This window comes from Aplidium turbinatum, chromosome 1, assembly GCF_918807975.1.
Source record: "Aplidium turbinatum chromosome 1, kaAplTurb1.1, whole genome shotgun sequence".
Taxonomy (NCBI): Eukaryota; Metazoa; Chordata; class Ascidiacea; order Aplousobranchia; family Polyclinidae; genus Aplidium; species Aplidium turbinatum.
The window spans coordinates 27,714,023-27,786,111 of record NC_137472.1 but is presented as its reverse complement, the minus strand read 5'-3'; the positions used below and the strand labels follow the sequence as shown (position 1 = coordinate 27,786,111).

At 38.4% G+C, this 72,089-nt stretch overlaps 1 protein-coding gene across 2 annotated transcripts; it reads right to left on the bottom strand.

Moving 5' to 3' along the window:
* Nucleotides 1–28,995: 28,995 nt before the first annotated feature.
* LOC145768694 (general transcription and DNA repair factor IIH helicase subunit XPD-like) lies at nucleotides 28,996–57,257 on the bottom strand. 2 transcript variants are annotated; one of them, XM_082580266.1, is made up of 19 exons: nucleotides 57,143–57,257; nucleotides 56,276–56,453; nucleotides 52,615–52,766; nucleotides 51,930–52,071; nucleotides 47,485–47,601; nucleotides 40,866–40,989; nucleotides 40,368–40,464; nucleotides 39,786–39,919; nucleotides 39,269–39,437; nucleotides 38,667–38,785; nucleotides 38,310–38,379; nucleotides 37,868–37,937; nucleotides 37,359–37,460; nucleotides 36,717–36,872; nucleotides 31,969–32,091; nucleotides 31,661–31,733; nucleotides 30,453–30,667; nucleotides 29,978–30,121; nucleotides 28,996–29,666 (listed from the first exon to the last, which is right to left on the bottom strand). In XM_082580266.1, exons 1-19 carry the CDS (start codon nucleotides 57,145–57,147, stop codon nucleotides 29,574–29,576), a joined length of 2,283 nt encoding a protein of 760 aa, XP_082436392.1. In that variant the 5' UTR covers nucleotides 57,148–57,257; the 3' UTR covers nucleotides 28,996–29,573. The 2 variants fall into 2 exon arrangements, with proteins under 2 accessions (XP_082436392.1, XP_082436400.1); XM_082580274.1 differs by lacking the exon at nucleotides 57,143–57,257 and adding an exon at nucleotides 56,930–57,054.
* Between the last annotated feature and the right edge of the window lie 14,832 nt (nucleotides 57,258–72,089).

The window sequence follows — 72,089 nt, the reverse complement described above, 5'->3', positions numbered from 1 at the left end:
AGCGACAGAATTTGGCAAGTGGTTTGTGAAAGTGTCGCAATACGAGGCCGCTTTTACATCGGAAACATGGTTTTTCGCGCCACCTCACGATCAACTATTTTATTCTTGTGTTTTCTTTTTTCGTTGGAAGTGTTAGTTTTTAGTACTTGTCGTAAAAAAATAAAATCTCTCTCGTTAAAACATGAAACTTATTGTTTTAAGTGCATTAAATCTTTAGATGAGTAGATTAACTAAAATGGCAAGAACTTGCCTTGAGACGTGGGGTTACGTCACAAACTCAGTTTAAAAGACAAAATTCACACACAATAACAACACAAGATCGGTTATAGACTGTAAGATCAATTTTTTTCTAGCTTGGCGATATAACTTTAATCCAAAAATAATAACCAAATGCGTAAGTGCCATTTAACTTAAAAAGTTAACCCATTTGTGGCGAAAGTGAAAGTAGGCTACTTAAAAAAAATTTCGGAAAATTTAAATATTGCATAATTATGACCTAAAAAACATATCACAATTATTTTTTTCCTAACTTAATTGTGTTTGTACTTTTTGAGAAAAAAACCGTCCTATATATAAGACGCTAGGCAAATCTGTTATCAAATTTCACAAGCTTGATGGATTTCACAGTGTATGTACATTTTTACTATCAATAACGCTTAAGATTACTGATAAATTTTCAAGCATTTGGCGTTTTTTGGAATTTTTTCAATTATTGCGGACTTTGCTGTAAACAGCCCTGCAAAATGCAAAATACAAAGTTTGGAATTTTTTATGGTATTTTCATTTGGTTTAATTATTTTTCCTACTGCACGTAAGCGGCAGTGTAACTCAATTGATAAAAGCATCCAACTGGTATCTGAAGGTATAATTATAAGCACGGCGGTTACCTCAGTGGTTTGATTCAGGATCAAGAGGTTGAAGATTCGATACCTACTGCCGCTGTTGCGATTCTATTTATGCATAACTTACAAAAAGTTTTGTCCCTTTACAGTATATTATGTTCGATTTTTTGTCATGTTGATGAAAACAGTTCGTGCTGCATGGGATGGGGCAGCGCTAATCAAGAAAAAAAAAATCGTTATCGGACATTATCGGCGATAATAATTTATCGTTTATCGTTATCGCTTAACTTTTTTTTGATTTATCGTTTATTGTTATCGCTTTAGGCATTTTTCGTTTATCAATTATCGTTATCGCTTAACTGAAAAATGAGTTATTGCGCCCAACACTGATTACATGTTACATTAGGAATCATAGTTTCAGTTTCTTAAAAAGAACTCTGGTTTTGATTGGAAAGGCGCAGCCACAAGCATCGCAAACTCTACACGCAACCATATAACGCAACACAACGGTAGATCTACGTGTCGATGAAGTAGGCTACAGTAGGAATGCGATTCAAGCATAATGCAAAAATTGATTATAAGACTGCATTCCGAGAGCACGCGGTATTTGTTAATTGGAGCAGAATATTCCAGAATCCGACTTGACGTCAGTGAAGTGAAACGCATTGTAGCGATCCATTATTTCATCATATAAATTCCCTTTCTTTAACTAAAATGAACCATTTCAAACCATGCGTAATTTCCTAAAGAATTGTAATTTTCCATTTAATCTGCTCCCGAAGTCAATAAGAAAAAGGGAACTGATGATTATAAAATGACTTGTTTGCATTTGGCGAGAGCTCAGTTAGACCAGTTCAGCTCTCAGAAAACATTAAATTGATTGTTTAGCTAAAAATGTAATGATTTGTAATAATGTTTCCCTGTTCCGTAATTTCAATAATGTTTCCCTGTTCTGCAATTTCACTATTCTGTAATGTATAAATTCAAATTGTGTTAGAGACCTACAATATTATATGAACACCTTCTGATAACTTAAAATTATAATTCGAATAACAATTGTGTGGAAATCAGTTCATGGAGTCAGATAACCAAACTAGATAAATTAGATAGATAGAAATTTCACCAAGCAGTTAGACAGCCTTCATCTTAATTCAACTTATAAACAAACATTCTTACACTTAAATATAAACTATCCTTACACGCAAAATAAATATAACCACATTGGTTACCCCGCACGTAAGTAGGCTTTTAAAAATAAAAAGTAAGTTTAACATGATCACCAAACTATGAAGAATCTGGTAAGTGCATTATTATACAAATTTTTTATTTCTACTGTATGTCAAAAATAAAAACAACACGAGCTCATAATTATCTTTTAAAAACATGTCACCTTTTATCATTTCACGCGTTGGTTTGCCAACAACTTTTCTGTAGCGTATTGTAGCCTACTTTTTAAGCACCATGCCAGCAATTTATTGCTTGTTAAACGTAACTGATTTTTGTTGTTGTTCGCTCAATAAAGCGAATCGTTCAACGGCAGACTACTCATTTCAGCAGCCGATGTCGACAATTTAATTTTATGCCGAAGCGCCACTCGCCAAATGTAATGTTTTTTAAACGTTGCTTAGATAAAGCCTACTAATTGCCAACAAGTTGCCGTTACAGGGAAATATAACCACGTAATTTTTTGAAGAATAATCGCAGTTTCAAATGTAACTTAAATACTTAGCTCATTTTTATATTTATGTATTTTTTTTTTTTGCCTCCCAACATGCAACTAGCATGCGAGATTACGAGGTTCGAGCCTCAATCTCATTTTTATACAGACGCGCACGTGCAGGCACAGCTCTGCAAAACGTTATGGTGTCGCTTCCAAGCAATCATCCGTGAGTTTGTGCGTCTTTTTACTGTGAAGACTTTGCTTCACAACTTTGCCACCCTTACGTTTTCAGCTGAAGCAATCAGTTCGTATAACTCTGTGGCGCAAAGACAGGGGAAATTATGCGAAGCCGCCCATCCAGGGTGTAGTTTTCGTTTGCCCCAATTTTTTTTAATATTACTAGGAGCTAACATGATTTAAGAAACGTTGTTTCTGTTTTTTGTTTGCATTGCACTACTGTGTATGCACAATTTTTTTTTACCCTGTAATGGAACTTTTTGTGTAAGCTTGCTTGGCATTTAGCAATATCTTTTGTCTCTTGAGAAGGCAGAATCGCTGTCACGTGTGCTGGTGCTGAGATCGACAAAACAGCACTATCCATCACACTTAACTTTTACTCAGCAAAACCATCCATTGATGACATCACTCGCATCGACTCAACTGACACTATATAATTTCTTCCATTTGTAATTTTGTATCGCAATATGGCTGATCAACGTTGGATAACCGTTTTGTAGCATATCGCTGAAAATCTTCAAGACAACCCATACGGTTGACGTGGCGAATCTTAGTGTTCACGTTGGGTGAACAGTTTTCGATTTATTGTGTTACTGTATAACGTTCTTTTTTCGTCAACAGTGCTATTATCGCCACCAATGATGTCACACGCTGTGAACAACAGTGATGGACCTTCCAACCCCGGAAACGTAGCTAAACAACAACTCATCAATCAGTGACGTCATCCGGCGAACAGTCGACGGGCAGCTCATGTGATTAAAAGCTGCAAAACCTTGCGTTTACGTTGTATTTTAATATTGTAATTACGTAACCTTTTACTGTAGTGTTTGTGTATTTTTAACAGCGCCAAGCTGTTGTGCTGAGACGAATGGTCTTAAGGATTGTCCACTCCAGCAATGTAGTTCTTTGCAGGACAGTACAGCGTCTTCCAGTATAGCCATCTCAAGTACGCCTACTTCGGAAAGAGATGCATCTCAGCCAATTGGCAATTCTTTTTCAAGTCTTTTGTAGGCTACAAGCTGGCCAACTTGCTTTTCAAAAGCTCTTGCCTATACACTGTAGGTTATATAGATTCATCGCAAGAAAAATGCAAATATTGCATTAATACGAAATTGTTGTCTTTTTCTCCACTGTCTGCATCTTTTCCAATGCAGATCCAGTGGTTGTCTATTTCAACCTTTCTCTCTTTATAGGTTGTCTGCTAAGCGTTTTTGTTTATGTGTAGGGTTGAATATGACTGCGAGTGGCATGCAAATGCACATATCTAATGGTTGGCACGGCATGTTACTAACCTATTTAACCTATGTTGGGCAAGCATGCATATGCCCACGAAACATTACTTTCCATACTGCATGAAACAACCGCATGGTTTTTATGTACTGTATCTTTTTTTATTTCTGTGTTTTGTTTGCAGTTGCCGAACGACTGTTCAGACTGATGAACATTTACAATTTTGTGAATGATATTTAGACCTATCAAAGCGTATGTTCTTTTGTTACGTATTAATTTTTTTTTCCGTATTACAAATAGTACCTTCACATTTCGTACAGGTCGACTAACAAACCAAGTCGACAAATATTTCTATAGTCGGACGGGTAATTGAATGTATTTTGCCTTTCTCAGAAATCATCATGAACAACCAAGATCAAAAACGCAAGTGTTCTGCCCTTTTCACCGCCTGCAACAAAAAAAGTGCTTCAAAGCCACTTGCAACCGACTCTCTAGCGCCTCACAGCGAATGCAAAGGCCGAATGTCAACGAATGTCAATGATCTCCAGCTACGTTGATCTCTAGCAAACAAAAAGGAGACAAGGCTGCTGCTGCATTTGCATCAACTCAATCGGCATGATCTGCTTTTCAACAGAAAAAGTCAGACAAACAATGAATGCCTGCTACGGTGTGCAACGGCGCTCACAAACAAAACAACCAATTCTTTTGTGCGGTGGACTCTTCTTATACGGCACAAACTCAGACATTCCTTTGCGGAAGGCGGTAGAACCACGCAGAATCACTTTGCGACACGATATCACAAACACAACACCACATTATTATCATAAACACTAAACATACCTATTTCACACTATGTCTGTTACAATTGTGTTAACGTTTTAACTCCTTAAATTTGAGCTAAACTTGGTACCCATGGTTCCAATTTAGCCCAAATTTGGGGGGGGCCTCTGTAGCGATCCATTATTTCATCATATAAATTCCCTTTCTTTAACTAAAATGAACCATTTCAAACCATGCGTAATTTCCTAAAGAATTGTAATTTTCCATTTAATCTGCTCCCGAAGTCAATAAGAAAAAGGGAACTGATGATTATAAAATGACTTGTTTGCATTTGGCGAGAGCTCAGTTAGACCAGTTCAGCTCTCAGAAAACATTAAATTGATTGTTTAGCTAAAAATGTAATGATTTGTAATAATGTTTCCCTGTTCCGTAATTTCAATAATGTTTCCCTGTTCTGCAATTTCACTATTCTGTAATGTATAAATTCAAATTGTGTTAGAGACCTACAATATTATATGAACACCTTCTGATAACTTAAAATTATAATTCGAATAACAATTGTGTGGAAATCAGTTCATGGTGTCAGATAACCAAACTAGATAAATTAGATAGATAGAAATTTCACCAAGCAGTTAGACAGCCTTCATCTTAATTCAACTTATAAACAAACATTCTTACACTTAAATATAAACTATCCTTACACGCAAAATAAATATAACCACAGCATTACGTCAAAGAAAAATAACTCTCGAGCGCCACAGGCACATAACTTGCGTCTGTGACGTAACAGTAGATATGCATTGTTAAGCAATTCCACAGGTGTTAAAAAGGAGGATGCGCAATGTTTTACAGGTGTTACGAAGAAATTGTGCAATCTCTGCTCATTTTTTAGCAATATTCCATGACGTAAGACGCCAGGCCTCATGTGAGCTGCCTATATGGGGCCCGTACACATTGTGTCCGCGGGCATCACATTGAGCCAGTATGGGCTGCCCATATTCATTTATGGGTTTCGTGTGGGTTGCTCACATTCAACCCATATACGGTATTAATGTGGGCTGCCTATAGCCTATGTAACCCATAAATCTAATACAGGATGCCCATATGTAACCCATAAATCTAATATGGGCTGCCACATGCAACCCATAAATCTAATATGGGCATTCAGAATCTCACATGGTTTGCGGTGTGTTCCGTGGCACCACACTCGCATTCTGGTGAAGGAGCCAGGCTCCACTTGTGCATGTCCGAACGAAAGCGGTCGACGCCAGTTCGCAGGCGGTTAAGCCTGACCCACGCAAGCCTTGCGAGGGACACCCCTGGTGGACGGAGACGAACCTGGACGACGGGGTGGAACCTATAGGCCTACATACCTCGGCATAACCCTGGACAGGTCACTCACGTACCGCCGGCACTTGAAGTCACTGCGCACAAAACTATCTACACGCGTCGCACTTTTGAGGCGATTGGCGGGTTCCGGCTGGGGAGCTGGTGCTAAAACTCTTCGTACATCTACCCTAGCCCTTGTTCATTCCACCGCTGAGTACTGCGCGCCGGTCTGGTGTCGTAGTTCTCACACCCACCAGATTGATACCGCCATCAACGACGCACTGCGTACTGTGACTGGATGCCTGCGTCCCACTCCAACGGACTGCCTACCCATCCTAGCAGGCATCCAACCCGCTGAGCTACGCCGTAAAGGAGCCACGATTTCTCTCGCTCGTCGCGCTTTGGACCCCGACCATCTCCTCCATGCAACATTCAAGAGACCACCAGTCCACCACCTATAAAGCAGCGGCTGAAATCAAGACGCCCCTTTGTGCCTGCCGCACAACAACTCCTTAAGAACGCAGAAGAACTTGGTTTAAGTGCGGCACACTGGACGAACCACATGCAAAGAATGAACAGCAATAAGAATAATAGGCCTACACGACGATACATGAAATCGATACCATAGATACACGCTATATACAATTGTTGCGATAATAGCCTAACCGACTGTAGGCTACTTGGCTCAGACAAATGTCGGCCACCGCAGACAGAACTAGGCTCAAACCCTAACTCTTAGGTGTTCTTTACGGGGGCGAGGCACGAAATATCCCTCAACAAGTAGTCTACTTTCACTTCCCCGTACTCTCATCATAATTGCAAACAGCAACTTTAGCTCTACGAACCACAGGCTTCCCTTTCCTAATTTGTGGGACTACCTCATGCACCCTCCCAAGTTTATACTTCCCACGTTTACCAATGTCTTGGAGAGAACCCACCACTACAAGTTGACCAGGCTCCAAATTCTCGGCCATTTTTACCATTTTTTTCCGGCCCTGAAGCCCTGGCAAATAAAAATCTATCCATTTACTCCAAAACTGCTGAGAAAGTGACAAATTGAACCGATAATCCCTTCTTAGTTGGCCACGATCATATGGTTGCCTAACAGCACAGTATGGATCTAAATATGGAGTCAACAGTGAGGCAGGGGTGATGACAGTAAAATCCCTAGGGTCATCACTCAAAGGTACCAAAGGGGCAGTAGGGGCTTGATGCCTTCCTACAATCTTTTCTTCGCTTGCTCTAGCCTACATTACTGTCTCACACATAATCTCCAATCTTTTATGTTTTGATTTAGGCTACTTGAGTCTGCGATTGAGGATAAAAACTTGATTTTTTCACACACTTTAAGGACTTTACATACAGTCATAAATCAAACTAATATCATAAATGTCTAGGAAGGTGTCCTGTCGTTCTTTTGCTTGTTAATGATTATGGCTACAACTGGTTTTCCAACTCAAAAAGGTACATAGCTTCTCAACGCAGTGTCCGTTGGCAGGCAGCAGAAGTGATTATACAGTGAAAATAGCCTATAGGCTATATACTAGGTATACCTATGGTCAGCAGGCAGGCTACGTCAGAAAAGACAAACGCAAGATAATGGAAAAACAATGTTGGCACAATTTCCAAACCCAAGGGAGGACAATCGAGCATTCCGTCGGAACAATAGTAAGCTAGCCCAGTGATTCTCAACGTGGTCCACGTGGACCACTCGTGGTCCACCAGGAATTTCTGTAGGTCCACAGAGAGTTCTATAAATCCTTTAGAAAACGCTCTTCAAAATTGTATCATCTATTACAGTAAATTATGTAAGGACAACATACAGTAGTAGTACCAGTCCAGTTTTAATCCGGTGATGTCCCCGTTACCAAGGGTGGCCGCCGGCCGGATTCACCTCCAAATGCCGCAATCGCCTTCACACCCTGCCTCCACATCGATCTGTCTAACGCGTCCTCTCTTGTCAAGCCCACCTTGCTGCTTTCTTCCTCAACTTGCCTTTTCCACGTTTTCTTGGGTCTTCCTTGTTTTCTACGACCCTCCACTTACAACTCCAGCGCTCTTCTCAAAACATCATCTTTATCCCTTCTCAAAATATGCCCATACCACTTCATCACTCCATTCGCTTTCGCCAACTTATCAACATTTTCATTCAACCCAAGCAAGTTCATAAGTTCTTCAGTAGGCCTATTCCTTTTGTGCATCAGCTTCACACCACACATTGCTCTTAATTACCATCGCTCTCTCAGTTATCCTTAAAATCGCCAATTCGTTTTCCCCTAAGCACCATTTCTCACTTCCGTACAGCATTGCAGATCTCCCACAACTAATATAAATTCTTCCTCTCATTTTCAACGGAAATCTTCTACCACATAACCTAACAACTCTCGACACTCTCTGAAATTCACCTAACCAAACCTTACTCCTGCAGTCACTGCCGCTTCACAACCACCACTTGCATTCAATCTATCTCGTAGATAGCAAAAGGCATTCACGGATTCAACTTAGTCATTCAGCTTTTCAACAGGACCAACATAGCATCTTTTCACATATAAACTAGGTGGACAATTGCCCACCTAGTCCCTTTGCTTGCCCTCCTAGCCCTTTCTTTGCCCACCTAGTTTGAAACTAGGTGGGCAATTTTTAAGACTTAATTTTTGTTTAAGTTAGATCCAAGTTAAAGAATGAACAGCTAAATGGAAAGCTTCAGCGCCTACATTTAGAACTTATGAGCCTACATTTGACCTTACTTATAATACGGTATCCTTAATGTTCTATTTAAGCAGATTAATTATCAATTTGTGTTGAGAGTAGCCTACCTCAAATTTTGTGTGAGATTCTAAATGTCTGAATTACCGAAGTTTGTTTCTTGATTTTCATCAAAATATCAGCTCTTTAGAATCATCTAATTCTGCAAAGATTCAACTCATTATAATATCTTCGCAGTTGTGTTTCATATAGATAGGCTATTATCATAGTTGTTTCTTTTTACTTTAGTACAGAGACCTCTGCAACTAAATGTTGCTAGATTAAATTTTATTACTTATTATTTATAAAATATTGTGGGCGGGGATGAATATATGAATCAGTTATGGGTCTCAAAAGTTTAGTCTAGGTATTATATGCTTTTTTATCCACAATTTGCCTGAGAAATCTATATTTTTAAGCTTATGTTTTACGCTCGGGAAAAAATGCCCTTTTTCCCATCATTTACGCGCGAAAAGTAGGCTACCCTTTTTAACATAACTCTCACGCTAAAAGTGGCCTTTTTTTAAAATCTGCCCGTCTAGTCCCAATTTGTGAAAAGATGCTATGGTACACATACATGCAATGATATTAGATTAATTTCCTTTTTTGTGTATGTAGGCCTAAGTGAATGGTTACTCTGCAGTTTACCAAAAAAATATTTGTGTAACTTGAAAAATTCGATAAATATTTGCCAAAGTAGAAAAATTAGCTCAACTCTCCTGGGTCTCCACTATGAATTATGTGATCACTATTGTTGTCAGGTAGCTTACATGCAGGGTTGTAGGCTATATAGTTATGTTCCCGACAATTTTGTTCACCAAATCAAACGTCATATAAAAACCGTTATGGTCTACTTAACCTAGCTGGCATCTTACATCATGGAAATTGCTAGAAAATGTCCAAATATTGCACCATCGGTCGTAAGACCTGATGAAATATTGCATCACTACCTGTGAACACCGGTTTGAATTGCGTGACAATGTCTTTCATTATTGCGTCACAGTTACTGTCTACGTGCATTTGAGATATCGCAAATTATTCTAGTCATTCGTGAAATGGTTGCTTGAGAGTTGGTCGCACATTTAACTGTTTGCTTGGTGCTTGCTAGCTGGACAAATTTTCCGTCTTTTATCTAAGTAATCTGTTCTGTAGTGACAAGTTTTAGTGGTGTACGGCGTTGCATCCAATTTCGACAGCTTTGAGGCTATTTTTACAGAAATACAATTTTGAAAAGACGTTTCGAAGGAGTGTTTCTTTTTCGGTCATTACATACAGACGAACGGATTCGGGAATCTTATGTTACAATTTTCCCACGAAGAGATTATGGTTTACCGCTGTGAACAAGTTACAATTATCTTGTTATTGGCATTTCTCACACAGGCAGCGATATAGAAATTATAAGTGCAATATTTCTTTAAAGAACATAACATTAAAGCACAGCTGTTTTGTTCGACTGAAATTTCCTATTTTACAGTAGGCCTAACCTAATAGGCCTGCTGTATTTCAGAAGATGTTTACAATTAAATTACAAACTTTGGTTATCTTCATTCTTCAAATGGTTAATTTCAGCACTGGTGTAGGTTACATATTTCTCCATCACTAATATAATCAATTCACCATGAGTCTCCTACAAGTCAGCAGTTGTGAACTGAGCATATGGTAGTTGAGCAAGTGACAACTGAGCTAGCAACATTTCAGCAAGTGGTTGAAGTTGTTAATCATGAAACTGAGTTAGCAACAACTGAGCAAGCCGGAACTTAGCATGTCACAAGTCAGCAAAGTCAGTTTGGCAAGCGATGGTCAAGCAAGCCCGAAGAAAGCACGCAAATCTCATTTAGGCTAGCCTACTGACTTGCAGTAGCTGAAATGTAATTGCTTAGTTGAAGCTGTTGCTGAGCTGCGGCACGCTGAGTGGTCCGAAGACTAGTATTCACCATGGTATCAGTATCAGTGCTTGTTTGAACAACTCATGTCTATGGTTGTTAAGGTGGAGGTTAGGGGCCTTAAAAGGGGAATAGCCTAGAGCTAAATTTTACCCTGTCTCCACTAGGCTAATATCTTTTTGTAGTCCCAAGCAGTGCCGGTCTTAGGGTATTTCGGGCCCTGTGCGGAATATGCTTTAGCGGGCCCCAATAACAATGATCCAATTCAGTAGCGTAGCTAGGTATTTTGAAAGGGGAGGGGGGTGGTTTGACGGTCGGCAAGTGAAGCCTGACGGCGTGATCGGCGAAGGCGACACCCAGCGGCGGGGGGTCTGGAGGAGGTCTCCCAGAAAATTTTCAAAAATTACTTTAAATTTGGGTCATTCTGAGAGCATGTTCAACAAAAATTTGGGTATGAATATTACGGTATTGTAAAATGGTGCTGTCCGGTGGCATAGCAAAAGGTAGGCTAGCAAAAGAATAAGATCATGCTTTCTTTGGCATTTTTCGGAAATAAAGCTATGTTGACTTGTTGAGTCTGGATGCAATTTATTTCGTCCCCTGAAAAATTCGTACCCCGATTTTGTACCTTGAAATCGGAGTAACAAAATCAAATTTCGACCTATTTCGTCCCCTGAATAGATCGAGAAAAATTTTGAAATGTTTGCGACAACTCCAATAAGCGACTTCGGCTCTGTTGTTTTTTTTCTAGATCTTTTCAGGGTACAAAATGTTCAGGGGACGAAATAGGTTGCACCCGTTGAGTCTCTATGATATTTTCTTTTTGCTAATTCCTTTGCTGAATTCACTTGTTGAATTTTTTCATCGGAAATGACAAAATTACTACATTTTCTGAGTAAATTGCTGGCCCCTAATTTGTGGGCCCTGTGCGATCGCACAGTTTGCACACCCCAAAGACCGGCACTGTCCCGAGACACATCGCCGATCTGAGTTGGTGAAAAAATATCGCTGGCCCTAAAGGTTCAAAGGACGACAATATGATACATCTTTGACTAGTGTCTTGCGTTCATTTCAGCAAATGATGGTTTGATGATAATATGATATCATCAATGTCAACAAATAAAATTCAAATCGGTTTGTAATAGGCTTCTACAGCATCCCAATCTTCATTATGAACGATCTTAGATAACTATTTTAACGTCTACATGAGCTTTTCAAACGAAAGAAAATAAATTGTAGCTATATTTGAAACTTTGAGATATTTTTTTAAGGATCCCCTATGATGCTTGTGTAAAAGTTCAATACTCAATCGAGAAAAAATGAACATAATTCTTTATTTTTTGAAGGTTCCAATCTTTTTGTCGTGATGAGTTCATTTTCTTGAAAAGTTAGCCTAAACAGCTTCTTCCTCGGCAGCGACCTAAAAATAACACAATTTGATCACAACAATCACAGTTATGTCAAGTTTTAAAACAAAGGTTCAACTGTGAATGTTGCCTATTTCTTGTCACTTTTGAAAAGGTAAAATGACAAACTAAACCATGTAGGCAGAGTAGGCTATGCTATGGTGCAAGGTTAAAATCTAAATTAAAGCTTGAAAACACGTCATGCACCACATTAAAGTTCAAGATGAATTAACAGTAGCCTACCGTAGTAGAAAAAACTTACGTCGTATATTGCAGAATGGTCCACGCCACCGACTTCTACAGTTGCATAAAAATCGCAATTTTTGACTTCCGAAGATAGGGTTACAGCTTTTAGTTCCACGTTTGTGACAGAGGTCGCATAAGGTTCCTGCATAAATCATTTCACAAATCAGATTTTATATAAGTTATATGTCTTGTTAAACAATTCAACAAACTCACTTGCAGGCAAAGTGCACTATAAGACATAGGCTATGCCAGTACAAATAAGTAGACACATTCAGAGTAGGGTTATGAAATGATGACTATAAGAAATAATCCGATTTCATGAGTGATGAAACTACACTAGGCTATTAGCTGAAATTTCACATCGTTTGATAAACGCAAAAATAGCCTTTCTTATCAAGGCCTTAAATGTAATTACACCACAAGTGATTTGAAGCTCAGTGATGTTGATATGACGAGGCAGTCCAAAATACGAAACGAATTGTTATACGCCACTCGAAGAAGATGAGTAGGCCTACTAACACAAACACAAAAATTTACTCCACTATCGGTTTCTACACATATACAACAATACAATCGAAATAAGGCATTTTTGACCAGTTGAGAACACCTAGAAAGAATCTATTGCGGCAACATGAGAAGCATCTGAACAATAAGAATTCAATAATTTCAGTTTGCAAGAAATTTTGGATAGATATTTTTTAGGTTCCAGACTAAAAATACACTTTTGCTTAGGGGAGACACATTTCCAATTGATCGTATAGCCTATTATGAGAAGAGTCATTTAAAACTTCTTTATGTGGCCTACAGGTAAATCTGTACTACAAAAACACAAAAAGTGGTCTATGATCTGAAGAGATAAAGTCATGCAATACATCATTTTAGCAATTGATTGATGAGCAGAAAAAAAGGTTAGGCAGTGATCGATCCAAGAAGTTGAACTATGGCAATCACTTGTATATTTGAAAGAGCCATTAAGGAGTAGCTCTTTATCAGATATGCAATAACTGTGTTTCACACTAAAAAAGTAAAAAAAAAAAAATTCGAAATGAACTTAATCTCCAGCATTGAAATCACCTAATTAGGCAAAGATTAGAATTGCCAAGGTTATCACACATAGATTGTAGGCTGTTTAAATATTGTTAAGAAGTATCTAGGCTATGTTGGAATTACTACAATAATGTAAAAGGGAAAGGTCCCATACTCAGATACTGAGCTTTGGGGAATGAGAAGATAAGGTTCTCATTATAATAAGCCTTCGGCACTAAGGAGAGTAGGGTGGCCAGTTCCTTTCTCTCGGCCGCCTTCACTTCAGCAACTACGCCCACCCAATTTATTACACTCTGGGTAGAGGTGAGCGGTGTTTTTCAACAACCAGCTGAAGCCGGGAGTCGAACCAGGTTTGCATAATTGGAAATCCAACGCCTTATCCGTTGCGCCATTCCACAATAAGGTAAATACACATTAATGAAAGAAATTTTACAAGTAGAATGATTAACATGTAGACCAATAATGGTGGCATTTTCATTTTTGATGACAGAGACCTGCAAGGATTTATCCCACAAGATAGCAGTACCACCATGTGGTCTTCCAACTAGCATACCAGGCTTATAGTCAATGCTAGAAATATTAAAGCCACTGTGAGCATTGCTGATAGTGGACAAACCCATAAGATTTTGCTTCGCAAGCCAAGTTTTCTAGAGAAATATGATGGGATAATATGGTGCAATAATGCTCTGTGCTACAATATTATTGTCAATGGTTTGCAGCATTTATCAAAAACACTTCACAAAGTGCTTTGTTGGTTTAGAGATGGCTTTGTCTGTTCACTGTCTCATTTATTTCTGAATAACATAAGGTTTACTTTGGCAACATCTTACTTTGGCAAAAGCGACCAACATATCCATTGGGACAAATGCATTTGTATCTTCCATTGCGTCTTCTGCATCTTCCTCCATTTTTACATTGTTTAACAGGACACCCGCCTACAATAGCGTAATGTATAGAAGATGGCAGAAAAAATTTAGTTAGTTAAATGACAAGGCATACGTTCTTCTAATGCAAACTAACCTGAACTATCACCAGATGTATAAAGTGATAATCTTCTTTTGTTCCGACGTTTCGTCAATTAAACACGACTGATTTCATCTTGTGATAGATCAGCTTAGTTTACACCAGAAGAGCGTATATCATGTTATTTACCTACATGTAAATGCCTGGTGAACAGCTTCATTTAAACTTTAAAATTTAGTTAGGTTATACAACTGTCCAAGAATATACTGTATTATGAAAAATAATGGGAAAAGATGAACGATATATATTTTGACTAATACAGCCTTTTTTTGACCTTTGATTCATACTATTTTTTTAATTTGTTCAGTACGATATCAAGTAAATTGCAATCATAATAGCCTAGCCTACGTAAATAAATATTGATGTTCAAGTGCTGAAGATTTTAGATGCTGTATCATTGGAGGCCGTTTAAACCACTGACGATGTTCAGATCTTACACCCACAAAAATGCTCACTGAGGTCGTTTATTTGCATTTCTTATTTCTGAAATCATTTTGCAGGGAAGTAGGGGAGCGTGGGGTTAGTTGGAAGGCGGGGTTAGTTGAAAAATGATCATTTTTTTAACTCCCGATAACTTTTTTTAAATATTTACTGCCAACATGTGAAGTAGTTTATAAAAACACATAATCCATGTTAGTTTCGATTTGTTGAGTCAAGGTATACCTGTTTGGCTGACAATTTTCTATTTTCTTACTTTCAAAGTAAAATTTTTGGCAATTAAAAAACACCTTATGCGTCGATATCGTTAAAGATAGGCAGAAGTTTTTTGGTGTGTGTCAGCTGTAGGTGTTCAACAACACTAAGACATAAACAAATTTTAGTCCAATGCGCCATGCTTGAATATTTTAGGAAAATAGTTTGTCACATGCTAATGGGGCTAGTTGGAAAATAGTGGGTGGGATTAGTTGGAAAATGGTTTGATAACGGTATGACTATGTAGTAGCCTACGATACGAGTATATCGTCGTGGTATGATAATAAATAGGAGTATAAGCTCCAATGTATTTGTTTTAAGCAGACATACATTGTTAAAGTTTAATTTGAATAACTTGGAAAGTGTTATATATACTAGGGTTGCCATACCGTCCGGAAAATTCCGGACATGTCCGGAATTTAGGGTTAAATTTTGCGTCCGGGAGGAATTTAAAAAAATGCTTAAATGTCCGGAATTCCATGATGGCGTTTTGGGGGAATTAAAATTGCGGGAATAATCCTGTAAATTAGGGGTGTCCTAGAAAATTCGCTCAGCCAGCTCATTTTACTGCATCTGCAATCGTACTGTGCACACTGCCAATCCAGAACATTGTTATTTTGTACCGTGTGCATTTTTTTTACTACGAGGTTGTACGGAATTATGATGTAACAGAGTGTTTTCCTTATCAATGATGTTTACCACTTAGAAGTCAGTGTTACCATTTTAGTCTTTTTAAAACCAAATCTGGTTTATTTTGCAACCGTTTATTTTTTTCGATTTGGTTTATTATTATTTTTATTATTATTATTTTTTTGGTTTATAATTTGTTATTATCATATTGAAGAGAATTAGATCTTCAGAAAAATATGCATGGTCAGAAGAGTAAATTTGTAGTGACTTGACTTACAAGCGTGTCTTTAATTTGTAATAAGCATGTAATTGCTGTTCTTCCTTTTTCGGCACAACCTAATTCTCATTATTATTTTTCACTGTGAAGTTGAGAGTTTTTTCAGTGACGGTCCGGAGCTATATTTAGAGAGTGCTTACCCTGCCTGGTGTGAGATTATTCTGCTCGTGACAGAAGACAATACTTTTCATTTCGGTAGCTGGCGCTTTAGCATGAGTATCGTACAACGTTTGCAGCTTTAGCATTTCGGTAGCGCACACTAGCTTACGCAGGGGGGGGGGCAATGGGCCATGCCCCCCCCCCCTTAAAAATATTTTAATAGTTATCGACGTAGATTAAGGCATTTAATAAGTTTTGGATTGCACTGTCAAAGCAATTAACAATGTTTGTCTATAGACTAAGACAATACAAAATACATGGCCCAATCCACCTACCCCACCCCAGGTATGCCAATGTAGCAGAGTGTTCTGTAAGCCTATTATAGTGAGAAAGAAGTGGATAAAGTCTAAACTAAAACCATACTGGGATATCATGAAGACGTCTGGGATATCAAAGGCCAGTGGCGTAGCCAGGGGGGGTTTGGGGGTTACAACCCCCCTTTGGCACGCGTGTGACGTCACGATATTGAGAATGATGCTTTCAGTCTCTTTATGCTTGGGAATGATGCTTTCAGTCTAAAAAAAAACTTGCCTAATTATAAACAAAACAGCATTAAAAGAGCGAGTTTTGCCAATACCAAACATTCAAAGATCTCAGCCAGGAATTAGCAACAAGAAAACATAGAGACTTAGCTTTATTTCCGAAAAATGCCGAAGAAAACATGATCTTATCCTTTTGCTATGCCACCTGACAGCATCATTTTACAGGAATATTCATACCCACATTTTTGTTGAAAATGCTCTCAGAATGCACCAAATTCAAAGTAATTTTTCAAAATTTTCTGGGGGAGGCCCCCAGACCCCCCGCCGCTGGGTGTCGTCTTAGGCGAAAACGCCATCGGGCTTCGCCCGCCGGTCGTCAAACCCCCCCCCCCCCCCTTGAGAAAATCCTGCGTACGCCACTGGTAGCGCATATATATGGTCTCAAGAAAATAGTCATGCACTGTCCGGAATTTTGCTTTTTCAAATATGGTAACCCTAATATATACGGCATCACAAGTTTTAACAATGCGTTTATTAAAAAATGGTTTTACGATGATTACGTGTAGAATTTATTGCATTTGATTTTATAGCAGGTAGGCTAAACATATTTGCTTACAACCCCATGTAAATGTTTGTTGGTTAAAAAAAGAGTATCCAGTTCATTAGTGGGCATTAAACTGACGTTTTTCAACTAACCCCAGGCATGGGGTTAGTTGAAAAATCAATTGTATGTTTGTTTATCTTAAATTTTCATTAAAAGCTGAATTGACTCAATACTTATTTTTGGTTGTATGATAGAGGACACCATAGATGATAATTTAAGCCACTTCACGTTGTCAGGTTATGCACCAATTGTTTTAAATTTCACTTTAAAAAAAAATCTTTCCGACTAGCCTCACTCTCCCCTACAATATGCAGAAAGCTTTTTCGAAACTTTTTATGTGTTCCAGGTTTACCACACATTTGATCTATCATCGCTGACCGCAAAGCTTTTAAAACAAGCTCATAATAAAAATAAACCAAACTATAACAACAATCGTCAGATGTTCTGTTCAAGTCACTTTTCTAGTTCAATATAGAAAAGTATATTGTGTACTCACGTCGTCCACAATAACGTCCGAAATATCCTGGCCGACATTGACAAGATAGCTGTCTATTTCCATGAATGTTATAACTTTCCACACACTGGCCACCATTCTCACAGGCTTTTCTTGGACAACCCAGAGGGTTCGGTGTCGGCTCAGGAGACGGCTCAGGAGCCGGTGTAGGGGCTGCTTAGATAAAAGTAAAAACCAACTTACCATGAGAAAAATATATGTACAAATTAAAGAATAAGTCTTTTATTTATTATGGCAAACTGCAATAATCAGGGCCGTTGAGAGGATATTTTGGACCCGGTAAAAATGAGATCTTCAAGCTCCAAATTATGACACTTCTGAGTAAAACAGAATATATCCAACACGTGTGAGTTGGTTTCTTCCAGTTCCTCGGAAAAATTACGGGCCATAAATTCATCTCAGGCCAGAGTCCAAACGTACCTCCTGGACCCCCTGTCGACACCCCTCAATGACGCATGCTTAAATCTTAATGGCTTGTTGGTGGACAAGGTTTTTCAAACTGATGGGCCTATGGCCAATAAGTATAAAAAATGAACCTAAAGTTGTTTCTAATGCAAAGCATAACGATTGAGTACAGTCGAAAATCATAATAACACTTTTTGGTAAGCAGAGAAACTTACCCGGCATGTCACAGGTACGTCCAGTGGTTTGTGGTGTACACACGCAAACGAACTGTGAGGGAAGGAAGCAATCTCTTAGGCAAGTTCCTCCATTTAAACATGGCAATGAATCGCATGGATTTGGAACTGAACAGAAATTAAGCACAAGCATATTTATAAGCTAACAAGTCGCTTTTGCAAATTGTAACCTATGTTAAAAATTTTAAATTACGAATCGAAAAAACCTTGAATTATGAAATCTTTCTCAATATAAAGTGAACTACGGCAGCTGTAAAAGTTCAGAAACAAAACTGCTGGCAACAATAGTGTCTGCTGGTGAAGTGGTGGTTTGGTGCAAACTGCCGAGTTGACCGAGGGCACTCCGAAACTAAAGTAGCCTACTTTGAAAAAATAAATTTTGTTTCAACACATCAGCAAGCTCACTTGTGATCCATGGATCGATCACACTTTCAAAGCTTTGTGCAGACAGTTCGGTTTTAAATTCGACTTCCATTTGTAGCTTATTGGAATGCCACATTTTAATGCTATAGTGCGAACAAACCAGGCAAAAAAAACTTTTTTAAAATAATTAAAATATTTTTATAAACAAAGTTTCATCCAAATGCACAGAATTTTATTGTTAGTGGTTTTTACAAACACTCAGTGAAAAGGCTGTACTTTAATTTGAGTTGTTAAAACATAGACTAGGCCTACTTTGAAATATATCATTTCGGTATAAAGCTTCTTTGACTTTGTTTGAAAATTCAAGCAATTCTGTTTTTTTGTTTTGTACTTGAAACGAAAACAAAACAGAGGAATTTCAGATTTCAGAATGCAGAAGTTAAATCTACACGGCCTTGAGTAACTTTCTTTCAAGAATTATTAGGTTGTATATTCAAGACTTAACCCTTAGAAGGTTGGGCTCCTGGAGTCTTGCTCAGTTTGGGAGGGGAGGTTGTCGATTCTTCTTATGCTTTAAGAGTGATATCTCTGTTATTTTTAAGGCACGGTTTCAAAATTTGGGATTCACTTTGTAAAATTATTCACGTTGAGCATATCCGAAAATTAAAACTATGTGAATTTTAGAACTGCTTGAAATGTTGAGGTGACTCATGACTGTAATTGTAGCGTGAGTTTACACATTAATGAAGAACATGCATCGCAATGTTGTGATTAAATTTTTTTTACATAATTTGACATACAGCCAATTCCCTTCACGCTGTGAAACAGTTAGGATTAATTAAGTGGGCCAAATTAATTACTTTCATCCAGCTGGTGGGAAAATTTTGAACAATAGAATATGAAATACTTCAGAGGATGTGCTGAGAAATGCCTTATATGTTATATCTCTCAATTTATAACCTTTATTCGCTCAAAATTTCAGCTCAATAGAGGCAGTGACGTTCGGTGGCTTAAACCGTTGGGAAAGCAACTTGGAAATATGCTGCAGCAAGGTAGTAGGCACGAAGGGCGTAACCGTCGGGCGAAGTCCGAAGGCAACACTTCCAGCGGGGGGTCTGGGAGGCCTCCCCCAGAAATTTTTGAAAAACGAAAAACACTTCCAATTTGGTGCGCTCTGAGAGCATTTCCAAAACAAATCAAAAATAAAAATCTGTCAAATTGTGCTTCGCCTATGTCGTGATCATACATCCATTTAATGTTTAGAAGTCATGAACAATCTTAATTTTAACGTTGCAGGACCAAAATCCTGTGTTAGACATGGAATAATAGTTGTCTAAATGTTTAATTCGTCATGAATGTTCATTCTCAGATATTCAGTTAAGCCTACACTACAAAAACTAACACTTAAGCTTAAAAATTACCCAGTGGCGTACGCAGGGGGGGGGGGGCATTGGGCCATGCCCCCCCCTCCCTTAAAAATGGTTTAGTAGTTAACGACGTAGATTAAGGCATTTAATATGTTTTGGATTGCTTTGTCAAAGCAATCACTGTAGCAATGTTGTTTTATAGACTAAGCCAATGCGAAATACATGGCCCAATCCACCTACCCCACCCCAGGTATGCCAATGTAGCATAGTGTTCTGTAAGCCTATTATAGTGATTAGTGAGAGAGAAATGGATAAAGTCTAAACTAAAACCATACTGGGATATCATGAAGACGTCTGGGATATCAATGGCCAGTGGCGTAGCCAAGGGGGGGTAGGTTGGGGGGTTACAACCCACTTTGGCACGCGTGTGACGTCACGATATTGAGAACGATGCTTTCAGTCTCTTTATGCTTGGGAATGATGCTTTCAGTCTAGAAAAAACTTGCCTAATTTTAAACAAAACTGCATTAAAAGAGCGAGTATTGCCAATACCAAACATTCAAACATCTCAGCCAGGAATTAAGAACAAGAAAACATAGAGACTTAGCTTTATTTCTGAAAAATGCCGAAGAAAACATGATCTTATTCTTTTGCTATGCCACCTGACAGCACCATTTTACAGGAATATTCATACCCACATTTTTGTTGAAAATGCTCTCAGAATGCACCAAATTCAAAGTAATTTTTCAAAATTTTCTGGGGGAGGCCCCCCAGACCCCCCGCCGCTGAGTGTCCTCTTAAGAGAAAACGCCGACGGGCTTCACCCGCCAGTCGTAAAAACCCCCCTTGAGAAAATCCTGCGTACGCCACTGATTACAACCGCAAGCAATTTGTACAAAAAGCTGGATAAGTTTGCCTCCTGCGTATAGAAGCTTAACAAACTAAATATTGCATCCGCACCTGAACGTTCATTGGCGAAGTAACGTTACATCAACGCTGTAAAAAGGGCAAAGGCATGACTATGAAAGCTAGTACAGTAGGCTAAAGTACATGGCGAGGAGACATCAAAAAACAGCAACAAGCTTTTTGGCATTATGATGCTGTGCGTTTACCGTGACGAGATACCATTCTGACGAGTTAGTCTAGTCGCTCTAGCGAATGTACGCATTGACGTCACTGGGAAAGCACAACTAACCTACCATAACCATAACACATCTGATTGGCTAAGCAGCTGGTGACGTTTTGCAAAACGGGTGAGGATTGGTTAAAACGAAGGCGTTTTTTGACATTTTTGAATCTGGGAAAGCAAGTTTGATAGTTGCTTCCCTGGAGCTTCAGTGATTGTTTCTGACAGAAGCGTTTGCGTCAATTGGCATTTATAGGCAAGACATGCGGTTTGGTGAGGACTTACTACTCACAAGCGTAACGAGTAATTCTAGTCACGAATACAGTAATTTTCAAGTTAAAATAGATGTGATAAAAATAATAAGTTAAACCTAGAATTCAGGCATTATATTTTGCATAGTTTTTGCTAAGGTAAGCACTGCTTTCCATGCTTTCTCTCACCGATCGTCACCGAATAGAGGTAGATAAAAGTTAGGAAAATTGTTAAGAAATCTCGTAGTCGCAGCCTCAGTGGTTTTAGAGATACAACTGTTGATACAAAAAAGTTGAATTGACAGCCCCCCAACCTTCAAAGGGTTAAGAAAAAAATCGTTTCAACGCAAAATTGGTTGCCCGATTTCGTTTTGTTCATTCTTTTTTTCTACATGTTGTATTATCTCAAACAAAAGGATTAGTTTCATTTCAACCGCTTTTCATTGAATACAATTATAGACTATACCCTGTGATTCACCAAAGACAGTTTGTTTCGGTCTGCTTTGATTGGGTCTCACCTTGCATTTGGCAGTTCGTTCCAGTGTAACCACAAGGGCACACACAGCTGGGCAATCCGCTTTCGTCGAGTACGCAGTTTCTTCCGTCCAGACATCTTATCAAATCACAGGGGCTATAATCTTGGAAATTATTATACACAATGTTATTTGTCCATAGTTTTAACTTGGTAGGCTATTAGTTAATTGGTAGTCGTAGAGTACGAAATTCGCATTTGGTTGATCAGCCGCTCACCGAAAGGTTTTCATAGCTATTCTAACTAAGCTATTTTTGTTTGATGGGAAAATAACCGCCAATGACGCCATAAGTTGAATCATCACGAACTTCTAACTGCATCAAAAATGGTTTACAAATTTAAATTCATCGTGACTAGCTAAGAAGAGGCTGTGATGACAATAGTGATGTACGCGCATACAAAATATATTGACGCCGTCAGCGTAAATGCAAACGTTCGAAAAACCATAGCCTACGCCGTATGCGTCAACATAACTTGTAAAAAAAAGTTGGCGGCGTCGTAGCGCATACACTAGCGTAAACTCAGTTTGTTTGCTAGGTGCCAAACATTCACACGGTATAAACCACTCGTAACAAACAAGTTTGATTTTGAATTTCCACGAAGAAACCCAAGCATCTGAAAGTGTTCATTTGACATTTTGCTGCGTTTTGGTTTCAATATGTCTTTGCCCATTGAAAACATTCTTTCAACTGCAGTGCTGGAAGGTATTGGCGTGTTGTAGCGAAAAAAAGACATTAAAAAGTATGCGCTGACGCTATACGCTGAAAAAACGCGAAAACTTTACGGCGTAGCCTCAAGCGACAACTATCCAAAAAATGTGGCCGTAAGCGTTAGCGTAAACAAAAAGTCTACGCCGCAAGTCTGCGTTCAAAGGGCTGTATGACTAGCCGAAAACGTTCGCTTTTTGTTTTATAATGTTAAATGTAGTGTTGTTGCTGAGTTATGTCTGTTTATGGTTCAAAAGAGTTACCTCACTACCCAAATTGTATTATCAAAATTGCCGAACTAAAAAAAAATTAATTCGTCAACACGTTTGTCGAACATGTTTTCTAATTTAATCAAAATTTTGTTTTCTGCAAAAAGATAAAGGATCCATTTCCCAAAGGATCAAAGAAAAAAGTTTAAATAACCAATATGAAAAAAGTGGTTAAAAAATTATCTTCAGCATTTGCAACACGCATCGGAGATTTTCAAGAATATTATATCAAGCCTGCTTATTGAGAAGATTCCAGATTTATGTATAACAAAAAGAACACAATTTTATTTAAACATTGAATTCAAACAGCTGACAACGAAATACAATAAGAAGAAAATAATAATGTAGCCTAATGGTTTTATTGATTATCGCTCTACATTACAATAGCCTACAACAGCAAAGGTTTATAACCGACAGGGCTCGTTTTTAATTTTGTATCAGGTTTATCATGTCATCACATTATTATTACTCAACTTATTCTCATTACGTTTTGCAAGAAAGAACACAAACGTTAGGCTAGCGTTTTTAAAGTTTTTGGTATGACCCGCGATCTGGAAACGATCTCAGACCTACCAGCAGCAGAGTTGAAGGCGATCCGATGACCCTTCGATCACTGAGCTGGTAGACATGGAAAGAGATCATATTTCAAAAACAAGCTATCAATGTCATTATGCATCTAAGATGATGTGTTGATTAAAGCTGAACGAACAACGTTATCAATTGTTGTAGCTTACAGTAAAGAAATAGATAATATTTTTGTTGGGAATGTTGCCCAGTGTTCCCCGTTACCGCTATGGGTATCATCAGGGCCGGATTTACCAATAGGCTAGGCAGGCTGAAGCCTAGGGCCTCAACGTCCAGGGGCCTCGAAATTCGATTTCAAAGTTTGTAATTCTTTTAAAAACTTGACAAGTTTAAACCCTATCTAAAGTACCTATATATATCAAGCTTTTCAGAGTAGAAAACTCTGTAGGCTACACAAGTTGCAATTGCAAACAGTCATTATTACGTCGTTACTCGTTTGCATTATACTAAAGGCATTTATTGCGCGCTTTCTGCTGGAAGCTTCTATGTTGAAGTGCGGCAGTCTTCTCTGCAAAAAACAGTATGAAATAATCTAGTGATTTTCTTGGAGAATCTAGTGATTTTTTTTAATTTTGAGACTGGCAGCATCAACTTTCCTTCTGTTGTTAACGAAGAAGATTTAGATGATTTGCAAGAAGAATAGGGAGCTTTGCCTCAAGCGTGCAATGCTCTGCACTGCATGATAGTGATAACCTTAGCCCACCAGAGTTTTGGCTAAAACTGAAAATGAACAACCAACTAGGTTTAAAACTTTTAAAGCAAGCGTATCCGGAAGATGTTGACCCGAGTCCCAAAACTTACTGATGAGCTTCTATGTGCAAGGAAAAAATTAACACTGCCTTTCATTATGTGGAAGCAATATTAAGACTATTTCTAAGCTTAATGGTCACTAACTGCTCAGGAGAGAGATCTTTCTCAAGGCTCAAAAGCATCAAAAATAAACTGAGATCGACAATGTCTCAAGTTGCATGATTTTGCATTGACGAAAGCTAGAAAAAAAAATTGGTAGCCTAGTCTTACTCTATTTGATGGCTGTAATTATTTCTTATGTCCTCGTAAACATTGGCGTAGCCAAGGGGGGGGGGGAAGATTGGGGGTTTAAACTCCCCCTTTGGCCCGCGTGTGACGTCACAACATTGAGAATGATGCTTTCAGTCTCTTTATGTCTCTAAAACAAAGTTTGCCTAATTTTAAACGAAACTGCATTAAAAGAGCAAGTTTTGCCAATACCAAACATTCAAATATCTCAGTTAGGAATTAGCAACAAGAAAACATAGAGACTTTGTTAGCTTTATTTCCGAAAAATGCCGAAGAAAACATTATCTTATCCTTTTGCTATGCCACCGGACGGTACCATTTTACAGGAATATTCGTACCCACATTTTTGTTGAAAATGCTCTCAGAATGCACTAAATTCAAAGTAATTTTTCAAAAATATCTGGGGAGGCCCCCAGAACCCCGCTGCTGGGTGTCATTTTAGGCGAATACGCAGTCAAACCCCTCCCCCCCTCCTTCCAAAATTTTTGGCTACGCCACTGCTCGTAAATAAACTTTACAATTATTGTAACGGTTGTTTAATCAGAGAAATTAAAATTAAAACTGCCTTAACTAAATTTTTATTCTTTTAATTAAAAATTTGCACCCATGAATGTGGAAAATGAAAAGAACGAAGAGTTTAATGCATTCATATTTTTAACATTAAGCAATGACATGTGATGTTGTTTAAAGAGAATTTCTGAGCTCAAAAATAGGGAGGGGCCTCACAAATGGAATAGCCTAGGGCCTCTCATGGTCTAAATCCGGCCCTGGGTATCATAGAGTCTAACTCTACAGTCTGCACTGTTGTTCGCCATTTTGTTTGATATCAAGTGAACCCTGGTGAGCATAGCTTTTTCAAATTTATACTGTTCGTGACTGGAAAATAAGTTTTATACGCTACTTTGCAGAAAGGACTTTTCATGTCCGATTTTCTAACAACTCAATATTTGATTTATGACTTAGTTGAGCTTAAGCCTAATCGTTACTTTTTACTATAGTGCCTAACCGACATTTAGGCTACGTATAAAAAACTATCTTGTTTATTCAAAATCGTGCAGCAGAAAGTCATTACTGTTTTCTTACCTTGGGATTGAGAGGTCCCAATAAAACAAGCCAGTACTAGCAGAAAGAACTGCATTGCGATGCACTGTAAGATGCTGTTCAGAGAAGTACGGTAACAAAGAATAAGGACGCAGCAACTCTTTGGGAATTATATAAGCAATGATACCGTGCTTGACATTTCACTAGTTGGAATTAAATAGCAACCATCATTACTTTTACGTTCAATTTTCTGAAAACTAAAATTTATGTTGGAAGGACATTCACAATACTTTGTACGAATTAATGATGATTCATGTCATTTTACGATCGTCGACTAGACAACATATAAATAAAATGTTAGAGGCTTACAACAAATTAAAACGTTTTTGAATCATGTTACTCAAATTTTGGCACAAGTTTAGATTTCGTGATATGATCTTCTATGACGCAGATTGTATTCATCAAGCGCACTCATTTTTCTGGCACGTGTAGATGGATTGAATCTTTATCTTCGGAGTGAGAAAGCTTCTTTGAGAGCTTAAAATACTTGTAGAGGCTTTGAACTACTGACGTGGGCCAAGTCATGGAGTTCAACTGAGTGAAGTTTCCGATTGTTGTCTGTGAATTATTTCATCCACTAGGTGCCGCTGAATGGCGAGTCGTGCTTGAAATGCTCAAGTGCACACCTCGAGAGTCGAACTAGCGCCGCTTAATCTTGTGTTTTTTTTTCTTTCGTAAAGTCGGCTCTTAACCAACTGAGCGATGTTATCGACTTCAACAGGGAATTATTTATATTCGTCATAGCACATGACTGGGGAACTGTGTTCCGAATGCTAGTGCAATTCGCTATTACCAAAGCGAACTCGAAGTATTAGGCTAAAACAGGTCGTTAATATCTACAGTGCGAAGTAAGCAACGATGAACGATCATGCTGCTCAGTGCTAAAAGCGAAACTGGAAACTCAATCCATCGCTTAAACAGAGAAAATGGACTGATATCTGCAACAGAGTTTGATCATTTACAGTTGCAATTTATGTAATTAATTACACGTATTATGTAATTATAATTGAGACTTTTCGTTGTTGTAGGCTATGATTATAGTGCAAAAAAGTTCAGTTAAAATTAGGGGAGAGTGGGGCACAATTGGACAAAAAATAGTAAAATGGAAATCCCGTCTTTAAAAGTCTAACAAAATCCAACTTTTGCACAATAACAAAGTATCATACTGTTAACAAAATGAGACAGTGAAACAACACTTAGGCAATGCATATTAAATACTATATTCAATTGAAAAAAATATTGCTTGTGCCCAATTGTACCCCGGTAGTGGGGCACAATTGGACATTTGCAAATTTTATCAATGGTTTAGAAACAACAGTTTAAACCAACACAAAAGTAATCAAGAAAATGACAAGGACTCTAATAAATAGATTTCACTTGTTTATTGCGGTAAAATCAAGGACGTTACCACGGGGGAGGGGGTATTGGAAAAGCAATTTTACTTCCCCCCCCTTAAAATTTTATTTTGTCTCTCAAAACATGGATTTTTAATGTTATTACAACGTTTAAATGACATTGTATTACATGAGATCATACACTATTAAAAGAAATATTCTTACAGTATGATATACCATGTGTGTTGCTGTCCAATTGTATCCCAAAATTTGTGTCCAATTGTGCCCCACACACCAACATCGATTTAACGTTGGGCAGGGACAACTTGTTCTAAAAGCTAGGTCAAAGCAAAGGTAATGAAAAGATACTTTAAGGCTATATGGCTTAAACAGAAAAAGAAACTAAACATTTTTAGTTTACTTAAAAAAATTACGATTAAAACAAAATCCACAAAAAATACTATATAATTGCTAAAAGACTTCCCACCGTCAAACTCAATACACGACCAACACAAACTCTTAGAATTTTCATAGTAGGCTACAACGATTGATGTGAAAATAATTTTTTGCGGAGTCATGGAGTTCCAGAGTTTCCAATTTTTTCTATAAAATACGATGTTCAATTGTGCCCCACTCTCCCCTACATTTACTTTTAAGACTAACTGCAACATCAACCTCAGAAGAAACACTTTTTAAATAATTGGTAAGTATAGCTTTATAACATAGCCTAAATATTGAAACATTTTATTTTTTATAATTGAAGTGTGTAATTAACATTTCGAAGTAAGCTAATTGTTATTTAAAATTTTTAGAACAATGTAGGCTTAATTGAAAATAAGTTTATTGGCGGTGTAGGCCTAATAGGAATGTAATTGAACCTGAAACTACGTAGCCTAATTGACCCAACTCTGATCTGTAGGCCTAATATTGATTACGAACGGAGAGGTATGCTTTGTGAAGGTTGCAAAAATTTAATAATTCTTGATAAAATTTATAGAAAAACATGAAATGGTTACCGTAGTTTTTTTTTAATTTTTATCCTCGCACTGACAAATCCTGGCAGTTTTGCATAGCCTTCTTGTAGAGAATTTTGACGTAGTGCCAGTTACAGAGATTGGCTGAGTGAAATTTTGTGCATTTAAATGCGATTAGGTGCAGTTAAATGGAGAGCGGTCCTGGTTTGCGATGCTCACGCGCACCCTTCTGAGAGGAGCCAAACCAGCACCGCGTGATTTTGAGTCGGGCGCTTAACCATCAGGGTAACTTGTAGAGTAGAGGCTTTCAACCACTGATGCAGGACCGGCTGAGTAAAGTTTCTACAGTTGTTGTCTATGAGCTATCCTATCTACTGGGTTTCACTGAAAGAAGGGCAGTCTTGAAATGCGTTGCTCAAGCTCACACCCCGAGAGCCGATACAGTGCTACTTGAGCTTAACCACTGAGCTGACGGGGCTGGTAGATTAATTACTGATGTTTGATCCGGTGTGGCAACATACTGCTCATAACAAAACTTCATCAATGTCGTAACTCCGTCGCGAGTTCAACAAATTCTTTTAAGTGTGTCGCTTCAAAACTTACGAAACATTCGTTTCCGTCAGAGAAGACGCAATATACTAAAATTTCAGATAGGCTACAGTATTTTTAGAGGATTGCGACAACTTCGAAAAGCGCCAAAAGAGGTCCACCCAAACAAGAAAAGTTTGAAAACCACTGATACAAATGAAAACTGCTCTGGGGATAATAAAAATGTTTCGATATAGACGAACTGCTGATATAGCCAAAGTCGATTTAGGCGAATTTTACTGTATTAAAATAAGACAATCGAATTCTTTACTCCTCTGCAACATTTGTTTCTACAGTGCTAAGTCAAAATACAAACAAATTAGTTTTTATATTCATTTATTGAACTGAGATCAAAATAACTGAAAGCACAAGACAGTTCAAAGCCAGAAGCAAAAAAATTGCAATGGAATGTAAGGTCACAAAACGAATCCCTTTTATCGTTTTAAAAGAGCAACTGCATCAACCACTATTGACTCTCTGTCACTTGGTGCCACTACAGCAAGTGACCTCGACAGAACGACACAGAAACAAGCATTAGCCATTGCGCATGAGGTACCAACGCTAACAATGAGCTGTCGCTATTTCAGAAATGTTTAAGAAACGGCAGAAGCCATGCAGATAAATAGTGACAGTAAACATTTTCCCAAAATAAAAAAAATTAAGTTAGTAAAAAATGCTTCTTCGTCACGATAAAACAATCAAACTACTGTTAATCTTGGTTTTGAGACATTATTCTCCATACGTTCTGAATGCAAATTGGGACCTATTTAATTCAGAAGGTTTCCCATGAAAGCTACAAAACCTTTGACAAGATCACTCCGCAAGTGAACCGCACAGTGCGATTAAAACTAAGTGAGCTCAATGTCGAAAATCGATCAGCAGCAATCGAAATTAACAGAAACTAGATATCGATTTATATCTGGTGCGCGATCTGCGTGATTCGCTGACGAACTTTTTCAGATTGCAATTGTTCGCAAGTGAGTAGGGACTGGCCAAGTTGATCTTCCTGAAAAAAAAACAAACAAACAATAGAATTGTAGCGCAGAAACTATGAGCAGCAGGCTACACACAATGTATGTGAAACGAAAAGGTCTACTTCTACTGCATATGTTGAACAGTTTCAAGCTCTACGAAGTCGTCATTACTATTCCTCATCCAGACCACCGTCGAAGCAGTGATGCGTCATTTTAGTGCTGACAGCTTTCACTGCTGGCAGAGTGTCACCGGATATATAAAGTTGAAATGGCCATTGTGTAAACTTTTAAAGTTGATTTGCAGCATAACTTTGCTCAAAGTCGAGAATAGAAAAGTACGTACTCTTGAAAAAGGTTGGGCCATGAGCCGCAGAAACCTCTTCGCAATATGGACCGACTCATCGGTGGACAAGTTGCACATGGAGTCGCCTAAATGCTCTTGGATCCAACGGGGCAACTTTCCTTTCTTGTCGCTTCGTGAAAACCTCTGGAATTAATTGCGCAATGAAATGAGGCTGCACGGCACAATGCTAATGGACCGGTACAGCCACTAAGCCAAATACCGGCAAACCTGTCTTCGGATCCGAGCGGTGTTGCATTAAAGACTTATTATGTTTAATATAGGCATCATTAGAGATAGAAATAGATGCTATTGTTGTGATAGACGAAATTGATCTCAGCTATAAACGTGGTTCGATACTGTTTGAAGGAAAACCACATAAGGGTTTAAACAAAACATTGGTTTAAAATAACTGAGATAAAAATTTGTAAAAGCATAAAAAGTTAACAATTTCTTTCAATCAAATGCAATTTCTCACCTTATCCGCAAATATCATAATTCCGTAATCCGTTTTACCGCGTATAACTCTTCCAACACACTGTGCAGCATGGCGCATTGCGTCGAAGGTCAAAAAGTCAGATTCACGAATATCAAAGTTTTCCCGTAAGTATTCAAGCCTGGCTTTTAGAATGCGACTTTGAGTGTAAACGTAGGGAATTCCGAACATGATCACTGCACGACCAAGGTGGTGGGCTGCAATAAAAGGATGTCATGCCGGGAAAGTTGTAAAACAGGGGGTGTGCAACGTTTTTATTTGGATTAGATCACGAGCCACATCCACATTCAACATATGAGTAAAAGATGTGTACCAGTGGCTGGCAAAAATATTTCTTGGCATACAAATGTAATAGCTTAATGTAAAAGTAACTATCACGGCCTAATGGAAAACATTCAACATCAACTGACTCATAACATTGGCATATATCTGCTCTTTTCATAATTATACTGTATCTTACCAATGTCAGCATTGTCATGTGTAGTCATTAGAGAAGTGTTAAACATCGTAGTAACACGCCTTTATGCAGTTTCACTTTAAAAGAACTGCTTCATTGCATGCGTCGGAAAAAATAATTTTTTTTGTGCAACTTTCTAATTTTGTGCACCGGTATGGCTATTTTAATAACATAACTTCAGTAAAGGTAAAGTGAAGAATTGCTTCAGCTGGAGTTCCACATTTACTTGAAATTATATTTTTTTTAAATTAAGAATAAGCCTGAAAAGTTTTTAACAGGTTTACTGAGCGAAACGTTAAAAGTTGACTTTGTGATCTTGAAAATCTCTAAAGCTGGTTGCAAATGCTGAAAGCAATATTTTTCAAACACTTCTTCATATTGGGTATTTTAATTTTCTTTTTAAGTAGCTGAAGTGTAATCGTTGAGTTGAAGAAGCACTTTCTGAGTTGTCGCATGCTGAGTGGTTCGACGACCCAATAGAAAGGACTGATAATTTTTGTTTGAATAAACATGAAGCGAGCCACATAAACGAATACCGCAGGCCGCATGTTGCATCTAGAAGCTTTCACTCTAACGCATTTTTTCCCGATTGTGCTGACAAAAATCAAAGTGACTGATTGAAACCAACTAAGTTCACAACCGAACTGTAATGTTACTCCTACTGACGCCTGTCAAGACTGGCAATGCGCAACGATGTAACTTAAGCTGGTCTCGTTTGTATCAAGCAACTTACTGAAATCAATTCCTTCTGACACCTTTCCTCTGGCCACCGACAACAAGACAGCTCCCCTTCCGTTGCCGCAAGCCTAAGAAGAATATGAGTTACAATGCATGACTGGGTCAAATAAAAACAAAAACTATAAGAAAAACGTTATTGGCTGAAGAAGAAACCCAAGGCTGGCATTTAATGATTCCAACTTCATTAAAATACCTTGTTTATAAAAATTCCATCAGGCTTTTGCTTGTGGTTTTGTTTCAAAACAAAACAAAATTAAAACATAAGACAAAGAATCTAGTAACATTTGCAAACAAAGATACTACCTCGTGGTACTTATCCAAAGCCATGCTTGTTTCAGCAGCGTCTTGAGTTTCTATAAATAATAACTTGTTCCGTTGCACGTTTTCAAGGACGCCTTGTTCATACCAACTTGACACTATGTTTTCCTAAGGAGGTAAAAATCGTTTGAATCATTACTGAAGAGAAGACCAAATAATATCAAAGCAATCGACTAACTCAATTTACAAGCACTCAAGCACAAAGCATTGATAAAACAGCGTAGTTTTGCACGAAGGCTTAATTGTCCTTGCAATTTAGAATTGAATTAGTAATCTCAAACCAATCAACAATTCAACTATGGAGGAGGCACGTTCACTAAAATGTTAATGCTATCATATTAAATGTTTTAAATCAGGGCTTCCCAAACTGAGGGTCGCGTAACGAACTTCAGGGGTCGCAGAGAGTGTGCCAATTTTACTCAAAGTATTGCATAATATTAACACTTCTGTGCGAGTTATTAACTGTAACCAAACACGTTGAGAGTAACGCACCCAGTACGCCTATTTTCGCAAATTGGTGTGGTAAAACGGAATCGGAATTCAAAACCCTTTTATTGCAATGTGAAGAAAGATGGCTTTCAAAAGTTGAAGCTAAAAAGGTTAAGTTTTAGTGTTGAAAATTGAAGTCGTGATTTTTCTAACGAAAAAAAAAATGCAGACTTTACCCACTAGGGTGCGGTGAAAAATTAAAATTTTAGAATTTCAACAAAAAGTATGTCTTAAATGGTGGCCCTACACCTAAAAACATGTCTGATGGTGTTTTGGAGTTGTTGCACCCCTAACTGTCCGTGCAACCTTGTAAAGTTGTATGCGGGGGGCCAAAATCATAAAAAATAGCATAACTCATGATCCATGTGTCGTAGAAGGTTAATTTTTGGCCCTATGGAATCAGAAACACCATGTTTCTATTTGTTCCAAGAGAACTTTTAGCTCTAAGAGCAATAGAATTTAAGTTATGCTCAAATATCTAAATTTGAGACATATTGTGGGCAAAATTGTCACACAATTGACAACAAGTTTGGACAAACCAATGACAAAATTTAAACAAGAAAAATTTTCATTTCTGTCATGTGTCAGTGCTTGACTGTTGAGCTTACACTTCAAATTTCGATAATGGAGCACTGGCTTATAGTATACCGGTACTGTAGCCTACAAAACAATGATGCAAAATTGTGTATGATGCGCTCAAATAACTTTGGGACAAGAAACTCTGTAGTTTGGGCTAATAACGGTACTTAAGCTAAGCTCTTTAAATGTTGTCACTTGACTAATCAACGTGTGGGACATTAATCATAAGCAATACATTACACAATCATAAGCAGTGCATTAGTAAACACAATATGATGTGTTGTCAAATTTATTTTCTAAGAGAGTTTGTTGACAGTAAATTGATGCTTAGTATGAAACTTTTTCATAAGTTTTCTTGATTTGATTCGCTGGCGTATCATGCCATTTCGTTTTTCAAAACCAGCTACTGCTCCAGCAGGGTCTGCTACTATTCGGTGAGTCCGATTCGGTGAGTTCCTAACCCCTAATCCTTAACCTTAACTCCTAACCCCTAATCCTAAAACGGCAATGATAATTAGGCTACGGTACCCGATAATTAAAAAAAAAAATTAAAAAATCACCGAATAGGGAATCGGACTCACCGTATTGGACTCACCGAATCGGACTCATCGAAACGGGCCATTCCGGCTCCAGCAGCTTCAGTAACAAGCTTGACATGTCTCTCTACTCTTTGATTGTGACAGGGATGCTTTAAACTCAAAGGTTTATCATACAGCATGTTTAAATCAGCATCACTTAAGTCCTTGACAGCAGGTGGCTCTGTGATGCTTTCGAGTGTCAAATCAGTAAGTTCATGATATGACTTTGCCTTGACATTAAGTTTTGGTAAAACAAATTTTCGAATTGCTTGGTTGGAATTATCAACATCTTCAACAATCACACCTTTTTCTTCTCGATGCCATCCAGAACCTTTTCCAGAAGTAGAGCCATTTTGTAATGCTCGTATTTTATTTACACCCAATCTTCGAATATCATCATCCTCTTCACACAACATTGCAAGCAAGATGTTTTCGTGGTGGCCAAAATAAGCATTTCTTTGAAAAGTTTTCAAGGCCTCATCTTGTACTTGCTGATTTGAAAATTTGCTACCACGCTCGTCGTCGTCAACATTCTGAAGAAATTCTTGCTGTCATCGGAATTTTGTTGTTCAGTTTGATGTCAAACCAAGAAGAAAAATATACTTTCAAACAAAATTCAGCCAAAACTTTAAGGTTCTTGGATGGTGTTGAAGCTGAAACATATCTTCGAAGAATTCTACATCCAAGAGTTAACCACCGAAAGTGCACGATAGGTCCTACTTCCATAAATCTCAAATCCTCATCTACTTCTCCTAAAATGATGCACCAACAAATTCTATAAGCGTAGAATTCGTCTGAACTTAGATCATCAGTAACGTCATTTGGTAAAGTCGGGAAAGTGGAATATGGAAGTGGCTGAAACTCTGCAATAAGCCATTCGGAAACTGAACCGCCAATTTCTTTTCCAATTGCACCTGAAAAGCTGTCAGAACGTTTTGGGCAACCATCTAGTAAGGATTTAACATGTCGTAATGGCAGTTAATTGCAATGAAGTAAACAAATTACCCATTGCAATGGGCGTTGAAGGTGTCTCTCCAGGTTTACAATACAGCCATTGACATTGCCAGTGTTCACAGCAGTTCCATCAGAACCAATAATTTTCAGTTTATGCTCCAGATCAGTTCCTGACAAGACATTATACAAATTTTCAGCAAGTATTTTTCCTTTACTATTGCTTGTTGTAAAGTGTGTCAAATAAACTTCCTCTGGTTCACCCACAACAACGTAGTGTTCTTCCAATTGTGTAGACATTGAAGTTTTTCCGGTTTGTTCTTTTACCAAGGTTAGAGTTTTCTCGTTCTCTTGGGCCTGAAATTCGATTTTTACGCGTAACTTAAATTCTATTGCTCTTAAAGTTAAAAGTTTTCTTGGAACAAATAGAAACATGGAGTTTCTGATTCCATAGAGCCAAAAATTAACTTTCTACGACACATGGATCATGAGTTATGCTATTTTTTATGATTTTGGCCCCCCGCATACAGCTTTCCAAGGTTGCACGGACAGTTAGGGGTGCAACAACTCCAAAACACCATCAGACATGTTTTTAGGTGTAGGGCCACCATTTAAGACATACTTTTTGTTGAAATTCTAAAATTTTAATTTTTCACCGCACCCTATTACCCACCATTTTCGCAATGACATCTGGTTTTTGAAATTAAGCTATTTATCAGATTTTCTTGAAAAACTGAACGAACTTAAGTTGTCTTTCCATGGAGAAAACATCTATGTCTTTACATTTGTTTTACATTAAAATCTAAAATTAAAGCGTTCATCAACACATTAAACGTCTGGAAACAAGAAGTTGAAAATGATTCCTTTGAAATGTTCTCATATACTGAAAAGTTTTTGGTTAACAATGATGTGAAATAAAATGTTATTAAGCCTTTGGTTATTATACGTTTGTCAAATCTTTTGACAGTTTCAGAAGTATTTTCTTCCAGAATTGGACAATACCAAATTATATTGAATCCAAATCTTATTTGCAACGCAGAAACAAAGTAGCTAACCTACCGAGCACTTCTCTTAGAAAGAAATTACTGATCTATCTTCTGACTTGAAGTTTAAATTTTGTGGAAATTTATAAATTTTATGCAAAAAGCCTTCACACTTTTGGCTTAACGTTAGAGTGGAACATCTACCATTCTCTGATTCAGCAGTAGGCCTAACCGCACTCCTGTCGTTTGTTTTGACGTATTTGTCTTGAAAATTTCCAGCAGGGGAAACTGAGGCAAATGCTGGGTACTCGTTGAGAGGATCGCCTCACCAATGACGCAATTACAAAGATCAGTTAAAGTCTCCCTCAACCCAGCAAACATTGATCTAGAATAGTGGGAACAACTTGCTAGTGATAAGTCAATCTAGAAGAAGAGAACGAGGGAAGGCACAAAATTTTTCGAAAAAAACAAACAAAACAGGATACAAAAGGTTTAGAAAAAATAAAACATTAGAAAAAAAATCTAATACAACTACGTTCCCAACTCTCCATACAATGTGACTTTTGGCCACGTCTTTTCCACTGTAGAGTGGGCCTCCAAAGCCACATCCGACTGCTGGAAATGAAACCAATGCTCGGACACGAGCTGGAGCCTACGACGACAACTTGTGCGAGTCAGCTATTTTAACGTTGATGAACAGACACCATCAAAACTAAGCAACATTGAAACCGCCTTGGGACCAGCATTAGCCAATTGAGCCACGGCTGGACTTGCTTTGTAGCAAAAAACGGTCGCATCCACCACACTCACATGTCACATCCATCTGAATAAATGTGTTTGGTTCGTGGGATTTGGTTCTTTGTTTTGTCTCCAGTAGGCTGCGTGTAAACTGTAAAGTAACAGTCATTGAGTAGGCTACCGTTAGCTTGTTTCAAGTTTTCATCAATATCACAAATGTAGGCTATAATTCGCACTATTTAACCTATCATTTTAACCGTGAAGGGTCGCGAAAAGTTTTAGGAGATTAAAAGGGGTCGCGAGCAAAAAAGTTTGGGAAGCCCTGTTTTACATGACTTAATAATCTTTTAAAAGCCTTAGTTAGTTCTTGCTGTATAATGACCACTACTACCAGTACAATGAAACTAAAATTTACCATGTAAACATAAGAGACAAAAAAGCACACGATTCCATCAGGAACTATCTTAGACATCTCCACCAGGAGGTTGCCATAGTTACGGATGACGGCGATGTCCTCTCTTGTTTCAAACTTTGAGCTGATCGCCACCTGGTCGTTGCCACGGGTAATGACCTGTGGTGCAAGATGTCAGTCAACATTTTTCCTCCCTTTTGGTTGTGATAATATTACAACAAGCTTTTTGTAAGCCGTAGGGATTCCAAGACAAATTAAACCACACAAAATAATTAACATGGCATCATTTAAATAAAGCATACGCTAAGATTTAAAAAAAAAACGATATAACGACTTCAAGTTTTCTCAGAGCAAACAGAAAGAAACTTTCCCTGGTGTTTCTGTAAACTTGTAAAATGATGGAGAATTTTTTATAAAACTAGAGAATAACCAAAACTGATCATTTTTTTATGTTTTATTCTCATTTACGTCTAGCCAGCGGACCATATTAAAATAAATCTGCATCTACTCGTGGTTTTCATAATTTAACTTATTCACCACATACCGCATGTTTAGTGCAAACTTAGTAAACAACTCAACAGACCAAGCATTGAGTGGTTTAAGCGTCAATAGAACGCAAAGCGCGTTGGCGATCACAACACTCACCATTGGGCATAGACACTGTCGCGCCAACGTCATGGTAAAAGTTGCCATGGTGACGGGTTGAAAATCTAATATCTTGGGATACATATCGAGTGGTGAAAGAGTCTACAAAATGGATTGGAAATTAGAAAAGTTTGGTTTCTGATGAAAGCTTTGAATAATGGATCTACCAATCAAGTGTGTCATAAAAAAATAATATTTCCTGTTTAAATAGCTTAATCCCATCAGGGATTTTGATTACGTATTTTCTTTTGGCAAAAAAAATGGTTGAAAACTTTTGAAAGCATTTGGTTATATAAATAAATAAAACTTGCTGAAACGTATCATGGTAAATAATTTAGTTCAATTTTATTAAGCGAAAATATACTCCCCTAAGCAGATGTTGAATCAACAACACATTGCTGATAAGATTTGAACAATTTGTTTAAATATAAAATATTTAAATTTATAAATAACGTTCCCGCTATCGTTAATACAAGATTGGCATGACGTCAGCAAGCTGAAGGCCTCACCCCGGATGTGATGATGACACTTTGGAAGCGAGAGAACACCGGTTTGATCGCGATGGAGGCATCCATGCAGCTGCAATAAGTTAGTGGAGGAATTGACAAGAACCATAACTGAAATAGCGTGATAGTTTCGATAAATTTGAATGTACACAAAAAGTAGATGCTACATATAGGGCTGAGACGTGAGACCACCGTGTAAGGGGAGACTACCAAGATTGTCAGTGTGAAGTTTGCTTGCTAGCTATTCTATCCGCTAAATGGAGAGCTCAACCATCCTTGCTTAATCCGCCACAGATTCGTGCGCGAAGCTGGGAATATGTTGCCGGGCAGATGTTTTTAAACTATACGAGTCAACAACGTTCACTTCAACATGTTATTGATTTTAATAAAATTAGAGATCAGTTCTAAGAGTGACGCAAGAAAATCACGATGACCAGATCCTCACCTGAAGTGCAGCACAGGGTTAAGAATGGTTGGAGTTTTGTCTTGGAATGGTTCGATTAAAATAACGAAACCTAACAAAAAATTTCATGAAAATTTGTTCTTAGCATTTATTATTCTCAAAAATATTACACTTGAGAAATTTACGACAAAATCAAAATGTTTACATGTAAAATGGTACGTGGTAAATTAAAATTAATACCATTTTAATAACATGTTTCGCCGATTTTGATGATACAATTCTATATATTATCCATTCCACATTTTTGTTTTCATTAAGTCTTTACAGATTTGACACAAAAACATGAAGTTGAAGGAATGTCCGCAGATAATATTCATCACGCAGTAGAAAACAACGTACCTTTATTATAAGTGCTCACAAGTGTAGCGAAGTTGGCTATTAAACTAAGAGGGGAAAAATCAGCAGCATTAGGTAATTCTAAAGTGCGTAATAAGGATCGTAGGCGTTCCGAACAGAATCTGAAAAAGGATTTAATGAGTTCTGCAAGGCATGTCAACGACAACCGTTTCAAAAGCTCCAGAAAATGTTAGATAAGATGAACAACACCAGTTTGAAATGTAGTACTGTACTTCAAGTCTTCAACTGTTCCTTCTCCGGCTCGGTGGTTCCATGTCAAAGCATCTAATTATAAGTATGCTAGATTGCGTATGCTACACCACACGTACCATGCGTGAATACTGTGCAGACCAAATACAAGTATATAAATGTTTTTATTTCTTAAAATAAAATTTGTTAATCCTGTTAAAACATGATCTTGTGCGCACAAATGGAAAAGATTAAATGTTAACATGTTCTACGTTGCATGTTTGCTTAGCATGGAAAAACATCTGGAAACCAAAAATTAAAGCTCGGTTCATTCACGTTCTATTAAACCACATCGAATGAAAACTCAAACAAATCAAACGTTTGGTGCAAATCAAGGCAAAACAAGAATTTCAAACCTTAATGGCTTTCTGTCAATACAGACTTGGTCAAATGCATCGTGTAAGAATGACAAAGGAATCTCGGATACAACATGGCGGACTCGTAATCGAGACTTCAAATATTCAACAAACCGCCGCATGAAGGAAAGAAAATGTTCGGCATTTCTTATGTTTCCTGGAACTGCCTCTGAAGGAAAACGGTTAAAACTTAATTGAAATATTTCAATCGGTAATAATGATCGCGGAGAAGTAATTCTCTACTTGCAGAATAATGGGGTTAAAAACTGGCGTAAAACATTGAACTAAAATGAGTTTATGCGATACAAACCGGTGAAATATTTAAGCAACCATTCTGTTGAGCAATTTTATCCTGCATGAATTTTGTTGAATTGTATATAATTCCAAGTTTCCATCAAATTTTACAAAAAAATTAAATGCAAAATAAATTTTTAAAATTTACTTGCAGGTAGATCAAAAATTGCTTAATTCAATATAATTTTTTCTCATTTTCAAGCAAATAACCCCAAAAAATAACCTTGTAAAATTTCATCGGGTAGCACAGGGTTGGCCAGAATAAGGTCGGTCTCCCTCGCCACATTGGCCTCCCTCAGTCCTTCCACTAGTCTCCGGTATTCGTTGCGCAACTTATCTTGGTCGCTTTCGCGGGTTCTGATAAAAATGACAGATTACTCATCACTTGATCAAGTCAGTTCTACAATGTTCATTAATGAGGATGATATCAACTTTAATGTAAGGTCAGTGAATAACAATACATGTTTGTATGATTTCATCAGGACATAATGTTACTAAATATCATCTGCTTAAACAAATAAAGTTATGCGCAAAGAGTCACGATAAAGTTTTGTAAGCAAAGCCTGAAAGTATTATAAAATATTTACAATCGTCATTGAATTTAGTGCATTTAACCCAGAAACCCTTTTGTATGGTTTTACTCAGTCCGGAGACGGTTTGGAAACTGTATACAACGACGGAAGAGTATGGTCACACACTTTTACAACTGCCAGTGCCACCACAATGTGTGAACTAACAGTAAATGAAATAGGTAACTGGTACTTTCTAACAAGATGAAATTCCATTTTACGTCGGAACAATTTACCTTTCCAACTGATGCTCAAGAGCTTCAATATTCTGCGTGGATTTGTCCAAAGTTCTTCTGCTTATCGTCATACTCATTGATTCAATGCATACGTTATCTGAACATGTAAGGAGATAATTAGTTCAAGACAACTTGTGGGAGAAAAGATAAAAGCGCCCACGAAAATTACTGCACGTTTTCGCTATGCTCAGATTGTTTAAGTTAAAGCTTATTTTAAAGAAAACACCTATGAGCTAACAGTATTGAACTATGGCGGCCAAGTCAAATAACTTACAACTTTGTGGCCATACAAGAAACTATAGGCGAGCATGGAAGCACTTTTTCAGTGAAATGATAAAATGGATCGCAAGAAGAAGTATGTCGAGAAACTCTAGTGGAAAACATCGCAACAATACATCTTAGCAGGTTGCACTGCGACAGTAAAACAATACGTGCTTTTAATTTATAAATGCACCTTGCAACCAACGTGGGCTACCCTCGTACTGAAGCAGTACTCACCAATATTATGAGCTTCATCAAATACAACCACAGAATTCTTTGTTAATTCTTTGGACACAAGGTCGGCAATCTTCGGATCCAATAAATAATGGTAACTATATACGACGATGTTGGCATGCATGATCTGAGAGGGTGGCACAAAAGTTACGATTGACATCACATTATATGTTTAGTGTTATCAAGATGATAAATGGAGAATGGAGATGCTGTGTGCCAAACGTCTCATGTCTGTAAGATCATGAACATACAAACAACAAAGTGTAGAAATCTGCAGTCATACGCGCCGACTTCCGGGGCGGCCGAGGGGCGGCGCCCACCAGTAAATTTATGGTTGAGGGGCAACAAAAAGGGCTATTACAAGTGGAATTTCAAAGATAAAATACTTTGCGAAAGAGATTTAGATCATTTAATATGGACTTAAAGAATGCCGAAAGCAAAAAAACAGCCTTCGTTGCTCTTGCCCGCAAAACAGCAGCTGATCGCATGGCTTTCGCGTGGTAGCGAAAAAGCGAATGCGAGGTTGAATCTTTATTCTCAATTCACGAGTTATCCAAACGTCCGTTAGATTTTTTGTGACTTCAAACATGAAATCGAAATCGATTTAAACTTTATCGAGTTGAAACTACGACACAACGAACAATTACGTGAATATAGCTTACAGAAAAAATGCATATTTCAAAACTGTCATCCGTGTTTTGCTTCAATAAGCACTGTATTGATGTATATCTCATTCTCATACATTCATCAATATACACTCCTGCACTACCGTATATACTCAAGTATAGGCGATCTCGTGTATAAGTCGAACCCCTACTTTCGAGCTGAAAATCGGTGATATTTCCTTATAGAATAGCTATAGAATTCCTTAGTCGAATAGCTTATTTCCGACACTACCATTCGTTGGTACATCTAAGTCAGCGGTTCTCAACCAGTGGGCCATGGCTCACTGGTGGGCCATGGAAGCATTTTGAGGTGGGCCACAGACATTTGAAAAATTGAAACATTTTGTTTCATTTTTGTCACGATAGTCAATTTTACACTTGTGTGATTGTTTAGTTACAATGAATGATGCTGCTGTTTTTAGGTACAAAGTGGCAATCATCATTCTAATTATTGCAACATGCAGTTTTACATCAACTCAGTTTTTACAACGCTTTATGATGTAATTGTAATAGACTAGTTTGTGGTTACAACTAAGCCATCTTTATAGGCTAAGCGGTAGCTTTGTTGAACTTCTGCAGATCCGCTTTTTAGCATGTGCAGCATTTTATTTTGTGGATTATTTTGGGGAGGAATTGACAATACTTAAAGCTTTAAGCTTGATGAAAATTACATTCAGCATGTATGTACCGTACATCAATTTTTGATAACAGAGAAGAAAAAGGACAATGTGTATTGTGTTGTAAAGTTCTTAGTCATCATTCATTGGGGCCACCAAAACTGAAACTTCACCTGGAAAAAGTTCATCCTAATTACAAGGATGAAGATATTATTATTTTTTAACGAAAAGATAGTGTGAAGCGTCACAACCTGGATTCAACAAGGGGATTCCAGCAACATTCCAAAGGCAATGTTCTGCTGCTTTTTGTTTATAAGCCTTTTTTGTAATCTTTTTCTTACATAAAAAGTGAATGGGCCACAGAACTTTCATGCAAACAAAAATGGGCCACGAAAGAAAAAAGGTTGAGAACCACTGATCTAAGTATTGCCATTGACATACGGTATGGAAATTTTAAAGTAGATCGTAGAGTAACTTAATCACGATGCTGGAATAGTCACGTAACTATTCACGGCAATATTAAGTAAACCAGCTAAATTAGACGAGCAGATTTAGTATTTTCAACGAGGTCTTCCCGTTGTGAGATCAATTATGATTCAACAAAACGCATTGTTTTGTTCGCAATGGAATTAAATCGAAAACCGATAAAAGAAACGGTGTTTAATGGTCTTGGCCGCAGATATTGCCTGCATAAACGACGTCTCTTACCGCTATTTTCACCTAGCCAACCTGACATCATTGTTTTATGCGCCGCTAAGGTTTGACATCGACTGCAACGATCATGGAATGTTACGTAATAAGAACGATTACAACCCACACGCAAAAATCAAAAAAAAGGTTCTCTTAAAACAGCTCTTTCTGCTGTTTTATCTCGTGAGCTTTGCATATTGCTCAACAAGTACATAAAGTTTAGAATTGGCAAGAAATTGTTAAATTTGAAAATTAAGTTTGAATCACTGCAAATAAACGTATTCAAAACGTTTATTTCGGACGGCACCATTTCGTACGACGACGTACGATGACATAATCTAGCAATATAATGGCGTATAATGGCAATGATTTTGCCCCAGCAAAAATGCGTTCATTTTGAAAACTGTAGAGCTGGAGACAACAGCTTATCCCGTGTATAAGTTGAACCTGTCTTCTTTTTGAGGTGAAAATCACTTGCGAACATCTCGACCTATACTCGAATATATCGGGTATTTGATATAAGACTATAAAGACTTTCGATAAAAAACGGAAGAGAAAACACTTCTTCGTTGTTAACGCTTTGAAGGTAAGTAATTAGCAAAACGAGGTGAATAAAACTGATAGCGGATTTCCACTCTGCTTGAGATCATGATTTTTTGCGTTTTATTTCGATAACCACTATTCACTCGCACGAAAAGGTAATGAATCGGCTTGTTTTCCAACTGTTCCAATTATGAGCTAACAATATCAAAATTTGAGCTAACAATATCAATATCAAAATTTTTACGACTAGGCGTACTGCATGCGTACTGTAAAACTAATCGTTTCAAGCAGCGGTTCTAATAAATTCGGCTTGCAACCTAGGTGTCAATATAAGACACAGGGTTGGAAAAAATCATGATTTTTTCAAAAAAATCTGATTTTTTTGATTTAAATCGGATTTTTTTGATTTAAATCAGATTTTTTTTATATAAAAAAGCGTCGAGTCTACTTGGGGGAAGAGATCATTTTAGTAAGATAGCAGAGTTATTTTTAACCCCTTGATTGATTGAAAGGCTTTGCTTTGCAAGTGTTTAATCATTTTTATTATCATATTGTAGGCTAGCCTGTCTAGTGTCTATTGCACGGTACTACGACAGTTTATCGAACGACAGTTTATCGAAACGACAGTTTATCGAAACGACAGTTTATCGAAACGACAGTTTATCGAACGACAGTTTATCGAACGACAGTTAATCGAACGACAGTTTATCGAAACGACAGTTAATCGAACAACAGTTTATCGAACGACAATTTATCGAACGACAATTTATCGAACGACAGTTAATCGAAAACCTAACCCCTAACCTTTACCCTAACCAGTAACCCCTAATCTCTAACCATTATCCCCTAGCCCCTAACCCCTGAGTCAGGGCCGGATTTAGCTGATGGGGGGCCCGGGGCACTTTTAGATCGGTGGACCCCCGTGCAAAAATTTTTTTCAAGCCTACGGCGCGAAAAACCATCTCTACGTCTACAGTAGCATCAGTCCAGTACTGCACAGCACTTTGAAGAAACTTTAAAGGCCAAAAGGAAAAAAATAACACAAAATCACATTTTTTCCACATAGAGGGGCCCTTCAAAAGTCGGGGGGCCCGGGGCAACTGCCCCCCTCTGCCCCCTCCTAAATCCGGGCCTGCCCTGAGTATTCCATTGCATATGTGCTTCGTCGTTCGATAAACTGTCGTTTCGATAAACAGTCGTTTGATGAACTGTCTGTTAGATCATGAACCGTAAGCTGTCAACGCGGATCAAACACGATGGGTTGGCAATCAAAAACGCACACCTTTTATTGAGTACGGTAAAAAGCTCGCAGGCAGGGGCACCGGAACGATTTTTGACTGGGGGGGCAAGATTACGAAAAAAGGGCACTTTTGTTTACTAAAAGGCCAATTTTTTTTCAAGTTTTAAGCTAAGACATAGCGATAATGCTAATCTATTAGCTCACTATGTATTGAGTAATGATAGCCTACTTGTGTCCGCGCCTGTCCGGTATACAAAGAAGGGCATTATGCTATGTTATCATGATGTAACCTACTGTCAAGCCTTAAAGCAGCCTGCAGCCATGGCCGCTAAGTAGTGCTTGAATGACCGCCGGTGCTACCTCCTCAATCGGCCAAGTTTGGCCGTCGGTCTCTTCTAGCCAATTATTTAATTTCGCAATAGAATGATCGTGGATTAACTGTGGAAAATATGTAGTATCAAGGAGTGGCGCAAAATTAGGTCAGCGCGTCATAATCGCCACTGTTGCATTGTGCGGGAATATTGATGGAATATATCCATCTGCGATCACCAGCTATAAGTCTTGTTTGTAATTCCCGACGTTTGTTTTAACAAAGTCTTAATCCAAAGTGCTAATTTACATCGGCTGGCAATATTGTCGTTTTTATGTCGATTCGATGTTGTCGGACATTGAAGCGTTGTTAAAAAGGAGAACTAGGTTAGTTGACATCCGAGGGGAAAACATTTTTGGATCATATTATGCAAAAATTATGCTTCTTTTAGTAATGTCCTTCACATCATTGAAATACTTATTTTATTACCTTGCCGTCATCGTCAACACATGTCGAAAGTTGTTTTTCGTTGTTAAAAAGAATTCTAGGGGAGTGGCGAACTTTAAAATCAGCCACATTGAAGACACTCGTGCGAGTGTCGTTAGATAGTCCCGCAGTACTGGATTACAATCTATTGCGTGGTGCAACGATTCTATTGTAGGACGTCGCCCAGGCCCAGACTTCAACAACGCTAAGTGATCATTTTAGCACTGTTGCAAGTTTAATTCTATTTACTTGTGCTATCGTTATTTTTTTTTTTGTATTTTGGTCTCCAAGCACGCAGATTTGGCCGCCGAGAAGGAGCACCCCGTAGGCCACGATGGCTGCCGGAAAAAAAACGAGTTCTAAGGCCTGTAGCCTACTGTGTTGCAAAATTTTGTGCCGTAAATATTATTTTGAAGCAAAAATGAAAGATTATAATTAGGCTAAAAGCGAATAGCAGAAATTGTTATAATGCAAAATGTGCAGTAGCTTACATGAGGTAATCCGCCCCCCCCCCCCCCGCTTCCGGCGCCCCTGCACGCAGGCTATGGTTTTCGAATAATTTTACCACAGCTTGGCAGACAGGCGGTTCTGGTACACAACATTATACGATCCTAACTTACGGTAGCAGTATACATTACAACTTATAACTTTCAAAGAATAGAATCCAGTCAGTTTCTGTAATATATATACAGACATCCAAGCCTAAAAAACAGTAGCACAAAACGACCGCTGCAGCTGCGAAATGCCGCAAGAAAGACATAAAGCCCGCGAAAAATAACTGCAGCCAGCCAAAGCATATTTATGACGTTACAAAGCCTTACGTATTACGTAATACCCTGATACGATGTAACACTGTCGTTTCGATAAATTGTCTTTCGATAAATTGTGGCGTCACGTTATTGCACACATTTTTAAGTAGGTGTGATATGTTGCTTTATACTAAATCATAATGTGCATATCGAGATTGAGGTACGTCTCAGACTGTCATCTCACTACACTAAAATCTTTCCTTACGTTTGAGCACACATTACTTTGCTTTTTTGCTCAACTGATGCATAGCCTACAACCAGACTTTTTGCAAAGAAAGTTTTACTGTGTAATATAATTATGTTACCGACGTACCATACCAAAACAATAAAAGTTCAGATGACACAAAATTGCAGTTTATTTTGCATTGAGAAGTTTGTACATAAATACAAGCTCGCCAGCTTTTGCAGTGCCCAATCGATTTCGAACTTCTGATTGAACCAGACCAAAAGTGGAAAAAACTTGCTCAAAAACTATGTTTAGTGAACAACACTGTTTGTGAACTGCCAAGTAAACTAAGTTGCCTTTCAAAACATGCATAGCCTATAGCCTTTTTAAGTATTTAAATATAACTTTTGTATTACAGAGAAGCAGTGAAACGTTTGTTGATGTATTTATTTTTATTTTAGCAAATAAAAAATCCATTTGATTTTTTTAATTGATTTTTTTTGATTTTTATTGTTTGATTTAAATCAGCCAACCCTGAAAGACAGTAAGCTTAATCAAATACTATTTTAATTGAGTAAAATAGCGTTATGGTTATGAAGTCATCACCTTTCTTGCCCCCCAAGGTTTTTTGAAAAGTCGGCGCCTATGTCTGCAGTGCAACTAAACAACTATTTGGCACAGTATTCAACACAATTTCTGTTGCATATTGTCATGTTTCATAAGCAAGTTGCATTTATCTTAACGCAGACTGAACAGCGTCAAAAGTCATAAAGACTTGAAACATTGACAGGTCAAAAAATCAAAGTGTCAGCCTTCAATTGTGTAATAAATATTGTAATGCATTGTTGCTTGAACAATTTATGAAACCATTTTAAATGCTATAAAAAACAACGGTAAAAAACGAGAACTAAAAATAAATTTGATAACTTTTTTGTGCTGACACACTGGCACTCATTTGTACAATATGAAATGTCAGGCATATTGTACAAGTAGGTTCATAGAGCAGAATATTTCGCAGGATTTTAGACAATGGCCTAACCTCAAACTTATAATTGAGAGCTGGTAATTTTTCAAACTGGCCCACTATTGAACTCACACTGTATCTGGCAAGAAAATAAGGACACCATCCTTTCAATTTTCCGAAGCGTCTGAGATCATCTAAATTATAAACTCCCGCAGGTAAGCACTCCTGACGTCCATTTGCATCGAATTGCTGAAATTGATGAGAAGTTATGAAAATAATAAATGCACAAAAAATTCGAATGTAAGATAAATTGGGTAAGCAGTATGAGAACTAGGGGTGTTCAATTTCGATTAAGGTGATATTCGAAATTCGTTTTTCGTATCGGACATATTCGAAATTATAGCAGCCCTTTCGGCTGAACGTGGTTGAAAGTAACGCGAGTGGCGCGAAATCTGTCTTGTCGCATTGTGCAAGCTAAAAAAGACTTCGACGCATGCACATCGTCGATCACGTGACTATCACACGCTCTCGCGGGTCCAACGGCCAGTCCTGCACCAGGGATGCCAGGTTGGCATTTTTAATGCCAAATTTCTCTCAAGAATGAAGATAGCTAGGTTGTGCAATAGCAGAAAGTGTAGGCTGAGCTTTGTCGCAGTTTTATCCATTTTTACCGAATCCATAGGCGCCTAAGCCGTGGGGGCAGGGCCGTAGCCAGACCGCAGAGCAAGGGGGGCAACTTTTTTTTAGGGGGGGGGCCAGAAAAAATTTAAATGGGCAAAATCATTATAATTGTAGCTGTTGCTTGAGAATGTTGAGATTTTGCCAAGGGGAGGGGGCGAAATTTTTTTCAGGGGGGCGAAGCCCCCTGGCCCCCGGCTGGCTACGGGTCTGCGTGGGTGCCAGGACCCCACGCATATTTCTGTGTGAGGGCAACTTTTTATGCTGTATTGAATATTGATACATAAAACAATAGATGAACTAGCGATCGGCAGCAGGAAAACACTTTTTGAATGCAAACCGCAACAGCTTCGCGATGAATAATCACTATGGACGAGTTGCGATGCTACAATCCAACACCAGACAACAAAATCTGTCATTTTTACATTGATTTAATGTCTGCAGACGTTAAATTAATGTAAAAATGACTGATTTTGTTGCCGTGAATCGCTCGCTGTGAAAATGAACTTGAAGTGTTTGGGATTCCAGCGACTTCGGCTCCAGCGGAGCGATCGTTTTCAAAAACTGGCCTGACCTTCACGAAGCTGAGATCCCGACTGACGGGTGACCATGTCGATCAGCTTGTGTTCATAAACACCAACATGGGCCTGGAGTTGTAGACGTTATTTTGTGTTCTTTTTTCGCAAATTTTCATGGCTTTTTTTCGCATTTTCTAGCGAATTTTCATGTCGTTTCTTTCAATAAAATCTCATTTTGCAGTTTAGTGAAGGGAATAGTTGTGATATTCGAAATCGAAATTCGGAAATCGAAAACAAATTGAATTTCGAATACTCAAATAATCGAAATTGAACACCCCTAATGAGAACATCTTTAACGTAGCACTAGTACATATTGACTAATGACTATATTGACTAACCTATAAGAACATAGTTACAAAGAAACATTTGTTTAACTTCCTTTTTTATGCAAAATTATATCTCTGTTTTCAAAACATCAACCTATTGCAGACAAGACCGAGTATTTGTATATTATAATACACGGTGGTCCACAAAAATGTGACACATTTCGTTTGTTCATAATTTCTACAAATCTGAAGATTTTTCAAAATCCTTTCAGCCGGAGATGGGACAAAGCTATAAATTTTTGCCCTCAAAAGCACTTTTGAAAAAACGAACCGGTTTCTGAGTTATTTTAATATTTGATAATGTGTTCGATCCATGCTCCTCGCTGCTGAATCATCGCTGCCACTCTCACATTGAAATTGTCCATTACTCTCCCTAACATGTCCCTTGGAATTCTTCTAATTTCTCTTCTAATGTTTTCCTTCAGTCTGTCAATGGTATCAGGATTGTCCTGGTAGACTCTTTCCTTCAGATATCCCCAGAGGATGTAGTCAGGAGGGTTAAGATCAGGTGAATATGGCGGCCAGGGGTTGTTGGTCCTCCTTGAAATCAATCGATCCCCAGGAAAGTACTGATGCAGATACTCAAGGGTACGATTGGAACAATGCGGTGGGGCACTGTCTTGCTGGAATACAGCTGTATTCAAGTTGGTCCCCCTTCTCCTCCTTACTGCTGGAATGAATTGTCGTCTGAGCAATTTGATGTAACATTCAGTGTTAACAGTCACCTGGCATCCCTCGTCGTCCTCAAAAAAGTAGGGACCAAAAATGCCATTATGTCCTATTGCACACCAAACTGTGACTTTTGTTACACTCAAGGGTGCTTGCACATGCGCACGAGGCTGTGCTTCTGCCCAAAACCTCATATTTTGTTTGTTCATATGGCCACTCAAATGGAAGTGGGCCTCGTCGCTAAAGAGAAGCACATCCAAAAGACCGGGATTGTTCTCAATCCGTTCACTGATTTGCTGACCAAATTCAAATCGTTCATCCTTGTTGGCTTGACTTTGAGTCTGAAGAAGCTGAATTTTGTATGGGAAAAGTTGCAAGTCAGCATGAATAATTGTATTGTAACTAAACAAAACACACATGTGTAAAATTAACTATAGTAACAAAAATGAAACTAAATTTTTCACAACTCTGGCAAATTTTTAAATAGGTCTGTGGCCCACCTCAAAATCTTTCCATGGCTCACCGGTTGAGAACCGCTGGCCTAGGCCATTACAATAAAAACAACGCATTTCTCTTGGAACCGAGCCCTCTTGAAAACCATTTGTTTGTTCCTCGTATAACGGCTCTTCGATAGCCAGCTTCTCATCATGAGCAACTAAATACTGTTCAGCCAAGTTTGCCAATCTTCCAAAGTTTTCTCGCTGACGCTTTACTTGGTTAACCGCTATTATAAGAAAATTCCTTTGAAAAAAACAGATGCGCTGTGGGATGTTAGAAATCTCCGAAAAAGGCTTTCTCCTAATTGCATTCTCCGAATAGTAGCAGAACGGTTTCGATTTCGTATACGTTCAATAAACTGACCTGGCTATCATGTTGTTCAGGCTTTACTTCACAGAATCTCTGTCGATATAAGTACGGTACTCTGTAAAATTATAACGCTTCAGGGATAACTTCAAAGTGTCATAGTTCATTGCATCATCTTGCGAAAGTCTTAAATATACATCTGTGGCTCGACCCAATAACAACATGCTTAACTGAGTAGCCCACATCGGCTTCTTCAACTTTGCTAAATTGCAGCATATCATTCAAATCTTAATAATAGGTATCTAAATCATATTTTTCTTCGACGAACAATGGCAAATCTAGTCGTCAAAGTTGTGCCATAGTAACACTTCCACCATTATCGTTTACAGACATAGATCGCTCACCGATAGGCCTATCTAGTTTCTTGCTTTCCAAATCTAGTCTCAATTTTTCTAATTCAACTTGAGCTCTTTTTTTCTTCTGCTCCATGTTGAGCTCTTTTCTCTTCAGCCTCTAGTTCAGCTTTCCTTATTTTACGAGCAGCACTTCTTTCTTCTCTTTCGTCAGCTTTTTGGTCCATTATCTTGCGATATTCTGCTATCACAAACTGGGACTTCTCGTCGCCATTCAGACTCATTTGTTCACGTTCAGCCATGCTCTGTAAATATTCAATCATCTCAGTTTTGACAATAACCATCATCTTGACTGCTTGTGATTGATTTTTCCTTGGATTTTTTCTTCGGTATTTCCGGACGACCCTAAAATATCACAATTCTTTCTATCTTTTACCAGAAAAGAAACTTTGCAAAGATTGATAACGTAGTTTATTGAGATATCAAACGTTAAACAGTCAAATAGTTGTACTTGTGAAATGATAGATGACAACTCTTGAATTGACGAATGGTTCACCACTTCCAGCACATAAAGAAATCAAATTCTGAACAGCAAACGTCTTCACTTCGTCGATTTCAAAATAAATATACACTATTACTTGCAACAGCTACTTTACAATTGACAATAAGTTTCACTTTTACAATCTATTCAATATCGGCTAGAGCTCTACAATCGTCTTCAATATACTTTTCATTACAACTTCTAATCCCCATAATACACAACTCTAATAATAATAAAAATCATATCACGCTGCTGTTTATAACTAGTTGGACTAGAAGTTTCCAGAGACCAGGGTAATATTATATACATCATAAGAACTCATTCTTCAAGTCAACAAAGCAAAGAAGTTTCCATACTTGCACGTACACAAAAACTTTTAGAACCAGACTTCACAATAGAAGTTTGCGTAACTAAAGGTTACTATCGGTCAGTGATCGTTGAAACGCCACTACAGAAGTACACAATAAAATAGTTCAATTATTCAAGAACATAAATGAAGCCTGCCATCCGAGCTACGCGTATTGTACAGATTATGACAATAACACATCTTTATCAACTACTATTAAAAACTAACTTTCTCTTTTTCCTTTTTACCCTATAAAAGCAAAAAAAACTTGCGTTTTCAAACCTCAAAAAATGAACAAAGTGGAACTGATGCATCGTGCTTGTGCTTCATGCGAATGTATGATGCTGTCAAGGATTGGCAGCGCCCATCGACTTCTTTGCCAAGTCGAGCACTTCTCACTTGTGGGTTGATACATAAATTCTTTCTTCAAACAAAGTAAAAAAATTAAACATTTTCTAGAATTTTCAAATCGTGTGAAATTGAACTTATCAGTGAAAGCAAGAAGTTGATGTTATAATGTTATAGAGAATTGGGCACACTTTGTAACAAGGCAACTTAACCTGCTGTGACCCACAAGGTCTTTTTAAGGGGCAACAAAGCAATAATTTAATAAAAAAAAGTAGTAATAAGATAAATAAAAGCATAAAGTAGTAATAGAGACGTTTAAAATAGAAACTACCTACACTGAATATTAGGCTCGCCAAACATGGTTTATATCCTTTTATGGTACAGTATATCAGAGCCTAAAGTTCATTGTAAATAATATCTATAGGCTAACGTCTCAGTTATTGCTGCTAAAACGTGAGGTCTGATTTAAGATGAAAAGCTAAAAAGAAAATACTGCATATAGTGAAGAACAGGAAGTTTTATTGTAAAATAAGGGCCAAAGTGGACACAGTGTGGAAAAGATAGAGCAGAGATATTATATATATAATTGATATTTTTAAACATGTGGATCAACACATACCTTGCACTAAGTGCCAAAGCCAGCAACTTAGGCATTGTTCCAACTTCTTTCGCATAATAATCCATCAACATACGAAGCTCCTCCAAGACTTTTTCAATTTCGGGAAGAGTGCGAGAACAATAAATCAACTTTCCAACTGACTGAGGATATTCCTAACAATTTTGAATTAAGTGTTATTCCATTATTTTAATATATAATAGTACTGTATATACCTGAATATGATAGGTCAATTAGGTACACATATAGTACAGTGCATTAATCCCAGTTAACAATCAAAAGTATTCCACAGCAATGGAATGGTTTACAATTTGATCTACAAACAGCAAAATGCTTTGACTAATCCATTGATAGATAGTTTTTAAATGACATTATCTTATTTTTTACTGAGTCCCAAAAGGGCAAACAATATTATAATTAGCAGTCAGTAAAATTGAGAAAATCTGATTTTTAGACATTTTTTTAGAAATTTGCAAATTGTGACAACTTAGGCTAAAGCTCCCGATGGCGATAGCTATGGCATTAGCACATTTTTTTCTCGCAGGAAGAAAATTTTTTTTATTGAGAAACACAATTTTTAACTAAAATAAAGGATTTTGAATAAAAAAGGTTATAACATCTTATACAATATATTTAAAACACCTTTCTTCAATTAAACTGAATTGAATTTGATATCCTGGAATTGTTGTAGTTATTCAAGAATCATAAACAGGCGTAACTCAGTAACAAAGTTCAATACATTTAACATTATACTGTATATAAAAACAAAAAACAATAAGTGAAGGCTTTGGGTTAGTCATACATCCCTTTTCAAGCCTATCAGTAAAATATTTTAAAAACAATGCTAAAGAATCTCTTCAGCAACTAATGCTCTTTAGTATTTCTTTAAAAAAAAATTCTTATAGGCTTGAAAAGGGCTGTTTATGGTTTAAAAAGTTACCTCTCTACTAATATTGTACTATTCTAGAATAGATTTGAACATAGGCGCCGACTTTTCAAAAAACCTTGGGGGCGAGAAAGGTGATGACGTCATAACCATAACGTTATTTTACTCAATCAATATAGTCTTTGATTAAGCTTACCGTCTTGTTTATATTGACACCTAGGTCGCAAAACGAATTTATTAGAACCGCTGCTTGAAACGATTAGTTTTACGCATGCAGTACGCCTAATTGTAAAAATTTTGATACTGTTAGCTCATAATTGGAACAGTTGGAAAACAAGCCGATTCATTTCCTTTTCGCGCGAGTGAATAACAACGACCAAGACAGTGAAGTTATCGAAATAAAACGCAAAAAATCATGATCTCAAGCAGATTGGAAACCCGCTTTCAGTTTTATTAACCTCGTTTTGCTAATTACTTACCTTCAAAACGTTAACAACGGCGAAGTGTTTTCTCTTCTGTTTTTTATCGAAAGTCTTTATAACTTAGTCTTTTATCGAATAGTGTATATACTCTTAAACTCTAGTATAGGTCGAGATGTTTGCAAGTGATTTTCACCTCAAAAAGACAGGTGCGACTTACTGTATACACGGGACAAGCAGCTGTTGTCTTCAGCTCTACAGTTTTCAAAATAAAGAACGCATTTTTGCTGCGGCAAAAGCAATACCGACGTAGGCCGAAGTAAAAGTTTTGAATACGTTTATTTGCAGTGATTCAAACTTAATTTTCAAATTGTATGATTTCTTGTCAATTCTAAACTTTATGCACTTGTTGAGCAATATGCAAAGCTCATGAGACAAAACAGCAGAAACAGCTGTTTTAAGAGATCAATTTATTTTTATTTTTACCTGTAGGTTATAATCGTTCTTATTACGTAACATTCCATGATCGTTGAAGTCGATGTCAAACCATAGCGGCCGCATAAAACAATGATGTCAGATTGGCTAGGTGATAATAGCGGTAAGATAAGTCGTTAATGCAGGCAATATCTGCTACCAAAACCATTAAACACCTTTTCATTTATCGGTTTTCAATTTAATTCTCATAACATTGCGAACAAAATGTCAATGCGTTCTGTTGAATCATTAATTGATCTCACAGCGGGAAGACCTCGTTGAAAATAGCACGTCTAATTTAGCTTACTTAATATTGCCATGAATAGTTACGTGACTATTCCAACAGTGTAAGTTACTCTACGCTCTACTTTGAAATTTCCTCACCGTGTGTCAATGCCAATAGATGATTCTAATAAGCTATTCTACTTATACATGGGAGAAGGAAATATCACCGATTTCAGCTCAAAAGTAGGGGTTCGACTTATACACGAGATCAACCTATGTCCTATACTCGAATATATTTGGCTTTCTTTAAGGGGCCACGTCTTTTAGGCGCAGACAGTTAGGCGCCGGTCAAATAGGCGCGCACACTGTGGCGTCTGGATATTTAGGTGCGTAGCACTGTGGCGCCCGTTCATTTAGGTGCTATGCTTAGTAAAGTCTGCAGATTGTATCAGCTTGGCAGAAAGGGCAATGCTTTTCACACAAAATGTTTTATTGAACAGAAAAATATATTGTTTTGTTAATGCGCGTGTGAAGATGACGTGCGAGACAACGCTCTACTACTCTTGATATTAGCACATCTCCACAGGACATTTGCTATTCATCCTGAACACCGGTTGCAGCCAGATGGAACTCTACTTAATCTGTTATCTTTCGCAATTAGGCTACTTCTACTCGGGATGGATTGGTCGTGTGGCGAGTAGCCTACTTATGAGACAATGCTCTACTACATGAATACATTTCTATAGGGCATGTGAACCCTGGCTGCAAGCATAATGGTGCGACTTCGCTGGTTATTAAACATAGTCAGGGTTTTGACGGAAAACTAAGTTACTCTTCACTCAAGCCATCCGCTTGAATATAGGCTATTTTATTATATTTTTTACTGATGTTTAGCGTAGTTATTATTTGACTTACCTAACTAAAAGTGAACTCAGTCATGTTTGGAAACTTGAATAATTTATTGATGAAACTTTCGCTGACGCAAACCTGGACTAACAACAACTAAATACCTAACATGCACATTAAAATACAATATATTTTTCTGTTCAATATAGCATTTTGTGGGAAAAGCATTGCCGGTTTTTAAGCAGCATTTGCCGGTTTAAGCATTGCCGGTCACTCACGGAAGCCATGACATATTTTTCTGTTCAATATAACATTTTGTGTGAAAAGCATTGCCTTACCTGCCAAGCTGATCCAATCTGCATACTTTACTAGGCATAGCATCTAAATGAACGGGCGCTACGGTGCTCCGCACCTAAATATCCAGACGCCACAGTGTGCACGCCTATTTGACCGGCGCCTAACTGTCTGCGCCTAAAAGACTTACTCCCTTCTTTAAGTCCGTTTAAATGATCTAAATCTCTTTCGCAAACTATTTTATCTTTAAACACTACTTGTAATAGCCATTTTTGTTGCTCCTCAACCATAAATTTACGGGGGGCGCCGCCCCCCAGAAGTCGGCGCGTATGGATTTGAATCTTCAACTATTTAAAAATGCCCAACCCTTCCTATGCAATGTAAATTTAAACACAAAAAAATAGCATACCATATTACCATAAATATATTGTTTTACGCGCAACATAATGTTGGCTTAAACAATGGCACTATTTCAATAACATGCCACTATTTGCTAGTGGGTTCTATTTTGACAACTTACAAGATGATAAGCAACTATTAATGAAAGTAATGTTGCAGTTTTCCCAGTTCCAGAAGGCATTTCAAGCACACCATGTCCTTTAGCATCTAGTGTCCGTTTCAATTCAACCATGTAAGAATATTGTTCTGGGTAGATGTATTCATATGGAAAATACACCAACAGTCCTTCAATGTTTAACCTGACGAAAGAAAATCGCATAAACAATTAAACATGGCAATCTATATAAATTAATTAAAGAAGGTTGTTAATGAACAACTTGCAAGTGAGGTGAAAATCCAAACAAGAAAATAGTACGGTACTTTAACTGTAAACCTCTGAATAGTATTTTCCTTTTAGAAAACATGCAATATTGCAAGTGGTGCTGCTTATTGTAGTGTATTACGCCCAATGCTGTGAAATAATCAGCAGAGAGCTGCAATAACTAGAAATCACAGGTCACAATCCCTCAGCATAAAGAATGAAAACAATATCAGCTATTACTTTTTTAATGTAGCGTAGCTTAATAGTTCTATTAATAGGATATATATACAACTATACATCAGCTCAACAAAAATAGTTCACTCAGTTAAGCAAGGCACTTTTAGAGCAGTCTTTCATAAAGCAGCAAGTAAAAGATGCAATATATATATAGTTTAAAGATAATAAATTTCATACCAGGGCTACAAGGAGTTTACACTGCAAAATCAGTGACTCGCATCAACATTTCAAGCCCTTCCTTACGCTTATGTGCATAAAACTACCAACATACAAACTTTAGAAAAGCTTAACTTAGGTATAATTTTTCCTATCAAGAAATGTAAACATTCAATGTTTTATGAATGTAAGTCAAAATATAATCAAGCTTTAGCAAGAAAAATAGTTACAAACTTCATGTTCTTTAGCAAACATCAATCATCCAATAAAAATCTTTGAAGGATGAAGTTGTCTTGCAATTGTAATTACATACAGCACCTTGGCCTAGTCTTATTGGATGTTACAAACTACAGAAGGAATAAAATATGAAATTACAACCTTGCTAAACACTGAACAGTATCGGTCAAGCTATCAATTTACCAATAGCATGAGAACATGTGCATACTACTGAGTGCCAAAACCGGGGTAAAAATTGTTTTTGTAGGACTACTGGTACTGGTATCGAGACAGTAAAATTAGTAACTTTTCGTCTACAGACAGTGAATCAATGTAAGAATGACAGGTTTTGCTGTCTGAGATCGAGCTGCACTGCAGGTTTGAGCAAAATATACCACAGAAAGTGAAAAGTGTGTAACTGATAAAAACAAACTATAAAAAACCAGGGTCTGCTACTATTCGGTGAGTTCCTAACCTCTAACCATAACTCCTAACCCCTAACCTTACAACGGCAATGATAATTAGGCTACGGTACCCGATACGTAATTTTAATAAAAAATTGAAAAAATCCCCCGTTAAGGGATCGGACTCACCGAATCGGACTCACCGAAACGGACCATTCCGAAAAAACTAAGCATAATGCAGCTTGAACAAGACATTTACTTTTTTAAGAAAGGTGCTACGCTACCGGTACTTATCTTTGTGAAGGTTTATTGCGAACAAGAGGTGTATGCTATAGTGACCATTCTTTTTAGTGTTCACATTTTTTATAAAATTTCAAACACATGTTTGATAACTCAGTTGGTTAGCGCATAACTTTGTGAACAAAGAAGCTTTAAGATCAAGCGGTGCTGGTTCGACTCTTGGGGGGTGCGCTTGAACAACACATTTAGTTATATAAGTACAAGGACTGCTCTCCATTCAGAGACATCTAATGGATGGAATATTTTCCCACTACAAGATTTCAACAATCGTAAACTTCACTCTGTCAATCTTGGTAATCGGACCTGGGGTGCAACCTAACTCGTACCATGAACAATTTGTACCGTCAGTTTGTACCCTGAAAAGATCGTGAAAAAATTTAAAAAAGTCGAAGTCGCTGATCGCAGTTTCCGCAAGGTTAGGGTATCGGAGTATCGGTAGTTAGGGTATCGGAGATCCGGTTAGGCATCGGTATCCGCATACAAACAAACTGAAAAGATCGAGACTTGAGAGGAAAAAATAGAACATCGCTGATCGCAGTTTCCGCAAGCATTTCAAAATTTCTGGTAATGATCCTAAGAATTTGCCGAAGTTGCTGATCGCAGTTTCCGCAAACATTTTAAAAGGGTTAGGGTTGATCGGAGTTTCCGCAAACATTTTAAAAAGGGTTAGGGTGTTTCCGCGAACAAACAAACTGAAAAGATCGAGAGAAAAAAAATAGAACAAAGCCAAAGTCGCTGATCGCAGTTTCCGTTTTTCTGCAGTTTCCGCAAACATTTTAAAATTTCTGGTAATGATCTTAAGAGTTTTTGTTTGTTTGCGAAAAACCTTAAAATGTTTGCGGAAACTGCAATCAGCGACTTCGGCTTTTTTAATTTTTTCTCTTGATCTTTTCAGGGTACGAACTGACGGTACGAATTGTTCATGGTACGAATTAGGTTGCAAACCCGGACCTGCATTAGTGTTTCAAAGCCTCTACAATAAAAAAACAGCCTATGCAAAACTGCCAGAATTCAGTTCTCAAAGCTTTCCCTGTCAGAGGATAAACTCTCAATTAGTTAGCGCTTCACTTCTGGAACAAAGAAGCTTCAAAAATTAAGCGACGCTGGTTCGACTCTCGGGGTGTGCGCTTGAGCAACGCACGTTAAGGACTGCTCTCCATTCAGTGGCATTTAATGGATGGAATAGTTCCCTAGCAACAAGACTTCAACAATCGGAAACTTCATTCTGTCAATCTCGGTGATCGGGCCTGTGTCAGTGATTCAAGGCCTCTAAAAGTATGCGAAACTGCCAGGATTAAGCTCTGCAAGAAGCTTTCCCAGTCCGAGGATAAAGATTCAATCAATCAATCATATCACATCATCAGTTTATTTTGATATGAACCGTTATTGAGTAAATAGTTCACCTAACGTGCGTTAAAAGCCTGCTGGAAAAAAGTGAACACCCCCAAGAAAAAATGGTCACCATATACTGTAAAATTGTTGCAAATCTCACTGCATACATTCTTCTCACCAAAAGTATAACACAGTCCTTATTAATTATAACAATGACTGGAGGCAGATGTAGTTTCGAATTCTAAGCTAAATGTATACGGTATATATTACTATATTATATCTCTTTGAAATGACAGTTTTCAGAAATCAGAGCCCAAATAGTCAAAGTTATTGTACCTCAACTCCAATCATTGCATTGCATTACAAATTACCTATCCAAGGCATACACCGATGCCTAGCGCTCAAGCCCGCTTTCCCGCAATGCAGAATAAAGATAAGAAAAACAAACAAACTTGTCACAACCATATTGTGAAAAAAGAAAATAACATGTTTTTCCTGTCCGGGGTGTTGCCAGATGCTTTTGAGATTTCCAGAACAATCAATCAATCAATGTTTTATTTGTCAGTAACAGGAACATAGGTACATGTTTGAAATATGCAATATACACAGTACAAAAGTTACACAAGTTCCCATACCGACAGGGAGACAACGAGACGACCATACGGTCTACTCTCGTTGGTCTACTAGTCAATTGCCACCCTACGGAAATTACGATTTTTCCATTTAAAATAAGCTTACAAGAGAAAAAACAAAATAATTGAAACGTTCCGCGCTTCAACAACAGCATACGCACAAAAAAACAACATATTGATGATAACGTAGGCCAAAACACAAAATTCCATGAAGCAAGCAGAGAATAATTAAGTTTCCGAAGAAACTGACAAGTTGGTTTCCATAACATATCACTTACGATGCACTGTAGCTTTGTAAAATTAATGTTTTGATCTCTTTTTTGAAACAATGAAATGATAAGTTTTTTAGCCTACTTGGAACCTCTGACCAGAGCATTGGTCCCAATACCTGCATGGACTTCTTGCCAAATTCTGTGTTTGATCTATTTATAAAATAGTTGTTGCTTACAAGTGCCAAACTGTAGTCTAATAATAGGCTACAGACCTTTTTGACAGTAGCCTACCGGTACAATGAAACGTGAGGTGGAAAACAACCACGCTGGCTGCTTCATTGGCAAGCAGTCCAAGCACCAACTTGCTTGTAAATGTTTGATAACTTTTTGGCAGTTAGTAGAATCATTGTAAAAACGTAGAATTAACGTTAAACAACAAGGAACGGACTGTTGTATTTTAATCAAGTTACTTTTATAACAAAAAACAGGCAAAGTGATAGGCTACAATGGCAGGGATATCTAGAGAAGAGGATATGAAGGCTCGCATCGATTGCCTTATTCTCATGACACTACCAGAGCGGTAGTTTGTAGTGCTTTAAACATGTGATTCTTTTTAAAATCGTAGAAAGTTTTGTAGTGCAGCTGCCAGCTGGTAGGCTACAATGAGCTACAGAAGACAGTTAGCAAATGTTACGTAGAGCATATTTAAAGAATACTTGTTTACAAAGACAGTTGAAAAGTTACCAGTAAGCTTTTTTTAACAAAGCCTTTTGCAGTGGGCTAGATTGTAAAGCAAGTATATTACGGTACGGTATCTCTAAATACCCATTGTCAGGCATTGTCGGGCATTGTCAGGCATTGTCGGGCATTGTCAGGCATTGTCGGGCACTGTCAGGCATTGTCGGGCAATATCAGGCATTGTCAGTCATTGTCGGGCATTGTCGGCTTTTCGCGGGCATTGTCGGCTTTTCGGGGGGTTGTGGAGCATTTTCAGGGGTTGTCAGGCATTGTAGAGTAGCTACATTCAGGCATTGTCTAGGATTTCCAGGCATTGTCGATCATTATCAGTGGTTGACGGGTTTGTTAGGCATTATAGAACATTTTCAGGCATTGTCGAGCATTTTCAAGGGTTGTCGAGCATTTGCAGGGGTTGTCAGGCATTGTTGAGTACGGTAGCTACTTTCAGGCATTGTTGGGAATTTCCAGGCATTGTCTAGGATTTCCAGGCATTGTCGATCATTATCAGTGGTTGACGGGTTTGTTAGGCATTATAGAACATTTTCAGGCATTGTCGAACATTTTCAGGTGTTGTCGAGCATTTCAGGGGTTATCAGGCATTGTAGAGTAGGCTAGCTACTTTCAGGCATTGTTGGGAATTTCCAGGCATTGTCTTGGATTTCCAGGCATTGTCTAGGATTTCCAGGCATTAACGATCATTATCAGTGGTTGACGGGTTTGTTAGGCATTATAGAACATTTTCAGGCATTGTCAAACATTTTCAGGGGTTGTCGAGCATTTTCAGGGGTTGTTAGGCATTGTAGAGTAGCTACTTTCAGGCATTGTTGGGAATTTCCAGGCATTGTCTAGGATTTCCAGGCATTGTCTAGGATTTCCAGGCATTGTCGATCATTATCAGTGGTTGACGGGTTTTTTAGGCATTATAGAAGATTTTCAGGCATTGTCGAACATTTTCAGGGGTTGTCCAGCATTTGCAGGTGTTGTCAGGCATTGTAGAGAAGCTACTTTCAGGCATTGTTGGGAATTTCCAGGCATTGTCTAAGACTTCCAGGCATTGTCGCTCATTATCAGTGGTTGACAGGTTTGTTAGGCATTATAGAACATTTTCAGGCATTGTCGAGCATTTTCAGGGGTTGTCGAGCATTTTCAAGGGTTGTCAGGCATTGTAGAGTAGCTACTTTCAGGCATTGTTGGGAATTTCCAAGCATTGTCTAGGATTTCCAGGCATTGTCTAGGATTTCCAGGCATTGTCGATCATTATCAGTGGTTGACGGGTTTGCTAGGCATTATAGAACATTTTCAGGCATTGTCGAACATTTTCAGGAATTGTCGTGCATTTTCAAGGGTTGTCAGGCATTGTAGAGTAGCTACTTTCAGGCATTGTTGGGAATTTCCAGGCATTGTCTAAGATTTCCAGGCATTGTCGATCATTATCAGTGGTCGACGGGTTTGTTAGGCATTATAGAAGATTTTCAGGTATTGTCGAGCATTTTCAGGGGTTGTCGAGCATTTTCAAGGGTTGTCAGGCATTGTAGAGTAGCTACTTTCAGGCATTGTTGGGAATTTCCAGGCATTGTCTAGGATTTCCAGGCATTGTCGCTCATTATCAGTGGTTGACAGGTTTGTTAGGCATTATAGAACATTTTCAGGCATTGTCGAGCATTTTCAGGGGTTGTCAGGCATTGTAGAGTAGCTACTTTCAGGCATTGTTGTGAATTTCCAAGCATTGTCTAGGATTTCTAGGCATTGTCGAACATATTCAGTGGTTGTTAGGTTTTTTAGGCATTGTCGAACGTTTTCTTGGGTTGTCGATCATTTCCAGGTTTGTCAGGCATTGTCGATGTTACACACTATCCACAATACACAGCAAAAAATAATCATTAACACATGTTTTCGATAACAAACAATCATACAAGGAAGAAAAACATTCCTAAAAAGCATGTTTTTCATCAATATTCCAATTCATCAATTTTTCATCAATATATATGACAAAAACGTTACGTTGGCGTCACATGGGGGAGGGGGGGTCAAAAATTGGGAAAAACAGCGTTACGTAATATTTGAACGCTCCCTTAGGCATATTGACCAATTTTACTCATTGAGTTATCAAGCCTGACAAGATTAGGTAAAAACTTGCTCTGAAGAGAGTAGGCTACGGCATGTGCGCGTCGTCAGACTCAGAGGTTGTGTTGCTCGATACTAGATAACAAGAGCAGCGAAAAGAGTAGCATACGTCAGCATCAAATAATGACAATCATTCACCAAGTCCCAAAACGAAAAAGTGGTATAAACAGCCTTTTAATCGTCAACGGTTGAATGATCCTGATTTTAAAAGTTCGATACAAGCAGACAAAACTGATCGATATCTAGCTTTTTGTGAGATTTGTGATATTAAATTAAAGATCACGAATCGAAAGAGAACAGTGATTAGTAAGCATGTATCTTCTCTAAACTGTTGATTTCTGTTGTATTCTTACTTCTGCCTCGTTATTAAGTCAGGAGATACTTCGGTAAGATATAGGTTTTTGTATATTGAACGAAACGCTTATAAGTCAGACAACACAATAACAACGCACTGTACTTCACAAACTCTTCTCTTCTACTGCATAAAGATACAACCACGTCTTAGCACGAGAGTTTACGCCTCATTGAATACTTAAGCATCCATGCAACTTTCCGCAGACCATGTGTCGAAACTAAAAGCAATGACCCGTAGCGATACACAACACCTCCCTTCTACTCTGAAAACCCGTGAAAGAGTTAACATTCAAACATTCTTTTTGGCTTACGTCTTCTTGAAGACGTTCTTGGTGGTTGTTGGACCGGATTGGATGTTTCCACATCTGCTGGATGGTCAAAACGTGGTTGTAGCTGTTCGATGTGCCTTTTCCACATCGGACCGTGGGGTAATACCCGCACGTTTACACTCCGGCTACCGAACACTTTCGTTACCACAGCTGGGACCCACTTAGGGTCTTGTGTCTGTCGAGGTCCGCAATACAGCGCATAACAGGGGGTTCCCACTTCGAACTTAGGTCTTTCCACGCTCTGAAGTGCTTCCGCATTTCCTTGCCTGTTCACTTGCTTACTTTGTGCGAAGTGGGCTGGCGACGGTAGCATGACGTCGATCTTGGCGCGAATGCGGCGCCCCGATAGCAGTTCACCTGGTGATAAGCCACTTGATAGCGGTGTTCTTCTGTATAGCATTAAAAACTCTAGAAGTGCTTGCTTGGGTGGCAAGCTCGACTTCCTTAGTGCTTGCTTAAACGACTGGACAAGCCGTTCTGCAGCCCCGTTCGTTGCTGGGTGATAAGGTGCCCCTGTCAAGTGCACTATACCCCTTTCTTTGCACCACTGCTGGAATTCCTCGGATTTAAAACTTGTGGCGTTGTCCGATACAATTGTATGTGTATAGCCAAAATGCGAGAAATCTTCTTCCAGCAGCTCAGTTGTAGCTTGCGTTCCCACTGATGTAGTTGGGTGAATGCAAGGGTACTTAGAGTACGCATCTACAATAACTAGCCAATTGCGTCCCATAAAATTAATTGCATGGTCAATATGAATTCTACTCCACGGCTTCTCTGGCAACATCCACGGGTGGTTGATTGCTTTTGCCGGTTTGTTTTGATGTTCGGAGCATGCAGTGCACTGACGACAGTTTTCTGCAATGTCTTGGTCGATTCTGGGCCAATAAACTGCTGACCGTGCCAGTTGTTTCATTCTTTGTATCCCGAAGTGCCCAAGATGAAGAAGTTCCAGGACTTGTTTGTGAATACTTCGTGGAATGACTAGTCGGGCTCCATAGAGTAAGCAACCATTCTCTACAGACAATGATGGAGCGATTCTTCTGAAGTCTTCTGTCGAGTAAACGTCACAATTTGGTGCTTCAGACGTCTTTGATTCAGGCCATCCTTCCCTGGTGTATCTCATTACCGTTGAGATGGCTGGATCCTTGAGAGACTCTTTTGGGATCATTCCAGGCTCTGTTGGATTCAGCTGAGCGTTTATCATTTTGATGGTACTCACTACATGAGTGTTCTCTTCCTCTTCCTTTCCGTCAAAGATGGCGTCTTCTCCCGCCGGCAACCTGCTGAGTGCGTCAGCGTTGCCGTGCTCTTGCGTTTTCCTATACTCAATTGAGTAGTCATATTGGCTCAACATGAGTGACCATCTTGCCAAACGGTTGGCTGCTAAAGCTGGTGTGGCTTTGTTTGGCCCAAATAATGCCAGTAGTGGTTTGTGGTCTGTGATTAGAATAAACTTTCTTCCGTAAAGATATTGGTGGAACTTTTGTAATCCAAAAATTATTGCTAGCGCTTCTTTCTGTATCTGGCTATAACGCCTTTGCGTATCTGTCAATGTTTTTGACACATTGGCGATTGGTCGTTCTTGGCCATCTTGGAAACGATGGAAGAGTACCGCTCCAATTCCGACACTTGACGCATCGCATGATATGCCGACAGGCAGAGAAGGATCGAAATGAGCCAATACAGAATCTGCGCAGAGCACCTTCTTTAGAGTTTGAAAAGCTTCTTCCTGCTCTGCTTCCCATTGCCACTTTACTCCTTTTCGTGTGAGCTTGTGAAGTGGTTCTGTCGTGGAAGATAGGTTTGGCAAAAACTTGCTGTAAAATTGCACGGAACCAAGAAAAGACCTCAGGCTGGACACGTCGTTTGGTGGTGGCATCTTTAAAACTGCGTCCACTTTATGTCCTTTTGCAATGCCTGTCTTGGATAGCCGGTGACCCAGGTACTCAACGCTTGGTTGAGCAAAGGCGCATTTTTCCAGACGACATCTTAAACCCTTTTCTTGCAAGCGATGCATAAGAGCTCTCAAGTTTTGCAGATGCTCCTCGGCGTTGTGTCCACTCACCAAAATGTCGTCTAGGTAAACGGCTACTCCTTTCAAATCAGAGGTGAGTTGACCCATAATTTCTTGGAAATAACCAGGAGCTGAGCTGATGCCAAAAGGTAATCTTATCTGGAGTAAGACTCCTTGATGGGTGCTCAAAGCAAGCTTCTTTTGGCTTTCTGGACTCAGTGGTATTTGATTATAGGCATCAGCCAAGTCAATCTTTGTGAACCCATAACCACCTCCCAGCTTGTGCATGAGCTCTTCCGGCAGAGGAAGAGGTTGTCTATGTGTTTCCAGCTGAGAGTTGGCGGTAACGGAATAATCTCCACAAACTCGGAGGGATGCTGTGCTTTGTCCTGGAAGTTTTGTCTTGCGTACAGGCACCACAGGAGTACCGTAATCATTAAACTGGGTTGGCTTCCAAACCCCTTTGGCAATGCCAGCGTCATACGCTTGGGCTAAATCAGACTGTATGGCAAATGGTACTGGTCTGGGCTTGCAAAACATGGGCTTGACATTCGGTTTAAATTTGACATCAAGCTCAAAATCTTTCAAACACCCCAATTCTGGTTTAAAAAGGTCAGGGAACTCATTGCATAATTGCTTACAAGCATTTTGGAGAGATGTGTCTGCGGAAAGGTTATCAAAAACATGATTTACACCAATCAAATTACACACTTTAGTATCAGCAGGAGATATCAAAGCATCTACAGAAATTTGTAATTTAGAAATTGCATCTCTACCAAGTAAGTTCAAATCATTTACATTTGTCACAATAAACGATAAATTGTTACAGTTCACTTTAGAGCCTTCTGTCGTAACGGAATTCGGGTGAAAAATGCCCATAATTGGCAATTTGTGTCCGGAAGCGGACTCGAATTTCGAACTGCAATGTTGCAATGGTGGCTTGCCAAGCTGCAGCCAACGACGTTTACACATGAAATTTTCCCCAGCTCCAGTGTCAACTTCAAAACTAAACATCATGCTATCAATAGAAACACATTGTTGGAGCTGAGGCACATTATTATTGGTTTTTACTTTTTGCAATTTAGTTATGCAAATCACCTTAACATGCGCAGTTCGCTTCTTCTTGAAACATGCCGGTTCGATATGTCCCTTCTTGTTGCAGTAGTTGCAAATGGAATCTTTGAAACGGCAATCTTTTCCAGTGTGGCCCTTCTTCCCGCAGCGTCCACACTGTAAGTTTCTTTTCGGATCTGCTCGCTCTCTATGGTTAAAGGAATTAGTTTGTCCTCTGTGCCATTGTCTCTTTTCCTCGACCACGTTAACTTGGCCAGGTGTAAACGGCTTTGATCCGTAAACTGTCTCTTTTGCTACCTTAGCAGCATCTTCTGTCTCCAAGGCAATTTGTATGGCCTTGGCAAAACTTAATTCTTCCGCGTCTACTTTGAACAAAGCTTTCAACACCGCTTCATTGCTGACGGAGCAAATAAAGCGTGTGCACATGGCCTCATCTTGAGCATCCTTTATAGAAGAAAAATCGCATGTTGAAGCGTCCTGTCGTATTCGAGCTGCCAGCGTGTTGATAGACTCGCCTGGCTTGCGGTGCATGTCGCTCCAGAACTTAAATCTTTCTCGTATCGTAAAACGTTTCGGGTCGTATTGGTCGTTCATGAACTTTGTTATCTGTTCTAAAACAAGTTTGTTTATCTCCACAGGAGGGCTCTGTTGTGCTGCAAGATTCTGCAACATCTTGTATGTGACTGCACTTTGATTTGTCAAGAAAACTTGCGCAGCCTTTCCTTCGGGGACAGAGTGTGCTCCCAAAAATGTTTTGAATCTGGCGTGATAGTCAGACCATAACTCACTCGACGGATCGAATGCGCTGAAGTTAGGAATAACAGAACTACTCTCTGTTTTAGTAGTAGTTGTCCCTTAGTCTCCAAGCTTTTCTAAAGCTTTCGTGAGCATTTGCATTTGTTGCATCTGCTGCTGCTGTTGTTCCTGCTGCTGCTGTTATAGTGCATGTTGTTGAGCTTCGTTTTGTCGATCAATTTGCAGTTGTTGCTGCTGTAGCTGTTCTTTCATCAGTTGAATGAGCTCTTTGTTCGACATTTTTATTCACTTTAAAAACCGATTTCAACTTGCGTTAACTTCTTACCAACTCACTGCTTAAAACGAATATCCCATCCTCGTCGCCAAAACTTCTGTTGTATTCTTACTTCTGCCTCGTTATTAAGTCAGGAGATACTTCGGTAAGATATAGGTTTTTGTATATTGAACGAAACGCTTATAAGTCAGACAACACAATAACAACGCACTGTACTTCACAAACTCTTCTCTTCTACTGCATAAAGATACAACCACGTCTTAGCACGAGAGTTTACGCCTCATTGAATACTTAAGCATCCATGCAACTTTCCGCAGACCATGTGTCGAAACTAAAAGCAATGACCCGTAGCGATACACAACAATTTCAGAGTCATGTTATTCTTCAAATTGGCACAAAAAGGGTCGCAAAGGTTCAATTTTGCAATCTTGTGCTTTTGTATCCAAATCTTGTGCTTTTTTTCTTAAATCTTGTGCTTTTTCCGAATTTGCTGTGGCAGCATTGCCTCAGAAGGTTCCGTGGAAAGTTCTGGGTTAGAGCTGAAAGGTGTTTTCCAGTTGTTAAGAAAGTTCTGTTTTGAGCCTTCCAGAGTAAAATGTTGGTGCCATTGATTTTTTGTTCTGGTACCTAAGGTTTAGCTCAGTGCAGGAAGCTGTATTTCGGATATGCAATGGTAGGCATTAGTGCTGAATCTTAGTCAGACTGTGGTTAATAACTTGCTCTAATTTTTTAGTTCTGATGCAAAGCATACCAATCAGGCTGGTCTTGACCCATGAACCACCAAGGAGCATGACTCTTGAGCCATGGTTCATGGGTGATGCCATTATGTCATAATATGTAGGATTGTATAGGTGTATTACGGTATGATGTAAACCTGCTCAAATGGGACAGAAAAAAAAGAGAAATGTTTTTAAAGTGCTCTCAGAAGATTCGGAAAGTGAAGCTGAAAATGCAACTGTTCTTGATCTTAATGACAAGGGTGCAACCTAGTTCGTACCATGAACAATTCGTACCGTCAGTTCGTACCTTGAAAAGATCAAGAGAAAAAATTAAAAAAGCCGAAGTCGCTGATCGAAGTTTCCGCAAGGTTAGGGTATCTGAGTATCGGTTAGGTATCGGTATCCGCAAACTCCCAACAAACTGAAAAGAACAAGAGATTCCGTTGTTTTTACGCAGTTTCCGTTTTTCCGCAGTTTCCGCAAGCATTTTAAAATTTCTGGTAACTAAGAGTTTGCCGAAGTCGCTGATCGCAGTTTCCCCAAACATTTTAAAAGGGTTAGGGTTGATCAGAGTTTCCGCAAATATTTTAAAAGGGTTAGGGTGTTTCAGCAAACAAACAAACTGAAAAGATCGAAAGAAAAAAATAGAACAAAGCCAAAGTCGCTCATCGCAGTTTCCGTTTTTCCGCAGTTTCCGCAAACATTTTAAAATTTCCGGTAAAGATCAAGAGTTTGCCGAAGTCGCTGATCGCAGTTTCCGCAAACATTTTAAAAGGGTTAGGGTTGATCGGAGTTTCCGCAAAGTTTTTGTTCAAGATCAAGAGTTTGCCGAAGTCGCTGATCGCAGTTTCCACAAACATTTTAAAAGGGTTAGGGTTGATCGGAGTTTCCGCAAACATTTTAATAGGGTTAGGGTTGATCGGAGCTTCCGCAAACATTTTAAAATTTCTGGTAATGATCCTAAGAGTTTTTGTTTGTTTGCGGAAAATTTTAAAATGTTTGCGGGAACTGCGATCAGCGACTTCGGCTTTTTTTAATTTTTTCTCTCGATCCTTTCAAGGTACGAACTGACGGTACGAATTGTTCATGGTACGAATTAGGTTGCATCCAATGACAACAGTTCGGATGAAAGTGAGGTGGACGACACGATCAATGATTCGAAAGATGAAACTACGGTTAGCATTGGGGACTTCGTGGTTGTTAAGTTTTGTGAGAAGCGAGACATGCACTATATTGGAAAGATCACAAAAGAAAAAGATGATGAAGATGATGTAGAGGTGTCCTTTTTGAGAAGGAATCCGAAGGGAAATAGTTTTTTTGAACCTGTTGTTGAAGACATTCACTCTGTGCAAATATGTGATGTCGTATTGTTGCTTTCTCCACCAAATCCTTGTGGCTCCACTAAACGGACACAAGGGATTAAGCATTTCTCTGTAGATTTAACCTGCTACAACATTGAATAGGTTTTGTGTTAAATGCATAAACCGAGGACAATTTCTTTAGCAGCATGTAATGTGTTTTATTAATCAGGATCAACTGAAAAATATCCATACCCCTCCATCGAAATCTGTAGATTTTCCGCCCTTCCTAGCAAATCCCCAAATGGGGTAGAGAGGGAAAATGGTCTGCTGAAATCTTTTCCCCACATATGCTAAGCCGAACTATTTCCCTCCCCCACCCTTATTTTGAGCTATGCTAGGTGGGGCGAAAAAACTACGGATTTCGCTGGGGGGGGAGGGATTGTTCAATTGGTCCATTAATAATACCTTTGTAGCCTACTGTAGTTTTTGTATGCTTGTGTTTTTTTGCGTCTAAAGTACATTTCATAACAGAAATCAAACCAAGTTGGTTGATTTAATTGCAGTGGTTCATGGGTAATTCGGGGTGGTTTATGGGTCATTACCAGCAGGACCCTTGAGCCACTTTGGAGACTTTTAGGAAAATGTTTATAACTGATACGCTATTAAAGGTATTGATCTGAAACTTGCCCATGATCTGCCCCAATAGTTATGTTAAATGCTTTAAAAATTTAAGCGGTCTATCTTCAGCAAAAAAAAAGTTAACGCAAAAAATCTAAAAAGTGGCTCTTAGGTCAAGGTCTTCCCCTACAATTGAAGTGGAAATGTAGACATTGAAGGTTCGAGCATCCGAAGATGATTTCTGGTGGTTTGTTGTTGATGCAAAATAGTGCAATATCAAAAGATGTGCGGAACACATCCATTCTAGTTTTGGTTCAACTTATTTATGTCAATCTGCATTTTCATTTGTGAACGTAATCAAAAAAAAGCAACGTGCTGTGCTAACCGACCGCCACCTGGACGATTGCTTTAGACACCTGATGTTCTGATAACGGCAAGCTGAAGAACCTACAACATGATGACTCTAATATTTCACTGACTCATTAGAAGAAATTTAAAGTAAATTTAGTTGTAGAACAAAATTATTCTTCTCGTGTTTTATTGTAAAGAACCAAATTAACTGAAATATGAATAGACTGCTCTGTGCTGACGATGGTGGATGTGTGATAAATGTAAATGCATTTACAGTAAAGGTGTCACTGGACAATGCCTGAAAATGTTCTATAATGCCTAAAAAACCCGTCAACCACTGATAATGATCGACAATGCCTGGAAATCCTAGACAATGCCTGGAAATCCTAGACAATGCTTGGAAATTTCCAACAATGCCTGAAAGTAGCTACTCTACAATGCCTGAGAACCCCTGAAAATGCTCGAAAACCCCTGAAAATGTTCGAAAATGCCTGAAAATGTTCTATAATGCCTAACAAACCCATCAACCACTGATAGCCTAATGATCGACACTGCCTGGAAATCCTAGACAATGCCTGGAAATTCAGAACAATGCCTGAAAGTAGCTACTCTACAATGCCCGACAACCCCTGAAAATGCTCCACAACCCCTGAAAATGTTCGAAATTGCCTGAAAATGTTCTATAATGCCTAACAAACCCGTCAACCACTGATAATGATCGATAATGCCTGGAAATCCTATAGACAATGCCTGGAAATTCCCAACAATGCCTGAAAGTAGCTACTCTACAATGCCTGACAACCCCTGAAAATGCCTGACAACCCCTGAAAATGCTCGACAACCCCTGAAAATGTTCGACAATGCCTGGAAATGTTCTATAATGCCTAACAAACTCGTCAACCACTGATAATGATCGACAATGCCTTTAAATCCTAGACAATGCCTGGAAACCCTAGACACAATGCCTGGAAATTCCCAACAATGCCTGAAAGCAGCTACTCTACAATGCCTGACAACCCCTGAAAATGCTGGACAACCCCTGAAAATGTTCGACAATGCCTGAAAATGTTCTATAATGCCTAACAAACCCGTCAACCACTGATAATGATCGACAATGCCTGGAAGTCCTAGACAATGCCTGGAAATCCTAGACAATGCTTGGAAATTCACAACAATGCCTGAAAGTAGCTACTCAACAATGCCTGACAACCCCTGAAAATGCTCGACAATGCCTGAAAATCTTCGACAATGCCTAACAAACCCGTCAACTACTGATAATGATCGACAATGCCTGGAAATCCTAGACAATGCCTGGAATTTCCCAACAATGCCTGAAAGTAGCTACTCTACAATGCCTGACAACCCCTGAAAATGCTCGACAACCCCTGAAAATGTTCGACAATGCCTGAAAATGTTCTATAATGCCTAACAAA

Bases quoted from the DNA above. Each gene is read 5' to 3' on its own strand.
- LOC145768694 (XM_082580266.1), bottom strand. The intron at 32,092-36,716 runs GTAAATTTTAGT...TTACCTCCTTAG, and splicing joins TTGTCTCTTATGTTTACATG to GAAAACATAGTGTCAAGTTG. The intron at 29,667-29,977 runs GTACGTACTTTT...TTTTTTTTTCAG, and splicing joins TGGCCCAACCTTTTTCAAGA to GAAGATCAACTTGGCCAGTC.